Here is a 72,089-nt window from a genome sequence, read left to right as displayed (position 1 = left end):
TTTCTTTTCTCTAAAAATGTTTCTATTTGGTACCTATCCTTCTTCTATTGGTGGTTTAGTTTGAGTGCCCCTGTCTTAGAAGGGTCCATGTCATAAGAGACATCAAAAGCAGTCACAAACAATCAGAACTCTTCTTCCATATTGCCTCAAGTCAATTTGCTTTTAGAACTGTTTCTTCTACATCTTCTTCCTCATCATTTTGCACTGATTTGGAAGCACTCACCTCCATCATGTTATCATCTGTTACTTACACTGATGTGGTGTCTATTATTAGCTCTTGAATTTCTCCAAGATCCATATTCTGACACTCTTCATCTCCCACCTTTTATTTTTTGCCATATCCACAATCTTTTTAATAATTTCTTTGATTGGCTCTGTTTTAAATCCTATGATGTCATGCACAACATCTGGACAGAAATGTGTTGTTTTGGGATTGACGGCTTTCATGACTTTTTCTATAACAACAATGGTGTATTCAATGGTGTAATTCTTCCAGACTTTCATGATGTTATTCTCTCTACTGGAGTTCTTTTCCATGACATCGATGATCCTTTCCATAGAGTATCATGTGTAATAAGATTTAAAGGTCCTTATGACCCCCTGATCTAAGGATGAATTAGAGATGTATTTGACACAAATAGATGTCTTCCATGCTTTCAGTGCTGAAATCATGGGGTTCTGCCCTGCCAGGGGCATTGTCCAATACTAAAAGAACTTTAAAATACAGTCCCTTACTGACAAGGTAGTCCTTGATTTCTGGGACAAAGCACCACTGAAACCAATCCAGAAGAAGCATTTCCATTGTCAAGGCCGTATAACTGTACAACCACATCAGCTGGCTTCAAAAGTCAGGTGTTAGCAGCTTTATACATAAGGGTAGTTGTGATCATATTTCCAACTGCATTTACACAAAATAACAGAGTAAGCCTATCCCTTCCTGCCTGAAATCCTGGTGCACAACTCTCTTCCTTACTAATAAATACCATTCAGGGAATTTTTTTTCTGGAATATGGCACTTTCATCTGCATTAAAAACCTGTTCATGCAGGTATCTTTTCTCCTCAATGATTTTCTTAATGTCACCTGGAAACTCTTCTGCTGTCTCTTGGTCTGAAGAAGCTGTTTCTCCTGTTATCTTGTCATTGCTTAAGCAAAACCTCTTTCAAAAATTATCGAACTGTACTTTGCTGACATTAAATTATCCAGATTTAGATCTTTTACCATCCTTCTGCTTCGAATTGTCTTATAATGACTTTGCCTTTTCTTGACTCATATTAGAGTCTATAGTTATGCCTTTCTTACAGCAAACCTGCACCCACCTAAAAGCTGCATTTTTAATCCAAGATTTAAAAAGTATTTTTCAAAAAGTATAAGATTTTTGTGCCTGCTAGTGTAGCTGTAGTGATAGCTTCACAAATGTCCTTTCTTTTTTATAATGACTTTTACATGGAATTAATTTTCTGAAAATGAGGGGTAACCACAGCTGCAGACTTCAGTCCGTGGTCCATATTAAGCAACTCAACTTTTTCTTGTAATGTCATGACTTTTCTCTGCTCCTTGGGAATATTTCCAGCATCTCTGTTAGCACTTCATATGAGTCCCATTCTGTTATTCAAGATTTACAATATTACACTAAAAATGAATTTTTTATATACATGAGAAAAACGAGATACAACTTTTTACAGACATACACAGTTTACTGAAGAAATGAACTGTTCATGCAGGGATAACTAGCACCACAAGCATTTTAAACAGATGCTGGCAATCATAGCAGCAGGCAATAGACACATTCCCAGGGAGACAGGGATGGGTCCCTAGTGAAACATGACCTTCAAACCAAAATCAGCTTGAAGCCTGAAAACCAAGCTGCCAGTTACAGGTGGAGTCAGTGACGGGAGTGAAAACTTCCTCAATGCCTTTTAGCCAATCAAATCATGCTTTTTCAAGCCCTGCCCATGGACCAATCAACATGCACTCCCCCATTAAAATCCTGGGCTCAACCTCACTGGTGGCTAACCACTTTGAGGCCCCCTCTCACACAGAGGGCTTTCAGGTCCCCTCTTGCTGCGGAGAGCTTTTCTGTCACTCAACAAAATTCTTCCCTGCCTTGTGGACCCTCTGATTTCCGCATACCTCATTCCTCTTGGTTGTGGGACAATAACTCAGAACTCACCAAGCGGTGGGTGCCAAAAAAGCTGTACAATTCTTGCTCGCCAGGCTACGGGAGTGAAAAAACCCACTGGGCACCACACACCCATTTGCCGAGCTGCAGGTGAACTGCAGGCAAGCTGCAGGTGGCAGGAAAGAATGAGAGCTGTAACACTTCCTTGGAGGATCAGACCTCAGGACTTGCCAAGTGAAAGCTGTAACACCTCTTGGGGCTCCGTGTTTGCTAGCATCTCGAAGTTGTCGGGTGCTGCTGAATCCCCCTCATCCAGACACTGGCGCTCAAGCTGGAACTCGGTCATGGCATGCATGCATCAGCTGTGGGCTGAGTGCAGTGCTTCAGTGGGTAGAGGATCCTGGCTGGCAGCATAAGCCACGTGCAGCCTGCCAGGCTGAATGGGTGGAGCAAGCCCAGCAGGCCCAAGCAAAGCCCAGGCAAGGGCACTGCTGGCTGCCAGAGATTTCCAGCTGACAAAGCAGCATCAAAAGAATCCTGTGTCAGCCAGTCATGGTGACCCATGCCTGTCATCCCAGCACTTTGGGAGGCTGAGGTGGGTGGATCACAATCTCAGGAGTTCAAGACTAGCCAAGATGGTGAAACCCTGTCTCTACTAAAAATACAAACATTTTAGCTGGGCATGGTCGTGGGCACCTGTCATCCCAGCTACTCAGGAGGCTGAGGCAGAGAATTGCTTGAGCCCATGAGATGGAGGTTGCAGTGAGCTGAGATAACGTCACTGAGCGGAGATAGCACCACCGCACCCCAGCCTGGGCAACAGAGCGAGACTCCATCTCAGGGAAAAGAAAAAATCCCATGTCATTTCTGGGGGCTTTTCCAGGATTGTCAGAAGAGTAAGAGTGAATCTGTCTCATTTTTATTTCTGAAGCTTCTTGTCCTAAGAATTTTTTTTTCCCAAAACAGATAAAGCACCCGGCTCTGTTAGCCAGTTAAGAGCTAATGGCACAGCTGCAGAACACAGGCTTGCTGGAGAGAACTTTGTCAACACTCCACCTTTGCCCTTGGGTGTTGGGAATGTTGGCTGTGTTCCAATCCAGCTTCCCTTCACGGAGGTCTAGCCATCTGTGGGAGGGGAAGGAGATCCTGGAGCAATTGTGGGTATTTGGCTGAAGCTGTACCACGGTGTTATGCAAAGGCCCCTGAACTGGCTCCAGTCCCCGACAGTCCACTAGGGTGTTGGCACTAGGACTTCCAGTCTTTTCTATGGCATTTTTCTTCTTTCTTTTTAGGCTGTCATGGCTCCTATCTCTTTTTTATATGCAATGATAAGGGTTTTGTTGCAAACCAGAGAGAGACATAATATAACTGAGTAGCATGTGCACTTGGCTTAGTCATCAGCAGTGTAATTTAGAACAACGTGGTTTCTGTCTATTCTTTGAAGCAAGGAGTATGTAATGATTGAGAGTTTTCTTTTCCCTGTTGAAGAAACCCAGCAGCATAGGACAATAGGTTCTTTCCTCCAGGCATGTTCCATCCCCTGCATTTAAGTTTTTTTTTTTCCAACATGTCAGGAGTCAACATAGCCCTGTGAATACAGCAGACTTTTCTATGTAAGGGATTAGTTTTTCCCTCTTTGGAGGTATCTTATTAGGCCAGATCCCCATTTCCAGAGACTCCTTTTCTTTCCTTTGTTTGAGGAGGATCTGGCTTCGCAATTTCTCTTTAGCATCACTGCAGTGTATTTTCCGAGCTTTGGTTTGGAACCTTAGAAAGAAAAGTAGATCCGAGGGACCCAGAGGCAGTTGACAGCAGAAGGCTAGGGCACAGCATAGGTAAGTGCAACTATCTCTACCGATTAGGCCTTACTGCTCACGGGTGGAGGACACACATTCATGGGTGGCACCTCTAGTGGCCACCAGGACTCAGGAAAGGAAAAGAGAGAACAAAGGAAAATAAGCCTTTTTTTCTCTCCCTCACATACTACAGGTTTTCACTGGAAGAGAGAAAGGAATTAAGGGATACCTTTCCCCGCTGTGTCTCAGATGGTTAATGATATGGTTTGGCTGTGTCCCCACCCAAATCTCATCTTGAATCCCCAAGGGTTGTGGGAGGGACCCAGTAGGAGCTAATGAATCATGAGTGCAGGTGTTTCCATGCTGTTCTCGTGATAGTGATTAAGTCTCAGGAGATCTGATGGTTTTAAAAAGGGGAGTTTCCCTGCACAACCTCTCTTCTCCTGTCTGCCATCATGTGAGACACACCTTTCACCTTCCACCGTGACTGTGAGGTCTTCCCAGTCATGGAAACTGTAAGTCCATTAAACCTCTTTCTTTGTAAATTGCCCAGTCTCAGATATGTCTTTATCAGCTGTGTGAAAACGGACTAATACAGGTAACAAACCATCTTTAGCCTTCACACTCTTCTTGCGTGCATCCTGAATCACTGAAACTCCTTTGAGCCTCAGACACTGGAAAAAAAGAAAGAAAGAAAGAAAAATCACCTCATATTCCTTTGCCCAAAAGTTTGGCTGAATTATGATTTGCAGGAAGAACAGGCCTGGCCTCCGGAGGGGAGCATTAATTTCAAAGCTATTCTTCATCTGGACCTTTTCTGCAAACGTGGAGGAAAATCGTATGAGGTCCCATATGTGCAGGCTTTCTTTGCCTTGCAGGGTAATCCTGACCTTTGCCAATGTTGTAGGATTGATTCAGCCCTCCTAGCAACCATCTTAGGAGAGGCTGCAAATCCTAATTCTAAGGGATTAAGGAAGCAAACCCCAGAGATGACTCCAGTGGGAGAGTCAGCTCCCTCCAGTCCTGTTCCTCCTGGTCCACCCCATCCTCCTTATCAAAGTTCTCTCTCAAGCTTGGCGCATCCTAGAAATCCTCATGTTAGGCACATTCCAGTCTCACTCCTTCCCCTATAAGAAGTGCCTGGGGAATATGCTCCCATTAAGGTACAGGTTTCCTTTTCTTTACAGGACTTAAGGCAAATTAAAGAGGATCTTAGCAAGTTATCAGATGACCCTGACAGGTAGATAGAAGCTTTCCAGAATTTAACCCAAGTATTTGAACTCTCATGGAAGAATGTTATGTTACTTTTGAATCAAATCCTGATGACTGCTGAGAAGCAGGCTGCCCTACAAGTGGCAGAGAATTTGGGGGATGAGTCTTGTACCTCACAAAGTATCAGGGAAGGGGGTGAGTCTTATCCAATTGAAAGGATAGCTGTAGCATTGGAGGACCCTAAATGGAACCCCAGTGATTAAATGGGAGAATGGAAGAGAAAACACTTTCAGGTGTGCATATTGGAGGACTTACAAAGGACTAGAACTAAGCCTCCCAATTACTCCTAATTATCCATGACAGACCAGGGATTAGATGAGAATCCCACTGTTTTCCTGAAAAGACTAAGGGGGCATTGGTAAAGCATACCTCTCTATCTCCTGATTCTGTCGAGGGACAACTATTTCTAAAGGATATGTTTATTACTCGGGCAGCCCCTGATACCAGGAGGAAGCTGCATAAACAGGCCAGGGAACCAGGCAGTACTTTAGAGAACCTCCTGAAAGTGGCCGCCTTGGTCTTTTACAATAGGGATCAGGAGGAGGCCTGAGAGAGGAGATATAAGAAAAAGGCAGAGGCTCTAATGGCCACCTTGCAGGCTCACAAGCCCCAGAATCACTAAGATGCACCTGTTAACTGCTACAGATATGGCATGCCAGGGCACTTTAGGAAGGACTGCCCAGGCAGCACGAGGAAGCCACCTTGGCCCTGTTAAATCTGCAACAGAGACAACTGAATGGTAGACTGTCCCTGGAAATGCAGGTCACCAAGGGCAGAGCCAGTCTCCCAAATGGTCCATCAGAACTGATGGACCCTGGGACCCCTCTCTCCAGCTCCAATGGTTCAGACCTCCATTACCATCCAGGAAGCCTAGCTTATTCTGACTATCAAAGGGAGGAAGGCAGAACTCCTCCTTCATACCTGAGCAGCCATTTATCTACTCCTTTCCAATCTGGGCCTCCCCTCCTCTCTTAGCATAGCCATGAGGGATGTCTCAGGAAAGCCTTTAACCCAATATTCTTCCCAATCCCTTAGTTGTAACTGAGGAGACCTCTTGTTTACCCACACCTTTTTAATCATGTCTGAAAGCCCATCTCCTCTGTTGGTCAGGGGTATTCTGGCCCACATGGGCTAGGTCCAGGGACCCCTACTCTGTGCAGCCTCAGGACATGGTGCCCTGTGTCCCGGCTGCTTCAATTCCAGTGGTGACTAAAAGGGGCCAAGCTCAGGCTGTGGCTTCAGAGGTTGCAAGCCCCAAGCCTTGGCAGCTTCCACAAGGTGTAAAGCCTGTGGGTACACAGAAGTTAAGAATTGAGGTTTGGGTACCTCCCTCTAGATTTCAGAGGATGTATGGAAATGCCTGGATGTCCAGGTAGAAGTTTGCTGCAGTGCAGAGCCCTCATGGAGAATCTCCGCTAGGGCAGAGCAGAAGGGAAATGTGGGGTTAGAGCTCCCACACAGAGTCCTCACTGGAGCACTGCCTATGGGAGCTATAAGAAGAAGGCTACCAGCCTCCAGACTCAAGAATGATAGGTCCACTGTATGCCTGCAAAAGCTGCAGGCAATGAACACCTGCTCATGAAAGCAGCCAGGAGGGAAACTGTACTCTTCAAAGCCATGGGGGCACAGCTGTGGGAACCCACCTCTTGCATCAGCATGACCTGGATGTGAGACATGGAGTCAAAGGAGATCATTTTGGAACTTTATGGTTTAATAACTGCCCTATTGGATTTTGGACTTGCATGGGGCTTTAAACCCCTTTGTTTTGGCCAATTTTTCCCATTTAATGAGTGTATTTACCCAATACCTGTATCTCCATTGTATCTATGAAGTAGCTAACTTGTGTTTGATTTTACTGGCTCATGAGTGGAAGACACTTTCCTTGTCTCAGATGAGACATTGCACTAGGACTTTTGAATTAATGCTAGAATGAGTTAAGACTGGGGAACTGTTGGGAAGGCATGACTTTTTGAAATTTGAGGATATGGCATTTAGGATGGGCCAGGAGCAGAATGATATGGTTTGGCTGTGTCCCCACCCAAATCCCATAATACCCATGTATCTTGGGAGGGACCCAGTGGGAAGTGATTTGATCATGGGGGCAGTTTCCCCCATGCTGTTCTCATGATAGTGAGTGAGTATCACTTGCTTGCACTCACTCTCTCTCCTGCTGCCCTGTGAAGAGGTGCTTTCTGCCATGATTGTAAGTTTCCTGAGGCCTCCACAGCCTTGTGGAACTGTGAGTCAATTAAACCTCTTGCCTTTATTAATTACCCAGTCTTGGGTATTTCTTCACAGCAGCATGATAACAGACTAATACAGAACCTGTCACTCCTTAAACCCAGTCTCATTCCTCCCAGAGGAAGCTGGGAAACTTAAACATGCCCATTTCTTGAATGGGGCTCAATCTTAGCAGTATTGTTTTTTGTTATTATTGTTTGTTTTAAAGGCCCTGGGCTCTGACGTCATGGTTGTTAGTCTGACCTTCTAAGTCATTCTCTCTTTTATATTAGAAGTAGCTCATGTTTGATGTGAGTAGTTTGGGGTTTCAAAGGCATCTTTTCATTTTGACTTTCAGTCCAAGATGGTTTAGTTATTTTTAAAAACTTAAGATCATTATGGAAATCAATGTAGTATATACTCTCAGACAAATTGCATGCCCCAAATCTCACTGAAATAAACAGTTGTCTACTGTGGGCTCCAGACAGGCTGTTTTGGAACAATAGTCTTAGGATTATTGGGAGGCCTATAGTGTAGCAGAAGGATCAATGAAGCAGACCTTTACAGTTATAGAAGACTTTATGTCTGTTTCTAGTGTATATTTCTTGAAAATATTTTGCTAAATTTATTTCTAAATATTTTATTTTTAAATGTAATTGTAAATGTTTTTATTTTGTTAATTCACTTTTTCAACTGATAATTTCTAGCATATCTCTATATGATATTTTGATAAAATCATATTATATCCTGCAGCTTTGCTCAATCACTTATAATTCCAGTAGCTATTTTTAGGTTTTGTAATGACATAATTATGCATTCTGCAACTAGAAACGGTATGTGTAGAAGCTAATACTTGTTTTCTTAAAGTGGTTCCTAGAGAAATCGTTTTCAGTGTTTTACCATTAGGTACAGTATTAGCTATAGTATTTTATAGAAACTTTTTATCAGGTTGAAGTTTCCTTCTGTTCCTAACTTTAAGATCGTTTTCATCTGAAATTGACCCAAAATTTTGTTACATTTTTTTTTATCCATGCATTTGGTAATCATGTCTTTCTACCTGATTCTATTTACATGGTGAAACCAGTGAATCTGATTTTCCAATGTTAAACTTTTATTTAAGGGAATAACTCAACTTGGATTATAAAATAATATTCCCTTAGTATATTGTTGAATTTGACTTGCTAAGACATTTTATGAAGATGCTGTCTATATTCATTATGAATATTGACATATGATTATAATGCCTTTATTTTTGGTAGCAGAGGGATGCTGGCATCATATAGTGATTTGATAAGTACTTCCTCCTCTTCTGTTTTCTGAAATAATTTGTTTGTATTTAGTACTATGTGTTACTTAAATATTTAAATGAATTTACCAGTGAAGCCATTTGGGCCTTTTGTTTTCTTTGGTGAAGTAGCTAGTTATGAATTAATTGTCTAATTTGAATGTATTTATTCATATTAATTATTTCTATTTTATCTTAATCTGTTTTGATTTCCTTTAAAATATTAGTCTATTTCATCCAATTTATCAAATTTATTAAAATCAAATTGTTTAAAATACAGTTGACTCTTTAACAATATTAGTTTGAACTGTATGAGTCCACTTATACAGAAATATTATACAGAAATATTTTTATTAAAAATATTTGTATTAGTCCATGCTCACACTGCTATGAGGAAATACTTAAGACTGCATAATTTATAAAGGAAAGAGGTTTAATTGACTCACAGTTCTACATTGTTCAGGAGGCCTCAGGAAACATACAATCATGTGGAAGGCAAAGGAGAAGTGGGCACCTTCCTCACAGGTCAGCAGGACGGAGTTAGTGAAGGAAGGGAGATGCCAGATCCTTATAAAACCATCAGATGTGCTGAGACTCACTCATTTTCACAAGAATGGCATGGGGGAAACCACCCCCCTGATTCAGGTACCTCCACCTGGTCCCACGCTTCACATGTGGGTATTATATGGATTAACATTCAAGGTGAGATTTGGGTGGGGACACAGCCCAACTACATGAAGATTGAAAAATGGTTTTGAGTTCTGTGACAATTTGAAAAAACTTACAGATGAATCGCCTAACCTACAAATATCAGAAAAAAATAAGAAAAAGTTAGGAATGACACGAATGCGTAAAATATACATCGATACTAGTTTATTTTATCATATGCTACCATAAAAAATACAAATCTATTATAAAAAGTTAAAACACATCAAAACTTTTGCACAGAACCACTTAAAAATTGTACTTGATGCCACTGGCAGCCAAGAGGAATGTAAATATGCAGTATTAAATTATAATGTATAAAAATAACTGTAATACATACTGCATTACCATAATCACTTTATAGCCATCTCCTGTTGAACTTATGATGCTGAAACAGGATTCTTTTGGTGCCGCTTCACCAGTCAGAAATCTCTACAGCCAGCAGCCCTCTGTCCAGGCTTGACTTAGAAGGTCAGACTAACAGTCATGATGCCAGAGCCCAGGGCCTTTAAACAAACAAACAAACAACAACAAAAAAGCAACACTGCTAGGATTGAGCCCCATTCTAGAAATGGGCAAGTGTGGTTAGCTGGATTTCAGAACTGCTATGGAACAGTGACTGCTATTTGCTGTCTACTTTCTCCTCCATCATTCTTTTGAAAGAAAGTGAATCTACTTGTTTTTGTATGCTGGTTCCCATCATTGTAAGTTGGATAACATCTATACTTAATTCATAGGTTTTAAACAGGGAGGACTTGCACTCAAAAGTCAGTCTGATGAACCACACCTGAGGACCAACTCAGGTTCAAATTTACACGTTAACCTCATGCATATGTTGAGAACCTGAACTTTTAGATAACATCGCACATGGTGTAGTGAGACAGGCTCTGACTGAGAGGTTGCATGCGTTTTCCATGTAGGTAGATGTAAGTGTCATGCAAACTCCATTTTTCAAAGATGTGCATCACAATATATATTCCAGTACTTCTTAAAATATGGCATTGCCACTACTTCTTTTTTTTTTTTTTTTTTTATACTTTAAGTTCTAGGGTACATGTGCATAACATGTAGGTTTGTTACATATGTATACTTGTGCCATGTTGGTGTGCTGCACCCATCAACTCGTCAGCACCCATCAATTCATCATTTATATCATGTATAACTCCCAATGTCATCCCTCCTCCCTTCCCCCTCCCCATGATAGGCCCCAAGAACTGGAAAACCAAACACCGCATGTTCTCACTCATAGGTGGGAATTGAACAATGAGATCACTTGGACTCAGGAAGGGGAACATCGCCACTACTTCTTAATTAGTAGTGTGAATGTCACCTCATCTTGAAACAAGGGCTCACCTTTATGACTGTCTTGATCAATATATTACAGTAGATCTATGCTCTACGGTTTTAAACATTACGTCATATAAATTTCATGCATTCTACCTTTTTGGGGGATCTTCACTACTAAAACCCAGGGAAGATGTCTCGAGAAAGCCAAAATGCCATTAGGAATGGCATCTTGTAAGTGTTTTGGCAGATAGCCCCAGAGAGGTTCTTGCTGAAAGTCAGCAATTATCATTAGATATGTGAAGTGAACAAATTTTCAGCTGCTTTATCCCTCAACTGTCAAGTCATACTAACTTCTAATTTGCCCCAGATGATACCATGTAGCAAAGAGAAAAGCTGTCTATGTCAAGTTTATTCCAATTGCAGATTCATTGGCAAAATAATTGTTGTTTTTGCTTTAAACCACTAAGTTTGTGGCAGGTTAATAGACAGCAATTGGTAACTAGAACATATGGGTAATAGTTAATAGTAGCAATTCATATCCCTGGTGAATTGAGAAGGTGTCTTTATTGTGTTAAAAGGTGGTTCTAAAGAGCAAGCAAAAATACTTCTGAAAAATTGTTTCTGAAATGAAATTTAAACGTTTACTGGTTGTGTAACACAATAGTTCTTTGCTGAGCTTAAAATCACACAAGAGATTTCACAAGTCCTGTCTGAGCAGATCTGTAGAGAACTGATTTGTCCTGAACACAATGACATTTCAGGAATAGTCTTTTATACAGCAATCATGAAAACCAGTTCTCTTAAATTCACTTAAAACTACTCACTAATTCATTTAAAGGCCATTTAATGGGTACTGAATTTTTTGCAGCTTAGTACTGGTAAATTTGTTATAATGAGCAGCTACTCTAATGTCAATATACATTTTCAACATGAGAAACATTGAGTAGATGATAGCAAAAATGCATTCTGATGTTGTAGTTCACTGTGCCTTCAAAAATTTTTGAGAAGTAGATGTTACTTTAGTAAGAATAAAAGTGTCTTAAATTGACATTTTCCCAGGTATAATAAAAAATATTTTAAGATGAGTAGTTAGGTGGTATTATACTTTGTTATTTTGCTGTTTAAGTGATTATGCAAGTGCTTAATAAAGTCTTAGATGTATGGATATCAATTTTAAGTGTAAATTACTTGCAGAATGATATCATTCTAGTGAATATTATAAAAATTTATTGTATAAGATTAATAACTTTATGTATGACCCACATAACATTTATTTTGGAAATACTTATAGGTTAGCAAATAAGTAATATTCATATTATTCTGTCATAGAAATTGACTAGTTTTAGGGGATTATATAGATTCACATGAGATATACCACAATATAGTTCTAAATATATTCATGTTTCTTTAGCCCAGTCATCTCTAGATTCCTCAAGTAAAATGAACAAAATATTACCTGATCCTATAACTTCTTTTTTTCTTTTTTTGCCACTGCACAATTTCTTTAGTGCACAATGTCAAAGCAAATTAAAATGAGAAGAGCACCAACACAAGACTTTCAGCCTTAATTTCCTTTCTACAGTAAACAACTAAAAAACTCAGCAAATGTGTAAAATATGCACTGGACAAAAGGGCTTACACAACTGTGTCCCTGAAAGAAGGAAAACAAGTTACACGAGCCTATCGCCTTGGATTTCTACGGAAGAGCAAGCTCTTGAATGTAATACAGCAGTTGCTACAGAGCCTAGCAGTATCAGTGAGTTGTAGAGGCAAAGATGCCATGCAGAAAGTGTAAGGCAGCTACATAGGGCAGGGTAAAGAACAGAAAAAATTTCTCCATGAGCAGTAAGAGCTCCAGAAGTCTTCACAAGGATCTCATTTTATTTTTTCCTGAATACTAAGTCTTCACAAGCACAGAATAAACCCCCATGAAGCCAAGCAAGGAAAAATTAATTTCCAAGATTTTCCAGAATAATCTTCAGAATAATCTCCAGAGCTCAAAAAGTCCTGGAGGACATTCAAGTTCACACCAACCAGCAAGAGTACTTCTTATTGAATATGCAGGGAGGGAGAAGCATGAAAATGTGACTCAAGTCAAAAGAAGTATGAGTCAATAGAAGCAGACCCAGAAACGTCAAAGATGATGGATGAGAAGATAAATGAAAGACATTTCAAAAAATAAAATTTTAATAGTAGAAAAGTCAACATAAAACATTAAATAACTCAATTAAATTTAAATATATTAGATAATAGAGAAAAAATGATGACTTGAAGAATTAGAAATTATACCTTTCTAATCTGACAAGAGAAGGAGAAACACTGAAGATAAAGATACAGGACTACAGTAACATATGTGACATTATCGAGTGGCAAAATATGCAAGTAATTCTAGTATTAGTACAAAAGTAGGGCTGGAAAATATTTCTAAAAATAATGGCTAGGAATTTTTCAAAATTTTATGAGAGCTGTAAACAAACACATTGAAACTCAACAAACTAAAGAAACTTTTAAAAAATACAAAAACACGTACAAAATATATATTGAAAAAATCAGACCAAAGCATGACTTAACAGATTTTCAGAAGAAAAGAACCTGTGAATTGAGAATATTACATCTAGTAAAAAAGCCATGCAAAAATGAAAGAAATTAATCACTTTTTAAGACAAGCAAAGTGAGATAATCTGTTGCCAGCAAACCCATAGAGTAAGAAGTGTCAAAAATGGTTCTTCATATGAATCTACACAAAGCAAAACAATCACCAAAATTGATCAATATGTAGGTGAATATATAAGATACTTTCCTAATTTTCAACATTTATTTAAAAGAGAATAGACAAAGTCAAAAGTAATTATAGTGTGTTAGCAAATTATATGGTAATAATATAGCACAAGGGGCAAGAAGAAGGAAGTGAACATACAATTGTAAGTTTTACATATTTTAAGAATAAACAAGACAGAAGGCAACAAGACAGAGTTGTATATCTTCAAGACATTTGTGTGTGTGTGTGTGTGTGTGTGTGTGTAAATCTGTGTTTGGGAAGTTTATTTTTCCATAAGCAATACAATTCTCAGTTTCTACATATTAATAGAAAACAAACAACAGTTGGATGATGTTTCTAAAAACTATTAAATTTTAAAACATTTTCTCTAATTTTGAACACTTGCCTTTTGAAAACAGATGACTCTTCTAATAAGAAAAACTAGTACATAGGAAAGAGATTAAAAGTTTTGAAGTATGAGTTCACTCTGGACAAAATAGAGCAAAACACGAATGCAGTAAACACTGGCTTCATGAACAACATCCACGCTGATGAGTCCCCTCTCAGCCAACTGCCTCATGTCTCCCTGGTGTCTACTGTGATTTACGATGACTAACATCAAAATAAACCCTGAGGACAGATGAAGCAGAGGAGTGGTCCAGAGAGTTATGAAAAACATGGAAAAGAGTGAGCTGGATAGTGGGTCTATATAGGTCACTGTAATTGGAGAGAACTCTCATTTGTAGGCAAGGGAATCTACTTTTTTGAGCTAAGGGGATTAATTAAAACAAAAAGAGAAGGTGGGATAAAAAAAAAACAAAACATTTTTTAAAAGCTAAACTTCAGGGTATGATTACCAAACTCCATTCCAAAATACAGCTTACAAAGAAACCAATGTTCCTACCACACTTAAGAAGTTGTAGATAAAGAAACCAGAACTGCATGGTGAAACAATTCATATATCCTGGGGGTATCACCAAGGAATTTAGACAATCAAAGTTAAGTTTGCAACAATATTTGTATTTGTCCAGTTGTATATTTGCTAGGATAAGGCAGACTGCATTGGCACTAAGTATGTAGTCGTTCCATATCATGGAAGTTTATTTCTTGATTAAGCAACAGACATAGGAAGTTATGTTTGCAACAAATATCAAGGATTATGTGTACATTAGTTCTTGTGTAGACCTAAACATGTTGGTCCATAAAAAAGCATTCAATATATAGAAGTATTTTTCTTTACTATGTAAAAGATCAGGATAGTCCCAGATTTACTGGAACTCTGGATCTTCAACGTGTATGCTCTTGGTCACGTATGGGTTGTTTCCATCTCAGTCCATCGGAAGAAAGAGAAATGGAGACGCATATACTAGACAGATTGAGAATAACACAATGCAGTTTTGTTCACAAAGCATTGATTAGAAATCACTGATGTAGCTGCATCTAAGTGCAAAGGAGACTAAGAAACATGATTCAGGTGTGCGTGTAGCAAGAAACGGAAACGGAATTTTATGGATAGCTAGAAACTCAGCCAAAATGTAAAAGAAGTGTTGTGTGTTTGGCAATTTCAAGGACAGTTCATAGTGGAAGACTTAAAAGCTGCAGTGTATAGCTTAGGAAAGGTGGGGAACGCACACATAATTAGTTGATAACAAATGACTATAAAAGAATTTACAAATGAGCCCATGAAGGAATAGGGCTTGAGGGGGGCAATAGTCAGCTAGAATGATGTAGCATTTAAAATGTATAGAGACTATTGAACACTTAATCACAATGTATACAACCACAACAAAAGTATTGGGAATTATTGATGTCCATATGTCATTGCTTGCTGTCAAGTAGATTTTTCTCAACAAGTGCAAGCTTTGAAGAAGTAATCTTTTAGATCTGTCCACACCTTTGTATTAAACTGCACTTGACTTCTTTTCAGTGTTCTGTTATAGAGAACAACCTTTCCTAACAGAAAATAACTCAGTAAGCCAGGAGTGTGTTACGTGCTCTATCCGTATTTAAAGTTGATGGTATTTTCCCTATATAAAATTGTGTTGTATCTGGAAGTGTTCTTTATTGTCTAGATTTTGGAAAAGCAAAAGTCATAGCATTCTGTCATAATTCCCATGAGACATTCCATCTGCTTGTTCAGATCAAGGTAGAGTTGGTGAAATTGAGACCCCCTCCCACTTAAATTCACTGAAGTCCTAACCCCTAATCCCTCAGAAAAATCAACTTATATGGAAATAAGATCATTGTAGATGTAATTATTTAAGTTAAGATGAGGTCATACTGAAGTAGGGTGAGCTTCTAATCCAATCCTGACTGGTTACTTTATAAAAAGGAGAAATCTGAACACACATAAACACACTGGGAAAATGCAATGTGAAGATTGGAATTACACTACCACAAGTCATGGAATGACCAGAAGCCACGAGAGAGTCCCGGAACAGAGCCTTTCCTAACCCCTTTAGAGGTAACAGGGCTCTGCTGATGCATTGATATCAGAATTCCAGCCTCTGGAACTGTGAGACCATAAATTTCTGTTTCTTGAGCCTCCCATTTTGTGCGATTTTGTTACAACAGCTTCAGGAAACTCACGGATGCTAGAGCTTGTACCACTCAAAAAAGGTGTATTTACCTTCTGTACATAAGAGATTTTTAATGAGATTTCAAATCATTACAAGGATCGCATTTTTTTCCTACAATGCAGCAAATTTCTCCAAATTTAATGGTCATCAAAATAGATGTATTATTGTGATATCCAATGATTGTTTTCTGGGTGATAAAAGACACTTAATATATTCAATGACCACCTGTAGATAGTATGCCTTCCATCATTACTTTTTCTTAAATAATGTTATTTCTCTTAAATATTCTTCCCAGAAAGCATTTATTTCTAATGTAGAAAGCATGTGCCATAGCTGATGAAATTTGCCATACTGCTTTTTCACAGTTGTATCCCTTTTCCCGCAGTGACTGCATTATAATTTTATCCTTTTGCAAAGCCTTATTGAAACTTTCATCTTCTATGACAATGCAAGATTTTCAGAATAAAAAAAAACCTTAGATTTCAAATAAAAAATTCCTAAACACTCTCAAAATGTTTACCAAAGGAAAAAGAAAAATGTAAGAATTCTGAAATTTTAATTGCAATTACTATATTCTCAAAGTTTACATATATGTATGCATTGTAGAAAGAAGCATACCCCATAGTCAATAAACGGCACCTAAAGTATCATTCACATTTGATTTTTGGTTCTGTGTTGCTCAATTATATGTTACTTTGAGTTGTGTCAGAAGGCAATGAGCAAGTCAAAGATGTTAGCAGAGCATTTTATGGTTTAATGACTCGTAAATACGAGTCAAGGCAAAGAAAGTCTTATTTTGCTCTTAAAGAACATTTTCAATAAGTTCTTTCCACCAAAGATGCTAACTCTATATTTAAGCCTAGTGTCAGAGGAAATTAGTAAGATACTGCCTGATTGGGCTAAGAGACAGGTGAATGCCTGGGGTAGGCCAGATAAGGAACAAATATGCAGTCAGCATCTGCTGCCATGGTAATGCCAAGCCTGAGTTCCTTCTTAAAGTTGGAGAACTTTTGCTGGTTCCTTCAAATACCAAGTCTGAGTATGTACACTTTTCTTAATTAATACCTTATGCAAGTGTCTGGGAATAAAAATAACTCTTAATTCTGTCTCACAAACATACCACCAAAGCAAGAATGTGATTCAGCACCCAGAACTGCATACTTTCCTTAACTGCTAGACAGTCCAGTAGTCAATTTAAATTTCAAATACAGTCTCGATGATTAAAGGATGAAAAGCACCTCTGTCAAGATGAAAATCAATTCTTACCTTCATTCAAAATTAAGACTCTCCTCCTCTTCCCCTTGCTTAAGCTGCAGTTAGTGGCTGCCTGACTTTAGAGAAATAGTTTATGGTTTCTTCACTTTGCTTCTTCACCTTGAACTTCTCCAACCCACCCCCAGCTTGCTACACAATTTCTGATCCTTTTTGAGTCTGGTGAAGCTTGGGAGTGGGGATCAAGAATGGTAAAAAAAGTTGTAACAGAATAAGAAATGTCTCAGCTGAACTAGTGTTCTCCTAAAGAGCTGAACCCACTTTTCTTAGGCAGCACTTTTTAGCTCTCCAGTGAATCCTATCCCTGGATATCTCTTTCCTGCATTGGCTCAACTGGATGCATTTCAACCCAGGACGTTCATATGGAACATCTCACATAATCACTATGAACACCACATTTTTCTCTTGTTTTTCGCTGATGGATTCTCTCTGCCTCTCTTGGAGAGCTTCAAGGAACAGTATGACCCCATGTTGTTTTTCTCCCTCACACAGCCCGTATCTACGTGACAAAAGCAAATGTCCTTGCCTTAATAAATTGAGTCTGGAGATGACTCCACACACAGCCACTTCTGTCTTTCTGCCACAGGCTACATCAGCTTTATCAGAGTGAGTCAATCACTACTCCTGCTTCTGTCACAGAACACACCTTTGAAGGTCTTGCAGCCAACTCTTACTGGCCTGAGATGCAGGAGGTAATACTCCTACCATTGTTTCCTGTGGGCGGACTTAGTCTGGCAAACACATTCCAAATAAATTTCTTCCTGACGCCCTCCCTCTCTTTCCACTCTTATCCATAAATTTGAATCCTTTATCATGTTGAAGAGTCCAAGCCTCATGGAACTCATTCTTAAAATACTCCTTTGTGATTTCTGCATACAGAAAACTCCCTCACACTCAATTTGGGAATGAATAGCTGTCATATTGACACTTCAGTTGAAATCAATTCAGGAACAGTCTTGCCTTAAAACCACTGTATGTGAAAAGGAAACGATGAGGGATTTCATTTCCAAGCTGAAATATCATCGGCATTTTTAATTTGAATTTTGATAAACCAATTTTAGTTAGAAAAGTTTTACCAGTATCCTAATGAGAAAATCTACCAAATTCTTCCAAAATAATTTATCTAGCAGTTATCGAATCAATGTTTAAAAAGCACTTGGAGTATAAAGTAATTATTTTTGTCTGTCCACATGCAACATAAAAGTTTACCCAAACTACCAAGTTTTACATGAGCGTAGTATTCCATACTGAAAATATACGTGACTTGCAAGAGACTTATGGTATTGGGCCTCTCTCTTTTAATGGCAAATGAAGGTGACAAGAAAATAGGTGGAGTGCAATCATGATCCTTAGATGATTTCCAAATAAGATATTTTCCAATGAAAAGATCTGACAACATTATTTGCACTCAAAATACACATTTGTTTCTCCCAAGATGTGGAAATAATAATAAGATATAATAATAATAAGAAGAAGAAGAAAATAAAAAGTCAAGAGAAATGACCACTAAAAGGGTGATATAGTTAGAATGGTATATATGTGCATCATAATTTTACTATGTATTATAATTTAACTTCAAAATAATAGTCACGGCTAGGCACAGTGACTCATGCCTGTAATCCCAGCACTTTGGGAGGCCGAGGTGGGTGGATCACCTGAGGTCAGGAGTTTGGGACCAGCCTGGCCAACATGACGAAACGCTATCTCTACTAAAAATACAAAAATTAGCCAGGTTGTGGTGGTGTGCGCCTGTAATCCCGGCTACTCGGGAAGCTGAGGCAAAAGAATCACTTGAACTTGGGAAATGGAAGTTGCAGTGAGCCAAGATTGTGCCACTGCACTCCAGCCTGGGCAACAGAGTGAGACTCTGTCTCAAAAATAATAGTAATAATAATAATAGTCACTTAATAGAAAGGAAGAAAAAATTGAGAAAAGAAAATGATCACCACTAATTTACCCAATAATAAACTGTAATTTTAATATATCCTTTCTCCTATATCTTCTTATTTCAATAGCTGAAAGCATCCCACTTGAACATGATTCATTGTATCTCGTCATTAAAAAACATTAATTAAGGTCGGGTGTGGTGGCTCACACCTATAATCCCAACACTTTGGGAGGCTGAGGCGAGGGGATCACCTAAAGTCAGGAGTTTGAGACCAGCCTGGCCCACATGGTGAAACCACATCTCTACTAAAAAACACAAAAAATTAAATGGGCATGGTGGCATGCACCTGTAATCCCAGCTACTCAGGAGGTTGAGGTAGGAGAATTGCTTGAACCTGGGAGGTGGAGGTTACAGTGAGCTGAGATCAGACCACTGCACTCCAGCTTGGGCAACAAGAGCAAAACTCTGTCTCAAAAATCATTGACAAAGGCTGCACATTATCCATCACACTATCGGCCACTATTTATCTAGCCATTTCTTAATTTGATCACATTTCATCTATTTAAAATTTTTGCACTCTTAAGCACTGTTAAATTATGTCTCTGGTCAACAGACAAAATGGACTCCCGATGGCTAACTGAGGGGCTCAAAGTTAAAACAGAACCAGACAGCCACAACCGGATGTGGGAGTGGCCACATACTCTGTGTTCTCAAAAAGATGGAAAGGTGTCACAGGATCCCCCTTTCTACAGTCAGGTCAACCCAGTCCTTGTGGGTGCCAGGATAAACTGTGGCAGGAATCTTCACCTTCCTGAGCAGTCCTTTGAAAAAATATCTGAGAGAGACTTTGGGTTTTGGGCTTGGTAATCACCCAATCAATGCTCAAGTATTTTGGCCAGTCAGAACGGAACATGTCTGTATCTTTCATTTGCATAAATAGAACTGCTTGACACCAAGGAGAGGATTTATCCTATTTAGCCAGAACTTTTCTTTGTTTTGCGGAGAGCAAACCTTCACTTGTACTGGAGGCTACGCTTCCCCGATCTACAGATTGTTTTTTATGAAAAATAAATGTTTCCCTTTGTCCTCCGTAGATGTCACGGTCTTCTGTTAACAATACTATTACTCTGGGCATTTTTTAAGTTTTGGATTATTTCGTTAAATTTTCAGGTTGACTCACTTGATTTGGAAGTTCGCCTCAGTAATTTACTCCATTGTTCAGATAGCTAGTATTTTTTAATGCTCTAGTAATTATATCTTATGCAAATATTACAGAAAGCAATTTCTTTTACGATCAATAGTTTATTGTGTTCACTTCAGAAAATAATGCCATTCCAAAGTAATAAGGAAATCTGCTATGTGTTCTCATACAAGCTTTGTCATTTTGTCGATTAAAATTACATCTATTGCCTCAGCCTCCCGAGTAGCTGGGAGGCTGAGGCAGGAGAATGGCGTAAACCCGGGAGGCGGAGCTTGCAGTGAGCTGAGATCCGGCCACTGCACTCCAGCCTGGGCGACACAGCGAGACTCCGTCTCAAAAAAAAAATAATAAAAAATAAAAAAAAATAAAAAAAAATAATAAATAAAAAAAAATAAAAATTACATCTATTGAACATCTTGAATTAATTTCTTTCTGCATGACATGAAATAGGGGTCAAAGTACTTTTTCTTTTTTCTCTTCTTGTGGAGCTCTAGCTAATCTAATATTATTTTTTGGGAGAAAATAAACAGATTCTAGTGTATGTACTTACCATCCCAACACAGATTAGTGAAAAAATTTAGAATATATTTGCAATTTCTTAAAAGTCCATAAAAAACAATATTGGTTTACAATGAAGCCACAAACATATCTGATGTTTGAAAAATTCCTGGAGGTACTAAAAGAGTTGGAATAAGACCAATAGAAACAAAGCTATAGCAAATCTCAGGCACAAACATATGCAAGATCAGAATGTAGAGAGGGAGAAGATAGAGCAACTAAAGGCCAGAAAAAATGGAGCAATGGAAATCTCCAGCAATTATGTTCCAGGGTGGCGAGGCTGCTCTGCCACTCTCTGCACACTCTCTTCCCAGGGACTGCAAATTTGGACAGTTCAGACCTGAGTCAGGTCAGTTTCCCAGGCAATTGTAAACTTTGGAAAGGGAGAAAAACTGTGCTCAAAATATATCACGTTCAGAAATATACGGCAACTTTCCCACAGTATCTTAAGATGGTAATAGGATATAGCTACAAGATGAAGCATCAGCAGATACTCAAACAAGACACTTCATGCACAAAGATAATTATACAAAGTTCTTTGTACAAAACATAAAAAATCTGAGAAAACAATAAAGCTAAAAGAAAATTTTACAATTAAGTACATTACTCTGCTGAGGGGAATGTTGCATAATTTCATAGAAGATAAATTTGCATAACAAAGATTTGTACGTTATGAAACAGAACCAATTGGAACCAATTTGAGATCTTGGAAATTCAAAGTCAATTTGTAGTAAGACAAAACAAACAAAACTTCAGTAAACAGTAGGGGAGATATGCATGAAAAGTGAATGAATAAACAGGGAGATAGAATCACGGGATTAGTACCAAAGAAATAGGAGAGAGAAAGTAGGAGTTGAAAGTGGAGACACAGAAAATAGATCTGAAGAATCAAATGTCTTCTACTAGGAATTCTAGAATTTGAGAAGAGATTGGAGTGAACAAACGAGGGAAAGGGAGGGAAGGGAAGGAAGAGGAGGGGAGGGGAAGGGAGGGGAAAGGGGGGGAATAAGGGGAGGGAAAAGGAGGGAGGGAAGGGGAGAGGAGGGGAGGGAAGGGAAGGGAAAGGAAGGATGAAGAGAGGGAGGGAGGAAGAAATAAGAGCAGATTTGATGAATCTTCAGACTCTTATAGACCTACCAAGTGCTGAGAATGAATGAAAACAGAAAACAATAATAATACTTAGCTACATTCGGGGGTAATTAATTCTGAATCCCAAGGTTAAAAGAAAATTCCAAGCACTTTACATTTTACCTTACAAGGAAAAGAATACACCTTTGTCATGTTTCTCATCAGTGCTGAAAGAAGAACAATTAATTTTTTAATTTCTAAAGGAAGATCTTGTAGTCTATTACACATTGCTAAAGTGGAAAACTGTTGAATGAGTATTGACTCTCTAAGCAAATTTACAACAGTTAAATACTTTCTTATAAAAAATAACATGCCAGAATGTAGTCTACACATATACATATTCACACACACACCTATATACATACATACATGTGTCCAGGCCCACAAAAGAAGATACATTTCCAACAGTGAGAGACAAAGAGAAAATTGTATAATTAGTGTAGGAGATGCTTAAACATCATTATGGAATATGAGATACTTATTTTTGATAGACAAAGGAATAAAGGAATCTCTTATCACTCTTCTGCAGTTATTAGTGTGAATACAAAAATTCAAGACTTTCAAATGCATCTTTTACAAATGACCACAGTAGCTTTCTCTTGGCATTCATCAAGGATCAAAAACAAATGAAATCAAGGTCAAATTCATCCTGCATATTAAAATGCTCAGTTTCTTGGTTTCATAACAGCACTGCTGTTTGAGCACTGTGTCTGGTAAACCCTGTGCCTTTCTCCTGTAACTAATACACACATCTTATGGCTGATTTTGAGTAACTGTCATGTATCTCACGAACTAACCCGTCATGTACCTCATTCAACTCATACCTAAAGTTTTTGAGCTCACATTATTCTTGCCTACATTCACAGATTGATATTAAGTAGTTTGTTTTACTTCGTATGTGTGTTTATTTATGTGAAGCAGGGTCACTGTCCTCAACGAGTCAAGTGAAGCCAATTTATTATTTACAGACAGGCAGCAGAAACCTAGGATTTACTGTGTTCAGGTCTCCCAAGACTCTGGAGAGCTGCATATGCCCTGCTTGCACCACAGCTGCGGGACTCCAGAAAGCAGCTCCACTGGGTCTTACACTCTAGGGTCCCAGGGTGGACTTGGCTAAACTGTTGAACCACATCCTTTTCTAGGGGGCGTTGCTGAGACAGAGCCCAGCCTGTTCCAGCCAGTCTCTACCTATTTCAGAATATTGCTTTCCCAGCACATTCTACAGCTATTATTGAGAACTACGAGTAGGAAAGAAGGGTAAATGGAGTCCTTCCAAAACCACCCAGAGAACTGTGCTGCACTTTAATACCTCAGTAAAAGTTCATTTAAGCGCTTTGATTTCCAGTGTGAATACTTGACAAGGAAAAAAATTACAGAAAGACCAAGACCAAATCTTGAGAAGCATACACCAAAATCATTAAAATAATGTGTAAAGAGAATATGATTTAGTTTTAGAATAGGAAAAGGTTTATTAAGCTTAGGAGAAAAAAAAATCATAAAATAGCATACTGATATATTTGAAATTATAACTTTTTTACAAAAAAGTAATCAAATTTAAAGACTACTTAGTAATTACATGGTGAATACAACGTATGTATGTCAGTGGAAGAAATAGCATCCAGAATATTTTTAAATTTTGTATTATTTAAAAAAGATAAAGAATCTAGTTTTTAAAAAGAAGGCCAGGGTAGAAACTAAAAACAATATATTAAAACTGGAATGGACACGCATGTACTCCCAGCACTTTGGGAGGCCAAGGTGGGTGGATCACAAGGTCAGGAGTTCGAGACCAGCTTGACCAACATGGTGAAACCCTGTCTCTATTAAAAATACAAAAATTAGCCAGGCATAGTGGTGCGTGCCTGCTACTTAGGAGGCTGAGGCAGGATAATTGCTTGAACCCGGGAGGCAGAGGTTGCAGTGAGCTGAGATTGCACCACTGCACTCCAGCCTGGATGACAGAGCGAGACTCTGCCTCAAAAAAAAAAAATAAATAAATAAAAAGAAAAAGAAAACTGGAATGGAACTAATAAAAATAAAGATGTCCTCAAACACACAATTAGGAAATTCAGATTTAAACAAGTAATTGTAATTCCTTCCTCAATTTGAGCAAAGCTGAAAGTTCTGATGACACCAAAACAATGTGAATATAATGTGGATATTGTTTCTTTTTCTTGTCCATACATACACAGAAATATGGCTATATCAGAACTGGTAGTTCATAAATCCTTTGTTGTCATTTCAACGGCCTTATTACCATTACTATTACATTAGATTCTTTAAAAATATGGGCAAGTCCTTATTTCCTCAGGCATTGTTGGCTTTTAAAACTTAAAAAAACACCAAAAATATAAAACATATGACTACAGAATATCATCTTTCTGTACTTAATACATTGCATTGTAATTCAAAACGTTCAAAAGTTTCACAACTCCCTGTTTATCATTCTACAAATGAGAAATATGTAGCTATTTGAAGACATGTCTTGATTCATTTATTTATTCAAATTTAATATATCCAGGGATAAAGTATATGCCCCTTTCCAATTTCAGTTCATCTTTTTCTTGTCTCATTAAAATGTTCGAAAAAAACATTGTACACCCACAGTCATCATTAATTTACTTCTTTATCTTTCATGATCTTTATATGACTACATCCTGTGCTTATCAGATTATTCACAGGAAAATATCTGCAGGCACACCTTGGAGATTGTATTAATCCATTTTCATGCTGCAGATAAAGACATACCAGAGACTGGGTGATTTAGAAAGAAAAAGAGGTTTACTGGACTCACAGTTCCACCTGGTTGAGGAGGCCTCACAATCATGGTGGAAGGGGGAAGTTACCTCTAACATGGCAGCCGACAAGAAAGGGAATGAGGGCCAAGTGAAAGGGCTTTCCCCTTATAAAACCATCAGCTCTTGTGAGACTTATTCACTACCGTCAGAACAGTATGGGGAAACCGCCTCATGATTCAATTATCTCCCACTGAGTTCCTCCCACAACATGTGAGAATTATGGGAGCTGCAATTTAAGATAAGATATAGGTGGGGATTCAGCCAAACCATATCAGAGATATTGTGGGTTCTGTCCCAGACCACCCCAGTAAAGAAGGATCACAATAAAGTGAGTCATATGAAAGTTTTTTTGGGTTTCCTGGTGCATATAAAAGTTATGTTTACACTGCCTGGTAGTTTATTAAGTGTGCAATAGCATTATGTCTAAAAAAAGTACATACTTAAATTTAAAAATACTTTATTGCTGAAAAATGCTAACAATAATCTTAGCCTTCAGTGACTTCTACTCTTTTTGCTGGTGGAGAGTCTGCCTCTATGTTGATGGCTAATGATTAATCAGAGTGGTGGTTGCTAAAGGCTGGGTGGCTGTGATAATTTCTTAAAATAAGACAACAATGAAATTTACAGCATTCACTCTGCCTTTGATGAGAGGTTTCTCTGTAACGTGCAATGCTGTTTGATAGCATTTTATCCACAGTAGATCTTCTTTCAAAATTGGAGTCAATCTTGACTCTAGACCCTCCCATGGCTTTATCAACTAAGTTTCTGTAATATTCTAAATCTTTTGTTGTCATTTTAACTCTGTTCATGGCATTGCCACCAAGGGTAGTTTCTAACTCAAGAAACCACTTTCTTTGTTCATCCATAAGAAGAAACTCTTCATTCAATAAATTTTATCATGAGATTTTAGCAATTCAGTCACATTTTAGGCTTCACTCTAGCTCTCTTGCTAGTTTCACCCCATCTGCTGTTATTTCTTCCACTAAAGTCTTGAAGCTCTCAAAGTCATCCATGAGGGTTGGAATAAACTTCTTCTAAACTTCTCTTAACGTTCGTATTTTGACCTCTTCTTATGAATCGTAAATGTGCTGCATGGCGTCTACAATGTTAACTCCTTTCCAGAATGTTTTCAGTTTACTTTGCACAGACCAACAGAGGAATCACAACCTATGGCAGCTGTAGCCTGAAAAAAAATGTATTTCTTTAATACTAATACTTGAAAATTAAAAAGACTCTAATACGTGGCCTGTGGAATGGATATTATGTTATCAGGCATGAAAACAACATTCCTCTCCTTATACATCTCCATCAGAGCTCTTGGGTGACCAGGTGCAGGGTAAATGAGCTGTAATATTTTGAAAGGAATCTCTTTTTCTGAGCAGTAGGTCTCAGCAGTGGGCTTAAAATATTCAGTAAACCATGCTGTAACCAGACGTGCTGTCATCCGGGCTTTATTGTTTACAGAGCATAGGCAGAGTGGATTTAGCATAGCTCTGAATGACCTTAGGATTTTCAAAATAGTAAATGAGTGGCTTCAACTTAAAGTTACGAGCTACATCGATGAAGGGGTGGCCTGCCCCTCCACACCTGTGGGTGTTTCTCATCAGGTGGGATGAGACACTGAGAAAAGAAATAAGACAAGAGACAAAGTATAGAGAAAGAACAGTGGGCCCAGGAGACTGGCACTCAGCTTATGGAGGACCTGCACCGGCACCAGTCTCTGAGTTCCCTCAGTATTTATTGATTACTATTTTCACTATCTCGGCAAGGGGGATGCAGCAGGAGAACAGGGTGATAGTGGGGTGAAGGTCAGCAGGAAAACATGAGCAGAGGAATCTATGTCACAAATAAGTTCAAGGGAAGGTACTAAGCCTGGATGTGCACATAGGCCAGATTTATGCTTCTCTCCACCCAAACATCTCAGTGTAGCAAAGAGTAACAGAGCAGCATTGCCACCAGCATATCTCTCCTCCAGCCACAGGGTGGTTTTCTTCTATCTCAGAATAGAATGAATGTATGATAGCGTTTTACACCGAGACATTCTGTTCCCAGGGACATGCAGGAGATGGAGGCCTTCCTCTTATCTCAACCACAAGAGGCCTTCCTCTTTCACTAATCATCCTCAGCACAGACCCTTTACGGGTATTGGGCTGGGGGTCAGTCAGGTCTTTCCCTTCCCACAAGGCCATATATCAGGCTGTCTCAGTGCGGGGGAAACCTTGGACAATACCCAGACTTTCTTGGGCACAGGTCCCTGCAGCTTTCCTCAGTGCATTGTGCCCCTGGTTAATCGAGAATGGAGAATGGCGATGACTTTTACCAAGCATACTGCCTACAAACATATTGTTAACAAGGCACATCCTGCACAGTCCTAGATCCCTTAAACCTTGATTCTACACAGCACATGTTTCTGTGAGCACAGGGTTGGGGCTAAAGTTATGGATTAACAGCATCTCAAGGCAAAACAATTTTGTTAGTACAGATCAAAATGGAGTTTCTTATGTCTTCTTTTTCTACATAGACACAGTAACAGTCTGACCTCTCTTTCTTTTCCTTACATATCCCCCTTTTCTTTTTGACAAAACTGCCGTCATCATTATGGCCCGTTCTCATTGGTCGCTGTCTCTTTGGAGCTGCTGGATACACCTGTAGACTAACAACAGACAGAACAGGCATACAAGGATTAACATGAAATTTACAATAGTGGAACTTCTGATGGTTTTAACCCAAGTGACTGGGTTAAGATTTGCGAGGCCATCAGCAGCTTTCACGATTGCCTCAGTTCCTGGCACCAAATTTAAATGGGCTTTTGATGCCTCAAAAATTTGTTCTTTTCATTTTGAACTGTCTAAAGTAAGATTATCTTCTCTTCCTTGTAGAAGGCATCTAACCATGTCCCAGTGATGCTCAGACTCATTATAGGCTTGGGGTGTAACACAAAAATCTGACGTATTCCAGTCACACTGTAACTGAAAAAGATATTCCAAGCTCATGAGCCTATCACCCAACCAAATGACAGTTTGTCTAAGATCATTAATTTGGTTTGCCAATTTTTGATCTATTTGGGTCTGAAAATTCCACAATTTTGAGGAATTCTTTTGCCAATTATTTATATATTCTGCAGTTTGAGCAGAGGAGTATAAAGCAATTCCAGCAGCCGCAGCAGTAGCTGCGACTGCAATAAGGCCCATAATTACAGCAATCAAAGTGAAAATAAATCTTTTGGATCTAGTTAGAATTCCTTTTAATACTTCTGTTAAAATATGGATGGATGGTGCAGCCTCCCACGGTTGGTCCACGGACACAGGGATCCACACACCCTCTCTTGCTGTCACTAGTAGTATATGGTGCTGCCAATTAAAAGTTGAATCAATGCAAGTAAACAATCTACACTTTTCACAGGTTATAGTTTGGCAATCTGGTTTAATAACTATGTTTCCTAAAACTAGCATATAAGGGGGGTTTTACACAACTTTGCAAAGGAATTTTCAGATTGGAATTTGGGTGGATAGTATAATGTGGCTTATGATCTCTTCTTCCTATAGCTTGATTTCCAGACCAAATTCTAATGCGACGTGAAGCCACAGTAAGCTCCCATAATTCTGGATGTTCAGAACCAGTAACAGGACTAACTAACTTTGGTCAAGGTGATGAAATTCCCTTTTCACCCCATTTCCGTGGATAGGGTGATTCTAACCTTCTATAAATCTGGCCCAGTCTTTCAGCTAAATCACTACCATAGGCCAGATTAATGGGCCAGAAGGATGGGGCCTGTGAACATGAGTGAGTCTCTACCAATAGGATCAGGCTGTCCTTCGAAGCTTTGAAGACAGCCCTTGATTTCTACCTAGCTGCGAAAGTTCTAGATGGTATCTTCTACGTTTAGAAAATATGAACTTTCTATATTGAAAATCTGTTGTTTAGTTAGCCACTTTCATCAATTCTCTAAGCCAGATCTTCTGGATAATTTGCTGCAGCTTCTCCCTTGCTGCTTCACCTTGCATTTCTATGTTATGGAGATGAATTTTTTTCCTTAAAGCTCATGAACCAACCTCTGCTAGCTTCAAACTCTTCTGCAGCTTTCTTACCTCTCTCAGGCTTCATAGAATTGAAAAGAGTTAGAACCTTGCTCTGGACTAGGCTTTGGCTTAAGGGAATGTCATGGCTGCTTTGATCTACTCTCCAGACCACTCAAACTTTCTCCACATCAGTAATGTTAGAAACAAATGCTTGGTGCTGCAAGGAAGAACCAGAACTGAGACAAAGGATTTCTCAGCAAGGCAAATTTACTTCTGTAGAAGAGTACTGCCTGCATCAGTCATGATCACAAGAGCACACAGAACAAAGGAGAGTAGGGGTTTTTATTCCTAATGCAGATTCCACCTCTATGTCTTTCCTCCGTTGGCTGGGGTTGGACCACAGTATCTAAACTAGTCCCGATTGGCTATTTTATTTTATTTTATTTGAGATGGAGTCTCGCTCTATCACCCAGGCTGGAGTGCAGGGGCGCGATCTCAGCTCACTGCAAGCTCTGCCTCCTGGGTTTACACCATTCTCCTGCCTCAGCCTCCCGTGTAGCTGGGACTACAGGCACCCACCACCTCGCCCAGCTAGTTTATTTTTATTTTTATTTTTTTAGTAGAGACGGGGTTTCACCGTGTTCGCCAGGAGGGTCTCAATCTCCTGACCTTGTGATTCACCTGTCTTGGCCTCCCAAAGTGCTGGGATTACAGGCTTGAGCCACCGCACCTGGCCCCTGATTGGCTAACCATTTAAACTTTTTTGGATAAGGTATGTGTGTGATAGATGAGAGAGGGAGAGGGGGAAGGGTCACCTGTGGGGGACTAGAAAGCTAAACTATTCCCACATAAGGAAAGAAATGTAGACAGGGCTTATCATGTCTAAGCATGTTTGGACAGGTTACGGTGCAGCAAAAGCTGGGGGTGGGGAATACTTGGAATTTAGAGAATAAAGAATGGGGGAACTGAACAAACTGTTTGAAGAGGAACCTAACTGTGTCTAGCAATTAATAATTCTGTTTTGATTTCTTATCATTCATGTGTTAACTGTAATAGCAATTTTAATTTCTTTCAAGAACTTTTCCTTCACACTTACAACCTGGCTAATTGTTTGGCAAGAGAGGCCTTAGCTATTGGCCTGTCTTGGCTTTCAACACATCTTCTTCACTAAGCTTCATCATTTGCAGCTTTTGACTTCAAGTGAGAGATGTGTGACACATCCTTTCACTTGGACACTAAGAGGTCATTTAAGGGTTATTAGTTAACCTAATTTCTTTTTTTTTTTTTTTTTTTTTTTTTTTTTTTGAGACGGAGTCTTGCTCTGCCGCCCGGGCTGGAGTGCAGTGGCCGGCTCTCAGCTCACTGCAAGCTCCGCCTCCCGGGTTCACGCCATTCTCCTGCCTCAGCCTCCCAAGTAGCTGGGAAGTTAACCTAATTTCAATATTGTTGCGTCTCAGAGAACAGGGAGTCCTGCAGAGAGGGAAGAGACAGGATAATCGTTGGTTGGTGGAGCAGTTAGATATAGACAACATTTACGGAGTACGTTCCCTGTTTTATATGGGTGTGGTTTGTGGCATCCCAAAAACAATTACAAGAGTAAAGTTAACCTAATTTCAATATTGTTGCGTCTCAGAGAACAGGGAGTCCTGCAGAGAGGGAAGAGACAGGATAATCGTTGGTTGGTGGAGCAGTTAGATATAGACAACATTTACGGAGTACGTTCCCTGTTTTATATGGGTGTGGTTTGTGGCATCCCAAAAACAATTACAAGAGTAACATCAGAAATCACAAATCATGGATCACCATAACAGATATAACAATAATTAAAAAGTTTGAAATATTGTGAGAATTACCAAAATCTGACATAGAGACATGAAGTAAGCACATGCTACTAGAAAAATAGCACCGATGGACTTGCTGGTTGCAGGGGTGCCACAAACCTCCAATTTGCAAAATACGCAATATTCGTGATGTACAATAAAGTGAAGCACAATGAAATGAAATAAAAACAAAAAATATCAATTTTCTATTGTCACCATAATGATTTACAGGTTGAGGCCATGTGTGTTAGCTCATGCCTCTAATTCCAGTGCTTTGGAAGGCTGAAGTGGGAGGATCACTGGAGGCTAAAAGTTCAAGATCAGCTTGGGCAATCCATCCATCATTAAAAATAAATTAAAAATTAGCATGGTACACCCTGAAAGAGTCTTTAGCATAAAATAAAGAGGAAAGCTGAAGACATTCCCTCAAGGAAGATCAATATTTAGGGACACTAAAAGAAAAGACAGAAAAAGTTATACTGAATGACTAGGAAAAAGTGGTAGGATGAAAACCAAGATCTGAAGTTAACATAGCTGTTGAGTTGACATAAAAGTACACTCTAGGTGGAGGAACAGCATGTAGAATTTGATAAAGAAAAGATGAGATGTGCACTGTGCCACAGGCCAAAGGCAGGGGTAATTTCTAGGATATTAAGATTCCCTCTCAGATTTCCTTCTTTACTTCAAATTGTTTATGCTCCATTTCTACAAGATGTGGTTCCAAATTCTCAGCCTCTATGCATTATTCTCTTTTTCTTTAGGCATTACACCTAGCTCATATGGGATGGCTTTGCAATGAAACCACATTCTTCTCTTACCTACCCAAAGAGAGAGACAATAAAGCACTTTACAATCATAAAAGGGTTGAACAAACAAACTCGAATGTCAAAATAATCTCTCCTCAACTGCATTCTCTTTAGTTACCATTCTCTCTTTCCAAGAACCCTGTTTATTTATTGATTCATTTCTCCTTATTTATCCTCCATTTTATTTACATATGTATTACATTTAAAAATTAGTAATTTTTTTTATATTGAAACTAGAAATTCTAAACTAGGAATTTTTCCTGCAAGCATTGTAGAGTAGGGTGATTATTTAGAGCAAGCTTTTTCTTTTATAGTTTTCAACAAAATGATACTGTTAACTAGTCACATCATTATACATCATTATCTATAAAAGACTTAGTTCCTATCTTAAAGGCCTCAAGTCCAAAATTGCAATGAATATTCAATTGTCAGATTATTTTATCATTATTTTTCTTCACTAATCCAGTACATCAAGTATTGAACATAAAGATAATTTGAAAACTTTTCTTCTTTTAGTTTGAACAGGACATTTCTGCCATACTAAGGCCTATCTTGCTTTATATATGAAAATTAGTAAAGTTTCCTAGGAAATGGCATGTCATGCTGTGGAAATATTGGCTTCCAACAATTTCATTTTCTCCTTGAGAACAGAATAATGGATCTTCAAACAACCACAATAATGAGGAGTTCTGCTAACGGGTTTCTGCCAAGGCTTGCTTAATTTCAAAATTCTTCCTGATTACACCAAGTTCTTCACAGGATGAGCCATCTGGCAATTTTTCTGAATTTCTCACTGGGATGATGGCAGAAATTGAGAGCAGGGCCAATTCTCAGAGAACACGTAGGAAGAATGTCTAGATTGCCATGGCAGATTTTTACGTCAATGCCAAGAATCTCTGCACAAATGCCAGGTAGGATATTACCACTGAAATCTGACTGAACTGTCCAGGGACATCTGACTCTGCATTTACTAATTATGCTTTTGCTAACTGAAATTTGCAAATCACCCTCCTCTGTAAAAGTTTTTAAAAACTACAACTTCACCATATAGATTTACAAAACCAAAATATTGATATTAACACATTTACATTTAAGCTGACACCAAGCTCTTGTGTGGAACTCAAAATCTAGGATGACTAATTTTATCAATACAACATGGGTTTAAATAAGTGTAACACCAGGGCAATATAATGAATAGATACAATATGATAACCTGTTGCAAAGACCAAGGCTAGTACTTCATTTTTAGATGGATTTCTATGAAAAAAATACATAATAAAGTTAACATGGCTTTTCCTTTCTTTCTTTTTTTTTTTTTTTTTTTGAGACGGAGTTTTGCTCTGTCACCAGGCTGTAGTGCAGTGGCGTGATCTCAGCTCACTGCAACCTCTGCCTTCCAGGCTCAAGTGATTCTCCGGCCTCAGCCTCCTGAGTAGCACCACGCCGAGCTAATTCTTGTAATTTTAGTAGAGACAGAGTTTCGCCATGTTGGCCAGAATGGTCTCAATCTCCTGACCTCATGATTTGCCCACCTCGGCCTCCCAAAGTGCTGGGATTACAGGTATGAGCCACCACGCCCGGCCTAACATGGCTTTTTCAAACATTCAGCAGTAATATAGTTTATACTTTATCCAGATTCCATAAGCTCTTGATAATAGAGAGAAATAATCCATTTTTGTCTCCAATTAAAATGTTGAAATAAGCATAGTCGCTATATTTTGCTTTTCTTTCTAATTCATGTCTAAGAATTGTATTCACTCCTCATTCAGTATACACTGACGGATGTCTACTGTGTGCCAGGCATTGGGAGTTTCTATGAGCACAAAGAGTAATAAAACAGAATTCTGACTGCAAAATTTCAGAAACCAGCATGGAAGACAGAGAAATGAATAAACTGAATGGAAAGAGTAGATCTTTACTATCTTTAGAGAAAAATACACTTAAACATGCAATCTTCATTTGATTGTCAATACCCTTGGTTTCTTAGCTGTTGAATTTCTTGAAGATACACATTCTGCCAGACCTGAGGGTCTTTGAGACTAGCTATTATATTTTAGGTTGATGCTCAATTAATTTTTTACTAAATATTAATGAATAAAAATAATTTTGGAGGACAAATTATCGGCTCTTATTAATTTTTGTAGAATTATATATTCTCATTTTATGAGAGCTTTGGGAGAACTAAGAGTAATAGATCTGAAATTCAATATCTAGCTTGCATAATACTGTTATAGACATTCATGATTTTCCTCTCAGCCATCAGCAGGGGTAAGAGGTTTGGAGAAAGGTGTCCTCTTGTGATTACAACACGGCTGTAGCAGCTCCAGGAATTATATTAACCTATGACACATTCAGAAAAAAGGGACCACGTTTTACATTGCATCAGTTTAGGAATGAGAAAACTTCCTCTAGACTCATCATTGGACATATCTTTCTGTCTCATTGGTCAGGATTTCATCACATCCAACTCCCTAAACCAATCACTGCATTTGTCTCAGTGACCTAGATTCCTAGATTTATACGCTACGGTGATATGGATGTTTGAGGTTTAATCATTTTGACTAACTCGGGGCTATATTTCAATCATTTTGATTCATTCAGAGATACAATCATAGACTAGGGATTTTCATGGTAAGAAACTCAGTCTAACGGAGAATTGATGTGCACAAGTTTGGTGGAATGACGACGTTTAAACTCAGAGGGAATGGTTTAAATTTGTATATAACACAGTACATAATACTTGGAAAATCTATTAGTCCAGCTTCCACACACCAGGGGAAGCTTCAGGAAGAAAAGAATCTTATTGTGGATGTGTTTAAGGTCCTGTCTGAGCCCTGACAAACACAGGAAGACTGGATTAGAACAAAGACTCACATGGTTTGAATAGGAGATATTTTCTAATGCAGATAGTTGAAACCTGTTGGGTAATGAGGAGGAGTTTGCATCAGAAGAAACAGAGACGCATGTGAACATTACTGATTAAAAAAAACAAAAACACAACAACAAAAAACATGTTTGACAGTTTGTGTGGAAAACTTAGAAGATTATCTGAACATAATTTAGAAAGTTTTTTAGATCTGGACAAGGTCAGAAAAAACATTGACTCTATTATCATTATTAAAATAATGTATCTTCTCATGACTTTTTGTCTGGCAAAATATGAGTTACATAGAGTAATTAGTAAAGCAGTTTTTTTAAGGAATGACAATTAGCTTGGTTTTGGAAATATTGACATTATTGTTTCATTTAGGCATTTAATTGTTTAATCATTTTTTACAACATAGCCATAAAATTACTTGTAATTCGTGACATTTCATTACCTAATAGTAGTGTTAGAAATGTATACTCTAGGTAACATGGGCATAAAAATTTGCTTTCACTATATGAAAGAAATTTCCCTACACGCAGACACACATGTAAAACACATATATACATAAAAGATAATTAATGTTTACCATCCGATGTACCAAATGTATGTCTTTCTAATTGTTTGAAAAATAGAATGCTATTTCCTTTTCAAAGCAAAATTTCTAATTTGATACTACATATAACTTAGCTAATTGAACTTCATATGACTATAAAATTTGCTATTAGCCTTATGTAATTAGCTTTCTTAATGAACAGTCGAAGCCTACTAAAATATTCATCTGCATTTTTAAAGTGTACATGTGCAACCACTGATTTCAAACTGACAATTTCTTAATAGAATAAGGATTTAATTTCTTCAAAACATTAATGCTAGACTCACTGAATGTTTGAGTTGAAAGTAACTGGATTGGAAAATTGGAGTAAGTTTGTTTACGGGACAGTTCTCTTCCTCTGGCTTCCTGAAAAGAGTTTATATTAACTTGCAAATTATTTCTTGCTGCCTCATTTTCTTCTGATTTCTTTTTATTCCTTAATTTTTATCCTTAATGGACTACATCCCCAAACTGTCCAAAGCTTATACTCTCCCAACTGCATTTATGATCTCTCACGTGAGCTCAAGGCACCCGCCTCTGGGTAGTTCTCTAAATGTGCCCAGAACATTGCTGTCTCAAAGCTTTTGAGTTTACTATCTCTCTGTCACCTGAGATCCACGTGACCCCAATTCCTTTCATTCATGTACCTGTCCAGCAGCCGCCGTTTCAGAAAGGGCTTCTTGATCCTCTATTTGTAATAGCAATCCCTTCCATTATTTCCCTCCTTTCATTTTTCTTGAGACAGGGTCTCATTCTGATGCCCAAGCTGGCATGTAGTCACACAATTACACTCCAGCCTTGAACTACAGGGCTCCAGTTATCCTCCCATCTCAGCCTCTTAGGTAGCTAGAAATATAGGTGCATACCACCATGGTGGGTTACTTTAAAAATTTTTTTTAGAGACAGGATCTTACTATGTTGCCCAGGCTGATCTCCAACTTTTGGCCTCAAGCAATCCTCCCACAATGGCCTCCCAAAGTGCTGGGATTACAGGTAGAGTCCACCGCACCCAGCTTCCTCATTCTTTTATCAGTTGTCCTAGCACTGAACTTATATTATATTGTCAAAGTATTTACTTTTCTCTTTCTTACTAGAATACATGGTCTATAAAGTCAGTGTTTTTTCATGTTTAGTACATTGCTATGTTCCTAGCAATTAGACCAATACTTAACTATAGAACATATTTGGAAATATAAATAGTCCCTCATTTAATGATGGTTCAACTCATAATTTTTCAATTTATGATGTTGCAATAGCAATATGCATTCAGTATGCTCCTCAACTTAATATGGGATTATATCCAGATAAACCGATCATAAATTGGAAATATCACAAGTCGATAATGAGCTTTCGATTTACCGTATTTTCAATTTACCATAGGATTAGCAGATCATCACACCACCATAAATGAAGGAGTATCTGTAAATGATTAAGTAAAAGGGGCAATATGTTCTGTTCTGAATGTTCAAAATGGTTAATGAAGTAAACTAGTAGCAAAAGATATTAGAAAGGTAAAGAAAAGGCAAAGACAAAAAGACTCTTATTTAGTAATAGGAAGTTTGAATTTTACCTTAGGTATTCCTCTGTTATTCAGCATCACTCTCGCCGCAAGATCAATTACTAATATCATTGATATCCTCTATACCAAATCCTTTTTCCATCATTTTCCATTTTCCTTTGCTATTATCTTCTTTCTTTTATTACGTGGCTCAAATGACTTTTTCTAATGCTGGCTTTAAGACATTAAATATTCTGATATATTTAAGGTCATGTGAATTGTAAATCATAATTATTTGCAGCTAGTGGTTAAATTCCTTTGGAAAGGTTGTGCTATTCCTTCCTTTGCCATTTTCATATAGTTAAATATGACAAATAAAATGTTTGATCCGGATTGAGACTATTTCAAATTAAAAACAAAAATAGGAAAGCAAAACGTAGGATGAGAGTGTTTGTGCCATACATAGTCACTGTAGAGAAATATTAAGAAACTCAGTGATCACATATAAGTTGTTCTCAGCCTTATCAGATTTAATTCCTTCTTAGGCCAGTATGAAATGTATGCAAAATATACATATACCTATCTAAATATGTAATTTCAGGAAAATCAATGTAAGATATAAACTGTAGTATAAAAGATAAAAGGAAAAAAGCAATTTATAAAATAGACTTTGTTTTCTATATGTAAATGCTGGATAAGACCATACAAAAAATTCTAATGAAAATCATATACTTGCACTTATGTATCACTGTAAATGCCATAACTATAAATGCATTATTATGGAGTTATAGTTTGTCGGTGACTCAAATAATATGCATGGCATTGACAAGTGTTAAAAGATGTTTCTAAATAGTGAATACTTCTCAATAAAATTATGAATAAAAACAATGGCACTTTTGTCTCAATTTGCATGGTGTTTGCATTCGTGGAAAGGTCAGAGTGCATTAGACCATGCACAAAGGTTCTTTACATATCTAAAATGAAGTATTTCTAAGTTCACATAATTATAGAGGCATTTCACCTGCATGATATTCTAAAATCAAGTAAGACACACTGTGATATTTAATTGCTCAGAATTATACAGGCACTGCAGGAAAACATCATCCCTGGCCCACATCCACCGAATGTCAATAGCACTCCTTAATTGTTGTTACAACCCAAAATACCTTCAGATGTTGGAAAAATCTCTTCTGTGGAGTATGCAACTGCTGCCATCCTTTATTCTAGCAACCGAAAACTACAATACTGAAATACAGTCACTAAAGTACCCTAACGAACTTTTTCTTGTAGGCCATATCAGCCTCTTGAAATATTCATTTCTAGCAATCTTGATTAATTTCACAATTATAACTCTTAAATGCATTCATTCGCATTTTCCATCCATTGAATAAACATTTATTAAGCACCTGCTGCTCTACTTGTCTCTAGCAATACGAAAAAGGACCTCCCCAGCAAAAAATCCAAAGAGAATAACAAAAAAAGACAGTTCTTTTCTTAATGAGTATTACAACCTAGTGAAATACAGAAGTTTTGCCCTGTAACTTTAATTAAAAGTTTCCAAAGCTTCTGCTTATATTTCACAGCTTTTATTCTTTCTAGTGATCCTTTGCACCCACCCTTAAACCTCCAAAATTATCACCAAATATGCTCAAGAAAGCAGTAACTACAATCATTTCTAGCTTTGGTGGCTGCTTTTGTAAAGTAGACCAGTGGAGTTAAATTTTTGAGAGGTATAGTGAAGTATATAGTTCATGAATTTGAATAAACACGTACAGTCATGTAACTGCCAAAATAATCAAGATAAGGAATATTTCCATAAGCCCCTGAAGCTTTTTCATGACGCTCAGTAATCAATCTCCTCTTTCAAAACCCAGCTTCTGACAACCACTGATCTCGTTTCTATTGTAAAAGTATTCCTCGGCCGGGCGCGGTGGCTCAAGCCTGTAATCCCAGCACTTTGGGAGGCCGAGACGGGTGGATCACGAGGTCAGGAGATCGAGACCATCCTGGTCTACACGGTGAAACCCCGTCTCTACTAAAAAATACAAAAAACTAGCCGGGCGAGGTGGCGGCGCCTGTAGTCCCAGCTACTCGGGAGGCTGAGGCAGGAGAATGGCGTAAACCCGGGAGGCGGAGCTTGCAGTGAGCCGAGATCGCGCCACTGCACTCCCGCCTGGGCGACAGAGCGAGACTCTGTCTCAAAAAAAAAAATAAATAAATAATAAATAAAAAGTATTCCTCATTGTTCAGTTCCCACCTATGAGTGAGAACATGCGGTGTTTGGTTTTCTGTTCTTGTGATAGTTTGCTGAGAATGATAGTTTCCAGCTGCATCCATGTCCCTACAAAGGACACAAACTCATCCTTTTTCATGGCTGCATAGTATTCCATGGTGTATATGTGCCACATTTTCTTAATCCAGTCTGTCACTGATGGACATTTGGGTTGATTCCAAGTCTTTGCTATTGTGAATAGTGCCGCAATAAACATACGTGTGTATGTGTCTTTATATCAGCATGATTTATGATCCTTTGCGTATATACCTAGTAATAGGATGGCTGGGTCATATGGTACATCTAGTTCTAGATCCTTGAGGAATCGCCATACTGTTTTCCATAAATGATGAGTTGATGGGTGCTGACGAGTTGATGGGTGCAGCACACCAACATGGCGCAAGTATACATATGTAACAAACCTGCACGTTATGCACATGTACCCTAGAATTTAAAGTATAATAAAAAAAAAAGTATTCCTATTCCAGAAAGTAATATAAATGGAATCACACCTAATGTAGCGTTTTGCTTCTGGCTTTTCATTTAGCATTAGGTATTTGAGCTTCCTTCATATCAATTTTAAGTGTTTTTCCATTATTTACCTAGAAACAGGATTGTTAGATGAGACAGTAAGTTCATGTCTATGTGACATGCTAAAGAATTTTCCGAAGTGGCTACTATATGTTGCATTCCCGCTAGCGATATATGAAATACCTTGTAGTTGCGCATTATTGCCAGGACTTGGTGTTGTAAAGTTTTACCATTTTATTGAGTGTATATTGGCATAATTCTGTGTTTTTAATTTGCATTTCTCTGATGTCTAATAAGGTTAAGAATATTTTCCTATGCTATTGCTAATTTACATTTCTGATTTCCATCCAAATATCTCATAAAAATTAGTTTGTCTTTTATTATTGAGTAGTAAGGGTTCTTTACATATTTCAGATACAAATGTGTTATAAAATATATATTTCACAAATATTGGCTTCAACTATAGGGCTTAGCTATTCATTTCCTTAACAACATTTTGTAAGAACAGAAGATTTTGATTTTCATACAGTCAAATTTATCATTTTTTCTTTTATTATTTGGAATTTTTATATATTAAGAGGATAGATTTGCTAATGCCAGGATCACAGAGACACTCTTCTACATTTCCTTCTGTAAGAATTACAGTTTTAGCTCTTACATTTAGGCTTTAATTCATTTCAAATTTTTTTATATGATATGTGTAGTAATAGTCAAGATTATTATCATTATTATTTATTTTGCATTTGAACTTCTCAATAGTCTGGCACCAATGGTTAAAAAGACTCTCTTTGCCCAATTTATTCACTTTGTGGCACCAATGGTTAAAAAGACTCTCTTTACTCAATTTATTCACTTTGTCACTTTGTAACAATGAATGGACCAAACCATGTATATGTGAGGTTTACATCTGGACTCTATTCCTTTCCATTAACCTACATATTAATAGCTACCCTTTCCCCAAAATACATTATTTTGATTATTGTACCTTTGTAGTAAGTATATAATTAAGTATGTTATCTATTCATTGTAGATTTAGTTTTATTTCAAAGTTATTTTTGCTATTCTAGGTCCATTGCATTTGCATATAAATTTTGGAATCACCTTGTGTGTAGATATAGTGAATTGCATTGATTGATTTTCAAATATTAAACATTTATTTCTAGGAAACATTTTACCTGGTGACAATTTAGCATCCTTTGAGAATACTGCTAGATTTGATTTGCTAATAATTTCTAAAAAAATTTGTGTCTATTCATGGGGTATATTGAAGTTTCCTTTTCTCAAATTTTTGTCTGGATTGGGTAACAGAGTAATGCTGCCTCATAAAATGAAATGAGGAGCGGTCTCTCTTCCTCAAGTCTCTGTTTAGATTGCGCATAACTGGTATTATTTCTTCCTTAACTATTAGTCAAAACTTTGCCAGCGAAGCTGTCTGACTTGAATTTTCATTGTGGAGATTATATATATATATAAAATATATATATATATATAATGAATATTTAAGCATTAATCAGTATAAATAGATGTAGTCATTGATTCAGGTAATTTATTTATTCAAGACTGAAATTTGTGATCATTGTTAGTTTTGGGGAAAAAAACTGACCATTTCATTCATGTTGTCTAATTTATTGACAGTGTTTTGCATAACCTTGTTTTATTATGTTTGTAATATTTATGATATGTGTAGTGAGATTTTCTGCTCCCTTCATTGTTCTCGATATTGTAATTTTTGCCTTTATTATCTTTTCTTAATCATTCTGGCTAAAGCTTTATCTATTCCATTGATATTTTTAAAGAACCAGTATTTGGATTAATTGATTTAGCTGTTCTTGATTTCCTTGTTTTTTTTTTTTTTTTTTGGTAACAATTCAACATTTTATTCATTATCTCCGAGTTCTTTTTCTAGATTAACTTTAGTGTTTATTTTCTCATAAGGACTTTAAGTTGGATGTTTGGAAGCTGGGAATAAACTACAACCTCAGGAGAGAATTTTTCTCACAGGAACTGCTTGTGTTCTTATGGGTTAATTCACATCATAAGGAAAAACATTCATAAAAAAACAATTCACTATTATGATTTATCTAGGTGTTATAATGAATAGCAGCAGTGAACTCCCTGCATTCTTAACAGTTCCTTAGAAATTTCCTTTACTTTGACTCTTGGTCAAAATGACTTATTCCTTAAGCTGCTTTGTTTTGTTTTTAAAAAGAGTACAAAACTGAAGTGTTTTCTGAACCTTAGTGTATCAAAGAATGTCATTTTGCATCTCGGTTTTTTACTGCAAAACTTTGCTCATTATCCTTTGGCTTTTAATGGGGATGTACAATTGCATTTTGCAATCACCTTCAGTTTTGTTTCCTTAGATGTTAACCTTAGATAATTATTTCTGTCTGAATGTTTTTAGCATTGATTTTTCCACATTCTGAAAAATCTCATCAATAGGTATTTGAAAAAAATGTGAGTCCTATAGTCAAATATTTGGGATCAATATTGGATTACATACATGTGATATTGTGAAATAGCTATTTGGTCTGTATCCCTATTTCCTGGCAGACAGCTCCTAAGATTATTGAAATTGCCATAGTGATGAGTGTCCTTTGTGCACTAATGAGATGACTGGGATTGTCGTCCCCTATATAGCTTCAGAATTGGCTGGTCACCAGAAATGCCAAGGCATGACTAAAGAATTGAGACTTTAAGCCACAACAAGTAAGCTCCAGGAAGAAGAGAGAGGATGAAGGTGAAGTTGATCGCCAATGGCCACTGATTTAATCAATCATGCCTGCATAATACAGCCTCCATAAAAACCCCAGAAGACTGAGTTAGGCGATCTTCTAGACAGCTGAACATTGAAAGTACCTGTCCATGTCCTTTTCACATATCTTACCCTGTGCATCTCTTTCATATGGCTGTTTATCTGTTAATATCTTTTACAGTAAACTGGTAAATGTAAATAAACATTTCCCTGAATTCTGTGAGCTGTCCTAGAAAATTAATCAAATGCAAGAAGTGGGTCGTGTGAACCCTGATTTATGGTCAGACGTATAGGTGACCACCTACATTTACAATTGGCACCTGAGGTATGGGGGAAGTCTTTTGGAACTGAGCCCTCTAACCTGTGGTATCTGACACCATCTCCAGGTAGATAGGATCAGAGTTGAGTTAAATTATAGGACACCCAGTTGGTTTCCACTGGACAATTACTTGGTATGTGAGGAAACAACCCTCATAACATTGGGTGTCAGAAGTGAGCTAAGTGGTATGTGACAGTAGGTAAAGCATTTTGGGTTTTCCTGTATTTTTAATAATCTAAAATGTTAAATATGCTTTGTGATTGTAGGACTTCTGATGTAAACAGTGAACCTTCAAAGCTCACATAGAATTTCCCAAACATGCCTAACAACAGAACACTTTTGGGTTCACGGAACCATGAGTATGGGCTCTTGTCCGCTATCAGGTGCCAGCGTCTCCCTGCAGTAGCACTCACTGTAGCCTTGTTAAAAAAAGTCCTACAGAAAAAATACCTTCCAAACCACGGAAGGTACTGCCCTGGACATCAGGTAAAAGTAATATTTGCCTAGAAGGTGGTCAAATCTCACCTGCCAGGCAGTAATTAGAATACTTGGTGGGCCATAACATTTCCCCTGCATTTTCTTGAGAATGTCTGTGGTTAACTTCCTCAGGGAATGCTTTCCCTTGGCAGATTTGATCCAGAGTCACCTAAAAGACCTAAAGTTACGTAGCAGTTGCGGCACAAACATTTTTATATTCACAAAATCAAAACACCCATTGACAGTAGACGCCCGGTTTGATAATGGCTAGCAAATATGCTACCCACTCCATAATCATTTGCAAAATACTCCATTAGAAGAGAAGGAACGTCAGCATAAGCAGTGGGCCGCACCGATGGCCCAGTGATGTGTTGGTAATGACCACGTCCCTGCATAGACTATATGGCACAGCCCATTTCACAAGAGAGATTTTCTACCATTTCAGGAGTTAATAAAGTTGGTGAATTTCTTAGAAGAATGGAAATGACTAAGCATAAGAAGTACCCCTGGGAGCTGATAGTCTCCATTTTCCTTTAATGTGCTCCAGGAGTCGTACAATGGTAATCTTGATGTAGTCTGTCATCTTGCTAAAAAGAACTCACAGAAGATGTATCCCAACAATCCTTGAGATTCACCAACACAGCCAATTTTCAAACATTTTCACCGTGCACATCTCCCTTTTTCAGATGACTGTTCAGCCAACAAAATCTCTCACAGTTTATGAAACAAACCATTCAGAGCTTCCACTAGCATTCCATGGGAGAAAAATGTGTAAGATAAACTGGGTACAATGTCGTACTGCCCATCTGCATAAATCACACCATCGTAGCAGGAAGATCCCAAGGCATTAATTCAGAATTTTGAAGATTTAGACACATTTTTGTCCCTCATATCATCTCAAATATTTTATAGTCCTTTCAGAAAGTTTGCCAGATAGTTTCTTAAAGGAATGAATGACGGTCTGGGTTTTTGGCTATTATTCTTTAGAAAGCCCTGTGGGAAAATGTAAAATATCCTGACTCACTACCAGAAGATCTCTATTGCTGAGTAGTTCTTCAACTGACCAGAATTGGGATAAAGAAAAATTGTATAAGAAGCTTCTAAAACCAAGTCATCTAGTGCTTCCTCGTGTAGACTATCAGTTGTCACATGATAGCCACTGTACTGGTAAGATATGATTATCAGTCTCGGGAATATTGGTTCCCTTAAGAAATGTACTATTCAAATCTAAGACTTTAACATCAAGGTCTACTGATCTTTTAGGCTTTTCCTTGTCTAGATGGAGTCCACTGATTTCACAATCAAGCAAACATTTCAGCCACTTGGCTGGTTTCTGAATTAAGGAAATCTACAAGTTTTTTTTGTTTTAATCATCTAGTAAATTTTCAAACTGAATATAATTTCACATTTGTGTTCAACTTTTCTATAATGTTTCAATACTTCTATAAGCTTCTTCTGCAACCTCTTTTCTTTTCTTTTCTTTTTCGAGATGGGATCTTGCTCTGTCACACAGCTGGAGTGCAATGGCACCATCTTGGCTCACTGCAATCTTCGCCTCCCAGGTTCAAGAAATCTCCTGCCTCAGCCTCCTGAATAGCTGAGATTACAGGCACCCACCACCACACCCAGCTAATTTTTGTATTTTTAGTAGAGATGAGGTTTCACCATTATGGCTAGGCCAGTCTCGAACTCCTGACCTCATGATCCACCCCCTCTTGGCCTCCCAAAGTGCTGGGATTAGAAGCGTGAGCCACCATGCCTGGCCTACAGCCTCTTTTAATGCTGCCACATGGTGAGCAAGTTTCAAAAAATCTGTCAAGTCCACCAGTCTATCTGTACAAGGAAACAGAGAACTCATCAAAAAAGAGCAAAACATGGAGCCCAGATGGTATAAAACACACGTGTTCCACAGGCAATGTCGTCTTCCTTGAGGCTTGACATAGAACTGGTAAGCAAATTCAGTAAATTTGTAGAATACGAGATAAACACACAAACATCAGTAGCATTTATATATGTCAACAGTGACAAATCTGGAAAAGAAATAAAAAAGCAATCTCCTTTACAATAGCTACAGAGATTATAAAATGCCTAGGAATCAATGTAATCAAAAATGTAAAAGATCTATACAAAGAAATCTATAAAACTCTAATGAAAGAAATTAAAGAGGACATAAGAAATGAAAAGATAGTCCATGCTCATGGATTGGAATAATTAATACAGTTAAAATGACAGTACTAACAAAACAATTTACATCTTCAATGTAATCTCTATCAAAATATTAATCAAATTTGTTTTGCAGTAGGCAGGTCTATGAAAGCCTACCCCATACTCTGAGGAAGCTGAAAGTCAGAAGGAAAATGAGCACATATAGCAAGACAAAGTGATGATTTGCAGCATTATTACCTCCCGGATCCAGGGATTATATACAGTAGGGGAGGGGCACATGTGCTTCAGAGAGAATGGGTAGGAATTTGCTTTAAAGGCCAGATTTATAGTAAGTATGAGTTTACCAAGGCTGACTTGCTCTCTGGGCAGAATTTGCAGTATATGCTCTTACACAAGGAGCAACAGATAAACTGGAAATGTCAGAGGGATTCCCAGAACTGGGGTTCATCAGAAGCTAACATGCCAGTTTAGTATCGAAGATAGATTTGCTTCAGTCTTCACAACATTCTTCAGAGTAATAGAAAAAACAATCCTAAAATTTATATGGAATCACAAAGGACTTCAAATAACCAAACCCATCCTGAACAAATTTGGAGGCATCACACTACCTGACTACAAAATATACTACAAAGCTATAGTACACAAATCAACATGGTCCTGGCATGAAAACTGACACATAGACCAATGGAACAGAATAGAGACCCTTGATATATAATAAATCTAGGCATTTATAACCAGCTCATTTTTAACAAAGGTGCTGTGAACACACAGTAAAGAAAAGGCAGTATCTTCAATAAATAGTACTAGGAAAACAGGATAATTGTACGCAAAAGAACGAAAATAGACCCCTATCTCTCACCATATACAAAAATCAAATCAAAATGTATTGAATACTTAAACCTAAGTCCTTGAAACCATAAAACTACCAGAAGAAAACGTTTGGGAAACACTTTAGAACATTAGTCTGGGCAAAGATTTTTTTGGTAAGACCTCAAGGGCACAGATAACAAAAGAATAAATAGACTAATGGGATTACTTCAAGCTAAAAAGCTTCTGCACAGCAAAGAAATCAACTAAGTGAAGAGACAACCCACCGAATGGGAGAAAATATTTACAAACAATCCATCTGATAGCGATTAACTCAAACAATTCAATAGCAAAAAACCAAATGATACAATTTTTAAAATGCGCAAAAATGTGTAGAAAAGCGAACGCTCATAACCTGTTGGTGGGAATGTAAGTTAGTACAGCCACGATGGAGAAGAGTTTGGAGGTTTCTCAAAAAACTAAAAGTAAAACTACTATATGTATACAGCAATTCTACTACTGGGCATATATTCAAAACAAAAAAAATAAAATCAATATATTGAAGAGATATCTGCACTCCTATATTTACGGCAACACTATTCACAATAGCCAAGAGGGGGATCAGCCTAAGTAACAATCAGTGGATCAATGGATAAAGAATATGTAGTATAAATACACAGTAGAATATTGTTCATCATAAAAATTAGCGAAATTTTGTCACTTGCAACAACATGGATGGAACTGGAGGTCATTATGTTATATGAAATAAACCAAGCACAGAAAGACAAATATCGCATGCTCTCATTCATATATGGGAGCAAGAAAAGTGGATCTTATGAAGATAGAAAGTAGATTGGTGGTTATCAGAGACTGAGAAGAGTAGCAGGGAAGGATGAAGAGAGGTTGATTAATGGATAAAAATATACAATTAGGTAGAATAAACAAGACCTGGTATTTGATAAATGAGCATGGTGTCTATAATTAACAATAATCTATTGTATATTTCAAAATAGTTCCAAGAGAATAATATCAGAGTGCTGCCCATCCCAAATGTGGGACGTCCCAAAGGGGATATCCTGGCAGTGCGAGAAGGCTGACTAGGGGTTTGTTCCAGGAACCCTGTGGAATGTGCCTCCTACAGTATGATGCCGCTGAACAGACACTCTAATTTGGCATCTCCTTTGCCTGAGGTACAGAGCAAAGTTTCCAGGGCTGGGAATAGTAGTTCCTCCTCCTCGCTTTGTCTCTGGCTATCCTTAGGGATATTTCCCCCTTTGGGCATCACAATGCTTCCTGTAGGTTAAGGCAGGTACTGGTCTTCTTCCGGGGAACCCAAGATGGTGGGGAAACCGTCCACCCTGACCTCGCTTTTTCCAGTGTAAGAACTGTTAGATGAGTACAAGAACACTGTCCCCGTGCGTGGTCTCTGGAAGATGGGAGGAAAGGCCTCTCAAATATGGAAGTCTCATTCTCTTAGCGTGTGCTCAGAGTTTCCTCACTTCTCTGTGACCTCAAGAATTGTCTTATCCTTATATTCGAATTCTGGGACATTGCTGGTGCTAACCTTGGCGCTGTATGTGTTGTTTGGGTCTTCTATGGAGGGCAGTGAAGTTAACTTGCTCCCATACCACCATTTTGGAACCAGAAACTCCTGGTTATTTTTAGGAGACGAATTAGTGGACTTTTAATTATTTTCTTTATATGTTTTTCTATTTTTTCAACATGAACATAGACTGATTTTGTAATAGAAAAAAAATCTCTAAATTAAAATAAAGAATACTCTAAAACAAAAGCTTCTGCCTTATTCTACACATTATCCTGTATTTAAAGAAGGTTAAACTGACAGTACTGCACAGAACTTCTATGGAGAACAGTATGGAAGTTTCTATTATAATTTTTCCTCTGAAATGTGGGTTCTAATTTTTTCTCTACTTCTACCAATTACTAACAGAGACATGTTAAAGTCTCTAACTACAGTTTTGGATTTTTAAAAAATCTCATTTTAAGTTCAGTCACAGTTGGATCAAGAATCTGAAAATTCTTTGGTAGGTGCATACATGTTAAGGATTGCCATGCCTTCCTGCTACCTTGACTCCTAGTTCTAATGTCTCCTTCATCTAAAATTAATAGTCACTCCATCTTTCTTTTGTGCTATCCCCTTACCTTTAACTTCTTTGTGTGTCTGCATTTAACATGAGTTTCTTATAGATAGTATGTAATTTGGTCTCACTTTTAATTCAATCTAACAATTTCTCCTTTTTAGTTGGCATGTTTAGACAACTAGAGTTAGTGCAGTTTTTCGTTTCTCCCCTCTACTTTTTGTTTGATTTTTCCTCTTTATTTTCCTTCCTTTGGATCATTTTGGACATTAATTTTACTCTATTTTCATCCACTACTTGCTTATCAGTTAAACCTCTTAACATTTATTTGCATATTATTAGTCTTTTCCTCTAAATCCTTTGAGATACTACTCACAGTTATTCTGTAGTCCTTTGAGGATAGCTCCACTCTATCTGGGTCATACATATCTGGGCTAGCTTCAGATGACTATTTCTTCTTCTATCAGTCTGTTTTTACTGTGTGTGTGTGTGTGAGATAAATTTTGAATCATTGCTGAACATACTGTGTAGGACACTAGAGACAGAGAAATCATTTTCCATGCCTCCTCTTCTCCCAACAAAATAGTACTGTGAATTTAATCAGCCCAATCAGTAGTTGAACTGGGATTAGTTTTAGTCGTGGTGGTAGTCATCTTCCTTGACTTTAAATTTCACCAAGAAGGTATTGCTGCAACCTTTTAACCATTTGATGACTCCCAACCACACAGTATAAAACTAAAAAACCTGCCATAGCCTGTAGGTCTCAGATCTTTGTCTTCAACCTTTCTCAACTTTTTAACCTCCCCGCTTTCCATTTGGTAATCAGAATAAGCTCTCTGATGTTTTGACCTATTATCTGCTTATCTTTTCTGGCACTGTTCACAATTGGCAATTATGTATTCAATTCTTGCTTACTTTAATAATTTTACTCCCTTACTGAATTATAAGTTACATTAGTTCTTAGTACAGTCTGACAGACTGTGAGTTCCTGGTAATTTTTTAAAAAATAACATGAGAACTGTAACAAGAACAAAACACACCAATCAAATTAAGACTAGCTGTTAATTAGGATAATGGAATTACCTCCAACATGTGTAAAGTACTGAATAATTTCAGACTTATAAAAGTTATTTTACATCGCGATACTTTATTTCAAAATATGGTTATATTTGATGCAATGACTTTCCTTAAAATATGCTAAAACCATTAGAATTAAATAGATTTTTGCCATAAAGTGGCCTGTTCCATTTAGCAAAGTACAACTGCTTTAAAATAATGGCTAATGGGTCTCTGGGTCTGGGTACAAATTCAATATTTAATCTCAATATGTAAATACAAGCATTCCATTAATTTATTCAAATGGGATTTATGTGAGTCATTTTTAATTTTGTCCCACATATCTAATCAATTTTTTGACTTTCTGGTCCTAGGGTTGTGAAAGCAAAAACTAAAAGGGAACAAATTGAAAAGGTAAGAGTTTCAACCACTACGGTATTTTTTAAACTCCTTTTCTTTATCTTTTCTGTCATCCCCCAACATTTAGCTTGATACCACAAGCCTTTTTACCTTAGAGACAAAATAAGATTAAAATCTAAATGTATGGTGCTCAAAAATGTCATTATCACATTAGTGCAACATATAATACTGAAAGGGTGATTTTAAAATTCTTTTCTAAAACCACCAGTTTCCGACATGTTTATTAAATAGGCATGAGCTTATCAGGAATCTACAATATATTACAAAATGTATGATTATTTTCTAGATTTATGTAATTTGTGATGTATACAATTGATTTGAATATATGCGTAACTAAGCTTGAGTATTCTACATTTTATTTTTAAAACATTGACTTAAAAAACTTGAAAATAATATAATAATTTTGCTTAATACAGCATAACTTTGCAAAATACACACAGATTAACAGAAACCATAAGGTCTTCAAGAACATCTCTAGCTATTTTGAGTATTTGCTTACGGTGGTAATTTGTGAGCCAGAGGGAAACAGAAGTTGGAAGGTCTTAATGTGTTTGGTACCAACAAAAAGTTTTTCTAATTTTTTTTTTTTTTGAGACTGAGTCTTGCTCTGTTGCCCAGGCTGGAGTGCAGTGGTGCAATCCCAGCTCACTGCAACCTTCTCCTCCTGGGTTCAAGTCATTCTCCTGCCTCAGCCTCCCAAGAAGCTGGGATTATAGGCACGAACCATGACGCTCGGCTAATTTTTTGTATTTTTAGTAGAGACACGGTTTCACCATGTTGGCCAAGCTGGTCTTGAACTCCTGGCCTCAAGTGATCTGCCAGCCTCAGCCTCCCAAAGTGCTGGGATTAAAGGCGTGAACCACTGCGCCCAGACAAATTTTGTATTTTTGACAGAGATCCACTGCAATGGGGAAAAGGGAAGCTAGAAATGTAAGAAATATTTTTCTATGTTGTAGCTGTATGGTTTCTTAAATAAAAATAGAGTGTATCTATGATGTCTTATATCAGTAAATTTCACAGAAACAGTTGTAAATTATGACAAAGAGCATCCTAGTAATGTGTTAATAATGTTACATGGGAGGTTATTGACATGGCTGTTTCAGTCCAATGGAGAGCAAAGCTATCTCACAGCCCAACATACATCTTCATCCCTGTAAGTGGGTAGAAAAGTAGCAGAGCTGGCCAACATCACACTGACCATGCCCAGAGCATTATAGCATCATCGTCATCCATCATCATCACACCATTATTTGATAACAGAATATTATTATATATCATATCATTGTGTAATGTATTACATACCATAAAATTACATATACGTATTATATATCACTACTAGTATGTATTTATATAATCTGATACTTATTGTATATTTTATAGTTATATGCCTTTCTAATCATTATTATATTTATATCATAATCACACCTGACATTCATCACTCCTCACGTGCACCCTCATTATAGTCCCCTACCAAAATTATAACCCATATTAAATATGAATTTCCACGTGTCTCATGCATGCATGATGAAGATAAACATGACTATAGATAAATACATAAACATGCTGACTGAGACCACTTGACAACTCATTGGATACTTAATCTGGCTTCACTAGTCAATTTCAGTCTTGAAAACCTCAAAATGTCTATTCCACATTTTTTGTCCATCTTTCTCTTTCCAGCACCTCCTCCCCATCTTCAATCTTGAGGACAATGCTTTCTTTTTAACTGAGAAAATTAAAATAATAATATGAAGACCCCCTGAATCACAGCTGTATACCTGCAACATTAGTATTCCCAGACCGTATTCAGACTCTCTTGCTCTTACGATAGCTGAACTAAGAATGCATGCTATGATCCAATGTAATTTTAACCTGGGATCATGGTGTCTGGATAGAAATCACACAGCCAATAAACTTGGATAGGAGGGAGAAAAAAATAAGCCTATTTTTATCTTTATCTGTTACTAATCACTGACAAAAATGAGCGTTTCCTTCACCTGTGTAATAAATGTAGGTAACAGTACCTACATTTAGCGGGCCAGTGTGGCTCTATTGCCAGCATTTTTATATCATACTACAGGTGGTACAGGTATCTTGAAATGTCTTCAGCTCTTTTCACGGTCATGCAAGGTCATTATTGCTAACATTTAAGCTAAGCAATAGTAACCTTCAAATTTACATTCCCTAAAATAATAAAGTTTAATTTGTCAACCTTATGTTGTTTCCCTTTTTAAAATAATTAATAGTGAGCATATATTAACATATTATAAATTGTTTAAAATATTTCGATGACTGTATTTGAGTTTAATATTTTATAATCTTATGTAATTCATTTTATGCATTTAGAATGATTAATTCTAAGGAGCCCATAGGCATCTACAGAGCATCAATGGGGTCTATGGAGTGTAAACACACACCCACACACCCATGAGTACACACATACTCATGAGCACACACATACAAACACAGAATGAGAACCCTTGATCTAAAACTGTATGCCGTCACTCAACAAGTGGATAAATACATTGTGATACATATAGTACTCAGCCATAAAAAGCAACAAAATAAGGGCATTCGAAGTGATGTGGATGGAATGGGAGGCCATTATTCTAAGTGAAGTAACTCTGGAATGGAAAACCAAGCATCATATGTTCTCACTCATAAGTGGGAGCTAAGCTATGAGAATGCGAAGGCATAAGAATGATACAATGGACTTTAGAGCTTTCGGGACTCCAGGGAAAGGATGAGAGAGGAGTGAGGGGTGTCTCACGCCTGTAATCCCAGCCCTTTGGAAGTCTGAGGCGGGCAGATCACAAGGTCAAGAGTTTGAGATCATCTTGGCCAACACGGTGAAACCCCGTCTCTACTAAAGATACAAAAAATTAGCCGGACATGGTGTCTGGCACCTGTAGTCCCAACTACTCAGGAGGCTGAGGCAGGAGAATTGCTTGAACCTGGGAGGTGGAGGTTGCAGTGAGCTGAGATTGCGCTACTGCACTCCAGCCTGGGTGACAGAGTGAGATACCATCTCAAAAACAAAAACAAAAACAAAAACAAAAAAATCCAGAGTACATATTTGGGTACAGTATATACTGCTTCGGTGATAGGTGCACCAAAATCTCAGAAATCACCACTGAAGAACTTATTCATGTAACCGAACATCACCTGTTCTCCAAAAACTCATGGAAATAAAAAAAAAATTAAAAATTAAAAAACACTGGTTGTACCACACTCAGTAATTACTGAAAGTTTCTAGGATGATTCCTTGCTATGTGAAACCAGATGTTCTGTCCGTGCATCGCAGACATATGCAGGCAACACCTCACAATCACCCAGGGCTTTGGTAGAATTACCGGTCAGAGTTATGCAATCCATTTGATAGTTTATATACTGCTAGTAACAAAATTTTAAAATTAAAATTTCTGTAATATGTTATTTGTTGTGAAGTAAACCGATAAAAACAAACAAATCACATTGTGATATTTTTGCAGCAAGACTAGTAAATTGGTGCAACTATTTTGGCTCTCACTAAAATTCAAGTATGCATTAATTTGTATGTGTGCCTATCAACTCAATATAATCTGAAAATTGTTCTGTGGTCAAAATATGTTTGGAAAATTCTGCTTAATAAAGCTATTTTGCCTTGCATTATAAAAAATGATGAGTAAGGCAGAATCTATGCACATCAAAAAATAAAAATAAAACCATATGTCACGCTTTCCATTGAACACTCTATTCCATTCACTCTCACCTACTCAAGGACGGCCTTTAACAAATACATCCTTGTCTATTTGTATTAACATTTATTATCTTACTACTAGATCATTCCCATCAGTTTACCATTATTTCTATTTTATTTAAACACACAAATACTTGACATCTACCACTGTAGTAGTAGAGCTGAAATATTTTCTAGACACAAGGTCTAACTATGAACAGAGAATAGAAAATGTGGTGTTTTTAAAAATTCCATGAGACTTTTTCAAGTGACACAACGCCTGATGCCTAACATACAATTACCAAAAATGTATGTGCAGGTAAACACGTGACCATCACCATAATTTTCCTGATATATTCTTGATACTTATCTCTTTAAATATCTTTCATTTCTTCTTCATTCATTTGATTATTTTATTAGTAGAATATCTTCTTAAAGAAAAAATAATAGTGTTACTTGTTCACTCTGATACCACAGAAAAATGAAAGTAAAAATACCAAAATGACCTTCTGAGGCTGTGTGTATATGCACACATATACGTATGTAGACTTACACATAGTCTATATCTACAATCAGTAATATATATTTTGCATAAAATATATGCCAAAATTTGTTTCATGTATATAACAAACATATACATAAAACATTTGTATGCACGACATCACAAAATGGGATATACTGTAAGTTATTATTAAACAACTAAATTCAAATCAAGGTGATTTCAGTAAAATCTGAGGGCAGTAAGACTGCAGTGTAACTACAGTAATATATCTGATCCTGATCAACTATGTCATGCTTTGTCCTTAGGAAAACTGTGCTAGTAGATTTAGGCCAAACGTCTTAAAATGTAAAAATGGAAACTCCGTAAGAATTTGTTTACTCACTTATCGCTTTTTAGGGATACAGCCATGTGACCTTTCTCCATACAGGATTCCACTGTAAGGAAATGGATCTGACAGGTACGTTTGACTACAATTTCACTATGATCACCAATTATAATAGCAACTGGTACATAGTAAGACTTTAGCACATATTTGATGCATGAATTATCTAGATGGAATTTTTGTTAAGGATATTGTATTCTGTACACTTTTACTCAAATTCAATTTTTTAACCAAGCATCTAATCACTGGTTAGTCTCCCAAACACTCTAAAACTGGTAAGTGATCCCTGAATTCTGATTATGAATATTGTGGTCCTATTAAAGATAGGCTCCTCTGAAAATGATTAAATTGTCTCTCTGGCTCAGATATTAGTCCCTTGTATTTTTGGTTATGGCAAACTGTTCATCAAATGCCATGCTCTTAATGTACTAGGATAAAATTGAGTTTCTGTCACTAAGTCAAGCATCAGACTTTAGTCCATGGTGATCTTATTAAGACAACATCACCTATGAAGGCCCACTCGGCTAATCAAGAAAAACAACCTTGTTTTTCAACTCTGTTGTATTTTTCTCTAATTTGGTCTTGAGGTCTTGCTCATGAGTGTGGTTACAAACTTCAGCTCTGTTCCAACAGGGCCCCAGGCCAAGTGGATGTGTCCAGTCTAGCTTTCACAGGATACTTCTTCATCCTGGTGGATGGCCTCATTACCCATGACCAGGTGTCCCTCTCACAGGAAACTTACTTATACTGGCAGGAGCCTTTATGGCTCTTGTTCTAGTCATTCTCTAGGAGAGGAGGCCTGACCAGGAGGAGAGTTAAGTTCAGGTGTGTCAGAGAGGTTAGACACAGAGGAGACAACTCAACAAAACACATGAAAAAACTGAAGCAGTATATTACTTACAGGTCCCAGAAAGCAGAGGGCAGCACACCTTGGATGCACTAATGGGAAACGGGAGATAGCAGGGACATGCTTGCTCAACCAGCAAGTAATGGGGCAAGAGAGAGGGAGCAGACAGCAAGGGCTGTGAAGGCTCAAGACTTTACTGACTCCAGGGCATTACCCTATCAGGTTTCCCATGGAGATTTCTAATTGGTGAGTCTAGAGAGAACAGGGATGAGTCCTGTGGAGTCTCACCATGACTTTGTGGTGGTCACTGCAGCATATCTGTGCAATCCATGTGGGGTGCGGGGGTCAGTCAAATAGCCTTTGTCTGGCTGTCTGATATGGATATAGTCAACAGAAGGTGGTTGTATACAGCAGATATCTGGATCAACCACCTTGAGAAACTAGGAGGGGGTAGAGGATTTGAAACTGTGTCAAGGATGACTAAGCCCTTCTTGAATGAAGAAGTCAAACCTATATTTAACAAGGATGCTGATGAAATATGAAATTATAAATATTCACTACAAGCAATCACTAACTGAAACAGAATATATAAACCAAGATATACAAAGGCTATCCCATCATAAAACAATTTTGTTGTTATTTTTATATGATATAGATGTTTCATTACTTCATTGACTCAATAAACATTAATTGCTTTCTCTAGCCAAGCACTATATGAGGCACTGAGGATATTAAAGAGAATAGGGCACATTGAAAACCCTGTAACTTTAAAATAATTTTAAAATAGCATACTTTTTAAAGGAGTAGAGAATACATGATGGGTCTTGATAGGACCCTGAGAGCAGGGATGTGCACTGTGTGAGATCCACATGCAAATATTCTCTCCTCTGAGAGTGTCCCATAGTCTGTGTGGCACACCAGAAATGGCAACAAGCATCAGTCTTCTTGGGATATAGGATTATGGTTCAAATTTAGGACCGCTAGAAGGAAGAAATGGGATGAACAAAGTAGCGAGAAAGAAAGGCTCAATTCTGCATTCAGATAGAGACTGCTTTGGTTTCCGTTTCAATTCTGCATGCATGAGATGAGATGAAAAGATGCACAGCAGAAAACAGCATATGGAAAGTTGGAACATTTTGGCTAATTCCCAGTTCTGGGGAAAAAAAAGGTTTAAATTTTTTATCATATCAATCGAGAGGAGATTTTAATAGGGATTTATAATAAGACTCTAGAATGATCTTTTTTTTAAGGAATTAGGACCAAATTCAAGAGTAATAATCATGCTCTGCAATTAAAGGAAAAACATATTTCAATGTGCATTAATAAAACCTAAAACAAGGCAGCCAGCATCAAGGTGATTTTGCCTGCTAGAAGAAAAGCTAACATTCCTAAAAGGAAGGAAAAAGAATCCAGAGGCTTTACAATGTAGCATATAAAATGACCAGTACGAAATTTTTCTGAAAAGCATAGGCATGCAAATAAGCAGAAAGATGTGGTGTATAATCAAGAGAAAAAAATTAACATTAGGAGCAAACCAGAGATGACATGTATTATAATAATCAGAGAAAGATTGTAAAATAATGCTAACAAATATGTTAAAGTTATATGGGAAAAGATGGATTTAGTGAGTAAAGAAAATAAAAACGTCAGAAGAGATATGGAAACTTTAAATAAGAATGGGATAAAAATCCCAAAACTGAAAAACGTTTGAAATCAAATATTTTATCAGATTAGTTCTGCTTCCAGCCATGACTGAGGGAGGGGTATGCAGCTAACCTATCCTCTGTAAACAAGTGTTAAACTGGAAAAACTATATTGACTCATTAATTCACATACTGGACAGAAAAGATGTGGAGTTTTGAAACTTGAGGGAAGGAAAACACATGCAGAGAACTTCACATTCATTTAATCTTTCTGTTCTCGAGTATTTTTCAAATTATGGCACAAGGAAATGGAGTCTAAAGAATAACAATCCCATTGGGTAGAGGGAAAGAGGATTACTGTTCAGAATTACTGTGACAGATGCAATATTTAGAGACAGACAAAGAGAGAAGGTAGCTACTCAGAGAAACAGCTCCCCAAATTTGTTTAGAGGACTCCTTGAGTATTTCACTAAATAGTAAACTGGAAATATTCAGGGCAGTACTCTGAAACATTTTGCCAAGGACAGACATAAAGAGATGGGAGATTAATGAAGATTCTGGAAACCACACAATTTTAGGAGATTTTGGAGATCCAACCTCCAGAAAACAAACAGCTTAATGAATCCCTAGATGCAGTGGAGACTCTAGAAAGACGTGGTCTAAGGAACAGAGTTTGGTTTGCTTTAAATTAATAATTACTTTATATCCCAATCAAAATGCCTAACATGAAGCAACTAAGACTCATCAAATTCAAGCTCATTTGCCAGAAAATAATCTGCCTTCAAGGCAAAAATTAAACAGTCTTTGAAGAAAGTCAACAAAATCCAGTAAATGAATAAGGTGGCATCTACAATATTTGCCATAAATCAAAAATTACTGGATGTGTAATAAAGCAGAATATGACATACAACTAGGAGAAAAAACAGTCAATTAAAATATACCCATATATGAAAATGGTAGAATTAGAATACAATTACTTTAAAACAGTTATTAAAATATTTTCAAGGACACAAATGAAAATTAAAATATTGGTATCTCTGTGAACTGACAGAGAATATTTGCAGAAATTGTTAACTAGTGAAAGGCAAATGGGGAAAACTTTGTCACTGGACCAGTGTCTCAAATACAAAGTTTATGAAATAAATGTAGATTACTTTAATGAAACTATAATTAATATGCATTCTTTTAAATGAACCATTCCCCAAATAAAACAAAACAAATCTAAATCAAAGAAGAGAAAACTCTGTCAGATGAAGATGTGTGTTCATCTTGGATATTGGTATAAAGTGTAAAAGACCAGACTGGATACAGAGAACAGGGAATTCATACACTATTGGTGGGAATGTAAATTAGTACCACCATTACAGAAAACAGTGTGGAGGTTCCCCAAAAAACTAAAAGTAAGCCAGGCGTGGTGGCTCACGCCTGTAATCCAGCACTTTGGGAGGCCAAGATGGGTAGATCATGAGGTAAGGAAATCGAGACACCCTGGCTAACACAGTGAAACCCCATCTCTACTAAAAAGACAAAAACTTAGCTGGGCATGGTGGCATGCACCTGTAGTCCCCGCTACTTGGGAGGCTGAGGCAGGAGAATTGCTTGAACCCGGGAAGCGGAGGTTGCAGTGAGCCGAGATCGTGCCATTGCACTGCAGCCTGGGTCACAGACCGAAACTCCATCTCAAAACAAACAAACACTCAAGCCTGTAATCCCAGCACTTTGGGAGGCCGAGACGGGTGGATCACGAGGTCAGGAGATCGAGACCATCCTGGCTAACACGGTGAAACCCCGTCTCTACTAAAAATACAAAAACTAGCCGGGCGAGGTGGCGGGCGCCTGTAGTCCCAGCTACTCGGGAGGCTGAGGCAGGAGAATGGCGGGAACCCGGGAGGCGGAGCTTGCAGTGAGCCGAGATCGCGCCACTGCACTCCAGCCTGGGTGACAGAGCGAGACTCCGTCTCAAAAAAAAAAAAAAAAAAAACTAAAAGTAGAACTCCATACAATCCAGTTATACCACTACTGAGTTTTGTTTTGTTTTTAATTAGAGTCAGAGTTTCCCTACATTGCCCAGCCTGGATTCCTACTTCTGACCTCAAGCAATCTTCCCAGCTCAGTCTCCCAACTAGTGAGGACTGCAGTTGTATGCCACTGAGCCCAGCTACTACTGGGTATTCATCCAAAGGAAAGGAAAACAGTCTATCAAAAGAATACCTGCATTCATCAATATATTTATTGCAGCACTATTCACAACAGCCAAGATAGGGAGTCAACCTAAGTGCCCGTTAATGGATGAATGGATGAAGAAAATGTGGTATATCTACACAATGGAATACTCTTCAGCTTTAAAAAAAGAATAAAATCTTGTCATTTGTAACAGTATGGATGAAACTGGAGGCTATTAGGTTAAATGAAATATACTGCGCACAGAAAGACAAATACTGCTTATTCTTATTCATATGTGGGAGCTAAAAAAAGTTGATCTCATGGAGTCAGTGAGTAGAATGATAGGTACCAGAGTCTAGGAAGGGCGTGCATTGCGAGGAGGGGGATGGAATGAGGCTGATGAATTGGTACAAACATACAATTAGATAAAAAGAGTAAGTTCTGCTGTTCAATAGCAGAGTAGAGTGACTACAGTTAACAACAGATCGTATGTTTGTTTGTTTATTTATTTATTTATTTATTTTTGAGACGGAGTCTTGCTCTGTCACCCGGCTGGAGTGCGATGGCATGATCTCGGCTCATTGCAACCTGCACCTCCTGGGTTCAAGTGATTCTCCTGCCTCAGCCTCCCGAGTAGCTGGGACTACAGGCGCCCGCCACCATGCCCGGCTAATTTTTGTATTTTTAGTAGAGACAGGGTTTCACCACATTGGTGAGGATGGTCTTGATCTCTTGACCTAGTGATCCACCTGTCTCGGCCTTCCAAAGTGCTGGGATTACAGGCGTGAGCCACCGTGCCTGTCCCAATATTGTATATTTCAAAATAACTAGAAGAGAGGACTTGAAATGTCCCCAACACAAAGAAATGATCAATGACTGAGGCAATGGACATCCTAAATATGCTGATTTTATCATTACATATTGTATGCATTTATCCACATATCACATGCACTCCATAAATATGTACAATTATTACGTATCAAAGGAAGAAGGGAGGAAGGGAGACTGGATAAGTAAATTCAAGAATTCACTGGAGGGAGAGATAAGTTACAAATAAGTCAATGGAAAGAGGACAGCTCTAAGCAAATTTAGAAGACATAGTTTGGGAAAAATACAACGAAGTGTCGGTGAAGAGAGGTAAAGGGTAGTTTGTTTTATATAAGCTAAGAAGGAGAGTGGACATTTTCATTCTCTATATCTAGTTACTCTGAAGTTTTTTCTTCCTCTATTCTCACAAAGCCTACCATTGAGCAATATGCAAAGGCACCTGATGAGAGGTTACACATGGAGGCAATATTCTAACCAATCCAACTTGGCTACTCCATCAATCAACTGTTCTGTTTAGTAATAAATGCAACTCACAGTCACTGATATTCTTCCAGATTTCTTCCAGGCAACCTAGTCATGTAGGGAACAATAATATAAATTGTGTGCTTTTGTCCCCAGGATATATTCTCATTTTTGAATAATTTTCTATCCTTCTCTCTCTGTCTTTTTTTTTTTTTTTTTTTGAGACGGAGTCTCGCTCTGTCACCCAGGCTGAAATGCAGTGGCCAGATCTCAGCTCACTGCAAACTCTGCCTCCCGGGTTCACGCCATTCTCCTGCCTCGGCCTCTGGAGCAGCTGGGACTACAGGTGCCCGCCACCATGCCCGGCTAGATTTATTTTTTGTATATTTTAGTAGAGACGGGGTTTCACCGTGTTCACCAGGATGGTCTCGATCTCCTGACCTTGTGATCCGCCCGTCTCGGCCTCCCAAAGTGCTGGGGTTACAGGCTTGAGCCACGGCGCCCGGCCAATTTTCTATCCTTCTTATGACTCAATAAATAGCACCATGCTACTCTTGTCTTAGCTAAGTGTCTTTGCTACCCTCAGAGTATTTTTCACATCATTGCTCCCAGTGCAGGAACATATATTAGATTAAAACAAGAAGGAGGAGGAGGAGAAAATAAAGGAAAAATAAAAGGGGCAAGTCCATAGGACTCGTTGTTACTATCATGTACTCTATTTGTTGGACGGAAAGATTTTGTATGACAAAATGCTCACTAAACAAGTTAGACAGCAAATTATGAGGCTAAAAGCTAGCTTAAAAGATATAATATGATCCGGCCAGGCATGGTGGCTCACGCCTGTAATCCCAGCACTTTAGGAGGCCGAGGCGGGCAGATCAAGAAGTCAGGCGATGGAGACCACCCGGGCTAACAAGGTGAAACCCCGTCTCTGCTAAACATACAAAAAAAACAGCCAGGCGTGGTGGTGTAAGCAGGAGAATGGCGTGAACCCGGGAGGCGGAGTTTGCAGTGAGTCGAGATCGCGCCACTGCACTCCAGCCTGGGTGACAAAGCGAGACTCCTTCATAAACAAACAAACAAACAGAAAGACGTAATATGATCCATGATAAAGGAGACTGTTCCTCCCTTACTAGAATACTGAGGCAACAAATCCGAATGTGAAGATAGAGTTAGTGTCTCTGATAACATATATCTGACTTTTAAAATATGTATTTCTTAGCCCTATGATTTTAAGCTGTGTTATATTCATGAATAAGTTCTCAGAAGCAAGAGACTTCAACCAAGAAACATAATGTTTTCAAAAGATTAAAATCTGATATGGCCACCTTGTTTTAGAAAAGGAACTATGGCATTGATTGGACTGTTTGCCACTAACTATAAAGATGAAATTATTAAAACTATGGTTGCAGTGATATCAGGAGTAGTACAGATGTATTGCAACATTTGAATTGTTTGCACAGATTTTAGTGACTCACTCTTTTCTGATAATTCCCATAGCCTGCACTCTTCCACTTCTAAGTATACAGTGGGAGCACCATATATTGTTCAATATAACCACCCCATGACCACAGTTATATGATCAAATATAGGGACAAGTTCAACACTGATGCCATCAAGTCCTTCACAAGTTCAAAACTGCATAGTAAGTACAGGATTTGATGCAACTATCTGCCATAAAGATGGATGAAATGATGAAAGTGATAATAAGTAGAATACCTTGTTGGGCTCAGAAATAAGCTCCCCAGCTTCCTGGATCAGCAACAAAATTGAAATTTTGAAGATGGAACAGGAAGATTTTGCCCATCAAATATCAAGATTTATTATCAAGCAATATTAATTAAGGTAATGTAGTATGGGCACAGGGAAAAAGGTACCAAGGAAACAGAGCAAGTAGGCTCAGAAACAGACCCACGCGTATTTGAAGACTTGTTATATAATACGAGTAGCACTGCTCTCTAGAACAGTACTAAAATGATGAGCTCTTTGATAGTTGGTTCTGAGCAACTGGTTCTTCATATTACAAAATCAATTGCCTCTGACAAAAACAGATGGAAGCTCAACTTAGAATAGAGATATAAATGAAAGCAATATTTTAATATCTTTTAGGAAAGGCTGTAAGATAACATGTCTCTGACCTTGGGTAGGGGAGAATTTATAAAGGTACAAAACATATAAAACATGAAAGTAAAGTTTAAGAAATCTGACTACATTAACCTGTAAAAAGTCTGTTCATAGAAAGAACACAGACAGTTAAAAGAAAAGACATGGACAAAGAAATAATTTTTAAAACATGACTGAACAACCGAGGGCATATAGTCAAGAATTTAAGTGAACAAACAAAAGTAAATTAATAAATGCATCCTGATTGACAATAAGGAAAATAAGACAGTTCAATAAAACAGTCAATTAACATAAAACGAACCTAAATGACTAACATTATGTGAAAAGATGCTCAGATTTTCTAATATTCAGAGAAATAAAAATTAAAATGATTCCGTTCTACACTAATAAAGTGTATAAGAATTCAAAAGTTTGACAATATCAAAAACCATCGAGGATATAGATAGTAACTTCTAATGTGGCATCCTCAAGCAATGTTGAAGATGTAGCTGTCCTACAGTCTATGAAGCAGATGAAAGGCATAAAAATCTTCAAATTGCAGAACAGAAAGCACCACTGATACAGATACTCAATGTACAGGATCTTTGGAATATCAAGTATTTCCATGCATTAGATTTCATTTTAAAATACTGCTCTGCATTTTTAGTTAAAACTCTCTGTCAGATACAGAAAAGTTCCTTAAAATTGCCCCAAATAAGGATTTTCTACAAGCCTTCCATTTACACAAAAGGGAACAGTCCTGGATGTTCTTGAAACCCAGCTTGCTGCAGACCGTAAACGCAAAAAAAGGAGGCAAGTTTTCCCAAACTACACTCAGTGATAGTCTCAGAATGGAAGCTATGTTTTTTTTTTTATTATACTTTAAGTTCTGGGATACATGTGCAGAACGTGCAGTTTTGTTACATAGGTATACACGTGCCATGTTGGTTTGCTGCACCCATCAACCCATCACCTACTTTAGGTATTTCTCCTAATGCTATCTCTCCCCTCGTCATCCACCCCCCAACAGACCCTGGTGTGAGATATTCCCCCCTCTGTGTCCATGTGTTCTTATTGTTCAACTCCCACTTAGAAGTGAGAACATGTGGTGCTTGATTTTCTGTTCTGGTGATAGTTTGCTGAGAATGATGGTTTCCAGCTTTATCCATGTCCCTGCAAAGGACATGAACTCATCCTTTTTTATGGCTGCATAGTATTCCATGGTGTATATGTACCACATTTTCTTTATCCAGTCTATCATTAATGGACATTTGGGTTGGTTCCGAGTCTTTGCTATTGTGAAGAGTGCTGCGATAAACATACATGTGCATGTGCCTTTATAGTAGCATGATTTATAACCCTTTGGGTATATACCCAGTAATGGGATTGTTGGGTCAAATGGTATTTTTAGTTCTAGATGCTTGAGGAATCACCACACTCCTTCTACAATGGTTGAACTAATTTACACCCCCACTAACAGTATAAAAGCGTTCTTATTTCTCCACAGGCTACTCCGGGAATGTCTCTGTTATTCTGTGTGAGACTGGACTGCATGTTGCCCAATTTTTGAAAGCACATTATGCAAGGATTTTTCTCTATGGTATGAAACTTATTGTTTCAAGCATTCAAGATCTTGATATCAGCAGGGTTTGGATCTTTCTTTTTTGCAAAGTATTATGTTTTATTGTACAATCTTCCTTCTTCTGCCCTTAGTGGTAGATGTTCCAAAAAGGATTGTATGTTAGCTTTCTTGTAAATCCTATTTATTTCATGGGTTCAACTCTCATTTTCTGTGGGTGACCACAGAATCAATGATTTTATGCATAATCCCACTTTGCACTCTCAAACCCACATTCGCAATTGTTGGACGTCTCCATTTGTTCAACAGAATTTGTGTGGTAACGGCAATGTTCTCTGCGCTGACTGTTGCATAGCCTCTGACCTGTTGGTGACTATCGAATCCTTAAAATGCAGCAAGTGCACCTGCAGAAATTTATTTTATTTCAATTTAACTAATTTGAACTAAAGTTTAAATCGTTCTATGTGACAAGTGGCTGCTGTATTGGACAGCACAAGTGCACCTGAAACACAAATTATTTTTTAAACCGCTTCCTAGAATTACCCTAGAGTGTTTCAAATACCAATTATTAATTTCTCCAAGTCTTTGAAACTTCGTTGTCCTCAAACCTTAACAGTAATTTTTGTAGCTTGGTAAATTATCCCAGGGAAATTCTCACACAACATCTCTACTTTCAAATTCTATAAACTAAGAATGATCTGATATGTCCTTTGAAAATCAACACTTCGTATAAGGAGTATGGAAAGGATCCAGTTTCAGCTTTCTACTTATGGCTAGCCAATTTTCCCAGCACCATTTATTAAATAGGGAATCCTTTCCCCATTTCTTGTTTCTCTCAGGTTTGTCAAAGATCAGATGGCTGTAGATGTGTGGTATTATTTCTGAGGACTCTGTTCTGTTCCATTGGTCTATATCTCTGTTGTGGTACCAGTACCATGCTGTTTTGGTTACTGTAGCCTTGTAGTATAGTTTGAAGTCAGGTAGCGTGACGCTTCCAGCTTTGTCCTTTTGACTTAGGATTGTCTTGGCAATGCGGGCTCTTTTTTGGTTCCATATGAACTTTAAAGCAGTTTTTTCCAATTCTGTGAAGAAACTCATTGGTAGCTTGATGGGGATGGCATTGAATCTATAAATAACCTTGGGCAGTATGGCCATTTTCACGATATTGATTCTTCCTATCCATGAGCATGGTATGTTCTTCCATTTGTTTGTGTCCTCTTTGATTTCACTGAGCAGTGTTTGTAGCTCTCCTTGAAGAGGTCCTTTACATCCCTTGTAAGTTGGATTCCTAGGTATTTTATTCTCTTTGAAGCAATTGTGAATGGAAGTTCATTCCTGATTTGGCTCTCTGTTTGTCTGTTACTGGTGTATAAGAATGCTTGTGATTTTTGCACATTAATTGTGTATCCTGAGACTTTGCTGAAGTTGCTTATCAGCTTAAGGAGATTTTGGGCTGAGACAATGGGGTTTTCTAAATATACAATCATGTCATCTGCAAACAGGGACAATTTGAGATCCTTTCCTTACTCCTTATACGAAAATTAATTCAAGATGGATTAGAGACTTAAATGTTAGACCTAATACCATAAAAACCCTAGAAGAAAATCTAGGTAGTACCATTCAGGACATAGGCATGGGCAAGGACTTCATGTCTAAAACACCAAAAGCAACGGCAGCAAAAGCCAAGATTGACAAATGGGATCTCATTAAACTAAAGAGCTTCTGCACAGCAAAAGAAACTACCATCAGAGTGAACAGGCAACCTACAGAATGGGAGAAAATTTTTGCAACCTACTCATCTGACAAAGGGCTAATATCCAGAATCTACAAAGAACTCAAACAAATATACAAGAAAAAAACAACCCCATCAAAAAGTGGGCAAAGGATATGAACAGACATTTCTCAAAAGAAGACATTCATACAGCCAACAGACACATGAAAAAATGCTTATCATCACTGGCCATCAGAGAAATGCAAATCAAAACCACAATGAGATACCATCTCACACCAGTTAGAATGGCAATCATTAAAAAGTCAGGAAACAACAGGTGTTGGAGAGGATGTGGAGAAATAGGAACACTTTTACACTGTTGGTGGGATTGTAAACTAGTTCAATCATTATGGAAAACAGTATGACAATTCCTCAAGGATCTAGAACTAGATGTACCATATGACCCAGCCATCTCACTACTGGGTATATACCCAAAGGATTATAAATCATGCTGCTATAAAGACACATGCACACGTATGTTTATTGCGGCACTATTCACAATAGCAAAGACTTGGAATCAACCCAAATGTCCATCTGTGACAGACTGGATTAAGAAAATGTGGCACATATACACCATGGAATACTATGCAGCCATCAAAAAGGATGAGTTTGCATCCTTTGTAGGGACATGGATGCAGCTGGAAACCATCATTCTTAGCAAACTATCACAAGAACAGAAAACCAAACACCGCATGTTCTCACTCACAGGTGGGAACTGAACAATGAGATCACTTGGACTCGGGAAGGGGAACATCACACACCGGGGCCTATCATGGGGAGGGGGGCGGGGGGAGGGATTGCATTGGGAGTTATACCTGATATAAATGATGAATTGATGGGTGCTGACGAGATGATGGGTGCAGCACACCAACATGGCACAAGTATACATATGTAACAAACCTGCACGTTATGCACATGTACCCTAGAACTTAAAGTATAATAATAAAAAAAAATTAAAAAAAAAAAGAAAATCAACACTTACTATTTTCTCTTTTAAGAAATCAAACTGTGTATTTTAACATTTTAGTATTTACTGTGTCCACATTTATACTATTTTATCTCAAGATATTAGATTATGTTGCCTCCCTTCTTTACTAGCATCTTAGCTTAAATGCAAACTCTTGGAGGCCAGCTCTCCAACCAAAATTCTAATAAACATTTCTAAAGGCAAAATGAGCCCATGATTTCATGATATGAGCCTAATCTTCTCTTCAGGTAGATGATAGAGTAGAAAATTACAAAAATCAATTAGCTATTGTTTGTGAATGGATAATTATAGACTGGTTGTTTCAAAGTTCCTGCAAAATAAATTCAAAGGAAAAAGTGTTGCATTGTTTTAAAACAAAATGTCAGGATGAAAAGTTGAGTTTCAGGAAATTGGATCATAACTGAATGATTATTATTCATGGCTACATATGAAATAATATTGTTACTGTTAATTTCTATAATGAATGATTTGTCTTTAATTTCTGTTTTTAAATAGGAATGTCTTGCAATGTAACAACACAGAAAACATTAACAACAGTAATATTATTACTAATATTGCCACAAATAATGTTAACATTCTTACTTTACAGTGAGAATACAAATGATTCCCCATTAGAACGGTTCGGCTTATAATTTTTTAACTTCACAATGGTGTGAAAGCAGTTTGCTTTCGGTACAAACTGTGCTTTGAGTGCCCATACAGCTGCTGTTTTTGCTTTCAGCACAGTATTTAATAAATTACATAGATATACTACATTTTATTATAAAATAGGCTTTGTTTTAGATGTTTTTGCCTAGCTAGGCTAATGGAAGTGGTCTGAACACATTTTAGGTAGGCTCGGCTATGCTACAATTTTCAGTAGGTTAGGTGTATTAAATCCACTTTTGCTGTTTCCAACTTACAGCGGGTTCATTGGGTAGCATCCGTATATGAATGATGATCCCAAGATCACCTCTATATCATCAAAAGAATCAAAGTTAGAAATAAGAAGTTTGCCATATCAATGATTATATAGTTATATAGTTATACACACACAAAATAAATAGCTGATTAGGGACATATTCATTTATCTGCTTTTTTCTGGTATTTATTTTCAGACATGATTTAAATTCCCTCCTGTTTCCTTTATGGCACAGTGCCATGCCTTCAAATTAATATATGGAAAAAAACATGTAATGAAAAAATACTGTCCAATAGCACTGCATGGTTTTAATAAGCGCTAAATGCAGATGCAAATCCCAGCATTCCAAATACCCTCACCTCTCCCCAAAAATATAAAAATGAACCTGCAAAGAAAAATGCTAAGTGCTCAACACACATTTTCTGTTTCTTATGATTAAGGTACTTCAAAATTAAATGGGTTATCTGAAAAATTAGTAAAGTCCTCTCAATACAGAATTTAAATTTGAATCTAGGCTATTGCAAAACAAGATATTGAAATGAGAACTAAACAAGCGTCAGAGAAATAAATTAATTGTTACTTCCTACCTCCTGTAAATATCAAAATTTTACGAGTTTTCTCTAATTTAATCATTTGACAAGCATGAAGGTTTGTAAGTGAATAATGAGAACATAATGGCATACTTTTATTTCTCACAAAAATTCTAAAATAAGCAAACTAAGAACTATAAAAAATAAGAAAAAAACCAGCCAGGTGCAGTGGCTCATGCTTGTAATCCCAGTACTTTAGGAGCCCGAGGCAGGTGGATCACTTTAGGTCAGGAGTTCAAGACCAGCCTGGACAACATGGTGAAGCCCCATCTCTACCAGAAAATGCAACAATTAGCCAGGGGCGGTGACATGTGCCTGTACGCCCAGCTACTCAGGCAGGGTGAGGCAGGTGGATCACTTGAACCTGGGGGCAGAGGTTTCAGTGAGCTGAGATCATGCCACTGTACTGAAGCCTGGGTGACAGTGACACTCTGTCTCAAAAAAAAAAAAAAAAAAAGACAAGAGAAAAACCAGGCATATAAATACTTAAAAACTGATACAGGGAGCAGTAAAAATATAACAACAATATATATGACGATTAAATATGAGGTTAATAAAAACTAATATGTACATTTTTATTTTCTCTAGAAAAATTTTTTGCTATTTACTTCACACATTATTTGAAAGTTAACAAGAATGACTTTTTAAAAATTAGTTGTACCTGGTACTTTTTTGCTGGAATTCATTAACTGCTGTTGACATATATTTATTAGATGATCTACATATTCTACTTCTAATTGATTTCTTTTTAGTAAATTGCTTTTGCCTGGAAAAAAATGTCATTATTTCACCAGGATTAAGAAAAATGTTTTATCACGGAATTGTGACATAGGGCAGACTATCTCCTTTTATGATTTTTTTTTTTTTTTTTCTGAGACGGAGTCTTGCTCTGTCGCCCAGGCTGGAGTGTAGTGGTGCAATCTCCACTCACTGCAAGCTCCACCTCCCAAGTTCAAGTGATTCTCCTGCCTCAGCCTCCCGAGCAGCTGGGACTACAGGCGCCTGCCACCGCACCCGGCTTTTTTTGTTTTTTTGTTTTTTGTTTTTGTATTTTTAGTAGAGACGGGGCTTCACTGGGTTAGCCAGATGGTCTCGATCTCCTGACCTCGTGATCTGCCTGCCTTGGCCTCCCAAAGTGCTAGGATTACAGGCGTGAGCCACCACGCTGGGCCTCTTATGATTCTTATATCATGTGCATATGTGCCTGCACATCTCTCTGCATTTTTAATATAACTTGACAGAATTTTTGTTACATTAGTTTTTTAATAAACTGTATAGTTTTGATCTCTACACTTTTTGTTTATTTTCTAATTATTTGATAATTAGACTTGCATGGAATACATTTGTGGTTATACACAGATTCATCTGGTACAAAGCCTTGTTATAATGGGTGACAGTTACCTACTTTCAAACTGTAGTTACCTTTGAACCTGTCAATCAATATACTTCTGTTTCCTCTCTCCCACCTTTCATGCTCTTTTGGCATTCATATTGCTTTTAAATATGTTACAAACCCCACAATTCATTGAAATTTTAGTACTCAAGATCATATCATTTGCAAATATTATAAGCCCAATTCAAACTTAGTTGAGAATAATCTAAAAGGAGGAGCAATATATAAACCTCTGTAGTGAAATTATAGCCTGACCCTGGGTGGAATGAGCTGGAAGCAGAAACTCAAATACCGTCAAAACAATTTTCCTCTATAAGTTTCCTCTTTTTTCCCTAACTTTTTCCGTGTGGTTGGACTTATGACCAAAAAAAGTGGGGATTTAGATCCTTACAGCCTCCAGAACTGAGAGTTTTCTGGTTCTGTTTCTAATAGCAAAATATTATAAGATAATACAGAATGGTTAAGATAAAGGTACATATCCATTCTTATATCAATAATCTTAGCCAGATGGTCACTAATGTGCTACTGACAATTGTCTTGGGCCTATAGATATTAGAAAGAAAAATTTAAAAACGTCTTTTTTCACAGACAATATAATCTTGTCTGTAGAAAATTCTAAGGAACCTACAAAAAGGCTACTAAAAGTAACAAGTTTTGTAAATTTGCGGAATGCAAAGGTCAATATTGTGACAGTTAATTTGAAGGGTCAACTTGACCGGGTTAAGGGACGCCAAGACAGCTGATAAAGCCTGATTTCTGGGTGTGTCTGTGGGGGTGTTTCTGGGAGAGGTGATGGTTTGAATTGGTAGACTGGGTAAAGAAGATTCCCCCTCACCAATCTGAATAGGCATCTTTCAATCCCTTGAGGGCTTGAATAGAACAAAAGGCAGAGGAAGGGTGAATTTTCTCTTTCTTCTTAACTGGGACATCCATGTTCTCCTGACTTCTAACATCAGCTCTCTGGATTCTCTGACCTTCAGTTTTGAACATCCCTTAGTGGCTTCCCCATTTCCAGACCCTGAATTCCCCCCCACCAGCTTTCCTGGTTATCTAGATTGCAGATAGCAGATGGTGAAGCTTCTTCGACTTTCATAATCATGTTAGCCAATTCCTATAATAAATCTCATCTTAATATATGTTCTATTGGTTCTGTTTCTCTGAAGACATTAACAAATACAATACAAAAAAATCAATTGGATTTCTGTATACTAGAAAAACTTGTAACATTTAAATTCAAATTTAAAACATAGCATCAAGAAGCATAAAATAATTATACTTGCCGAAGTATGTGCAAGATCCATTCACAGAAAACTGAAAATATTGCAGAGAGAGATTAAAGTAGAATTATTTGTGGGGATATATACTCCATTCATGAATTTGGAAAGTCAATATTGTTAAGATGTGGACTATTGTCCAAACTGAACTGTAGATTCAATGCAATAACAATCAAATTCCCAGATTGCTTTGGGTAGAAATAAACAAGCTCATTTTAAAATTAATATAAAAATGCAAGAGACCTAAAATAGAGAAAAACAAATCTGAAAGAGTAAAATACGGGCCGGGCGCTGTCACGCCTGTAATCCCAGCAATTTGGGAGGCCAAGACAGCCGGATCACCCGAGGTCAGGAGTTCAAGAGCAGCCTGGCCGACAGGATAAAACCCTGTCTCTACAAAAATACAAAAATTAGCCGGGCATGATGGTGGGTGCCTGTAATCTCAGCTACTTGGAGGCTGAGGTGGGAGAATTGCTTGAACCGGGGAGGCGGAGGGTGCAGTGAGTTGAGATTGTACCATTGTACTCCAGCTTGGGCAACAGAGCGAGACTCCATCTCAAAAAAAAAAAAAAAAAAAAAAGAAAAGAAAAAGTAAAAGATGTGGATCATCACCAATTGACTTTGATACTTACATTAAAGCTATCATAATCAAGCAAGTGTAAATACATACAAGTATGTATGTATTTAATGTAAGTTACATTAATGTAAGTATTAAAATCATAAAAATAAATAGATAAGTGGTACAGAGTAAAGAACTCAGAAATAGAGTCATTCAAGTATTCTAGTATTTGACAGCGGTCTCAGGAATTAAATGGAGAGAGGATAATGTTTTCAAGAAATTGTGTTGTAACTATTGGATATACATATACCATGTACATATACCACACAAAAATAATATTTTTTGGCTCCTACCTTTAACCATATATAAAAATTACCATGAATAGGCCTAAATGTAGTTGATAAAAGTATAAACTTCTCGAAGAAAAACATAAAAGGAAATCTTAGTGACTTTGGAATTTGGCAAGATTTATTAAATAAGGCTCAAACATCACACACTACAAAAGGAATATAATCAGTAAAACATCTTTTACAAAATCAAAAAGTTTTCTTTAGAGTACAGTAATTGGAAAAAGCAATGCACAAAATGGGAGAAAACATGTAAAAATATAAATCTGACAAATGGCCTTTCTCTAGAATATATGAAGTTGAACTTCTTATATAACTCAGGAATAGAAAGATTAACCAACATTAAAAATTGATAAAAGATTTGAAAGATACTCAGAAAAGTGAGCCATATAGTGGCAAATAAGTACGTAAAAATTTCCTTAACATAATTAATTACAGAGAAATTAAAATTTAAATTATAATGAGATACCACTTCATACCCACTAGAAAAACAACATTTTAAAAGTCAACAATACCAAGTATTGTCAATGATGTGGACCAACTGTTATGGGAATGTAGAATATTATAGTCGCTTTGGGAAAAAAAACTGCAATACATTGTGAGGAAATCAAGGTATACAAATACTATACAAGACAGTCATTCTACAACTAGATATTTATGTGGGA

The 72,089-nt window shown here is 37.5% G+C and overlaps 1 long non-coding RNA gene across 1 annotated transcript; it reads right to left on the bottom strand.

Annotated features, from left to right (window-relative positions):
- Positions 1-51,063: 51,063 nt before the first annotated feature.
- Positions 51,064-64,470, bottom strand: LOC117074716. The gene is made up of 3 exons (XR_004433676.1): positions 64,326-64,470; positions 63,213-63,217; positions 51,064-51,075 (listed from the first exon to the last, which is right to left on the bottom strand). It is a non-coding gene; the product is annotated as an uncharacterized LOC117074716 (long non-coding RNA).
- Positions 64,471-72,089: the final 7,619 nt, after the last annotated feature.

This window comes from Trachypithecus francoisi, unplaced genomic scaffold, assembly GCF_009764315.1.
Source record: "Trachypithecus francoisi isolate TF-2019V2 unplaced genomic scaffold, Tfra_2.0 Lachesis_group5, whole genome shotgun sequence".
Taxonomy (NCBI): domain Eukaryota; kingdom Metazoa; phylum Chordata; class Mammalia; order Primates; family Cercopithecidae; genus Trachypithecus; species Trachypithecus francoisi.
This window is presented reverse-complemented; position numbering and strand designations above follow the sequence as displayed.